This window comes from Papaver somniferum, chromosome 6, assembly GCF_003573695.1.
Source record: "Papaver somniferum cultivar HN1 chromosome 6, ASM357369v1, whole genome shotgun sequence".
NCBI lineage: Eukaryota > Viridiplantae > Streptophyta > Magnoliopsida > Ranunculales > Papaveraceae > Papaver > Papaver somniferum.
In genome coordinates, this window is record NC_039363.1 from 162,115,861 (window position 1) to 162,187,949 (window position 72,089).

The window sequence follows — 72,089 nt, forward strand, 5'->3', positions numbered from 1 at the left end:
TTTTTGGGTCGGGCGGCCCGGCCTGCCCGAATTTACACCCCTAGTAGAATCTAATACTTGTAAATTAAAGGTAGAAACTAAGTTTAAAAATTAATCGGTTTTCTAATGGTTTTTGGTTCGGTTTTAGAGGTCAAACCAAACCAAAACCAACACTATCGGTTTTCCACTTTCTACACCGTAACCAATCCATTAATAAATGGTTCGGTTTGGTTTCTTCCTAATTGGTCTGGTTTGGTCCGGTTCCAGCGAAAAACCGAAACCATGTTCAGCCCTAGTTCTGGGCCTAAAAATATTAAAAAGTGAAAGTATGGAGTTGATAGGAGAGGCTCCATTTAATGGTATTAAACCCATATAGTAGGGGGTTCTGGTATTTTTCACAACCTAAATATTCTCGCATGAGGAGGTAGGAAATTCTTTTCCGACCATAATAGAGGGGCGGACCGTCAAAATCCGAGTTCGTATGAGAATTCTACAACGATTTTACTAAGGGGCGTTAATTAGGGTTTCTGTATGCCAAACCCTAATTTAGACAAAGTTGTCATCATTCCACGAAAATGAAGCCAGCACTCAAGCCAGCGCCCGCGCCAAGTTTATGATAGCGGCTCCTTTCCAAGCCGACTAATGCTGACGGCTCCCTTTCCAAGCAGACCAATGCTGAAGGCTCCCTTCCAAGCCGACCAATGCCGACGGCTCCATTCTTAGCCAGTACAACGTCTGCGGCTCCGTTCCAAGCCAATCCAACGCCTGCGGCTCCATTCTTAGCCAGTACAACGTCTGCGGCTCCGTTCCAAGCCAATCCAACTCCTGCGGCTCCATTCCTAGCTAGTACAACGTCTGCGGCTCCATTCCAAGCCAGTACAACGTCTGCGGCTCCATTCCTAGCCAGTACAATGTCTGCGGCTCCATTCCAAGCCAGTACAACGCCTGCGGCTCCATTACTAGCCAGTACGACGTCTGCGGCTCCATTCCAAGCCAATCCAACACTGACGGCTCCATTCCAGGCCAGGCCAATACCAACGGCTTGCCAAGACAAGCCAGCAATGCCAACGGCTCGCTAAACCAACAACTCTGCGTTTCCTAGCCTAGCCAAGATGGCGCACGGCCAAGCCAAGTCAACGCCAACTGTTTGCATCACCGCCAACAAACACCTCTACCACTCTGCAGCTTAGCTAGCAGCACCACAAGAAGAATCTACGCAAGGCCGCCAACACGAGAATCACGAACTCTCCTTACCTCTCGAAAAAGGTTAGCCGGGTCTTCTTGACCATCTTTTCACGACTTGTCATTTCTATTTTGCCCTCTCCTGTCACCATCTTATGCTTACCTCGCAACAATGCTCATGTTCCGAGCTAAACATGGGACTTAATGTTGATGGTGGTTTTTAGCTTAGGTTTAAAATCGTAAAACCTTACATCTGGCATGACGTCACTATGACCACTAGTGCATTTATTGAATCATTCAACATGCCTACGTAAGAATTATCAGGGTACTTTTTTTTATATACATGTGTCATGTTCCATGGCAGAACCCTTAGTATTGACCGACATCATATTGTACATACCAAACCTTAATTCTCACGCCATCGTGCCAATGGTAAACCATGCCAGCCACGTCTCCGCGCCAAGGCATGCCAACCATGCCAGCCGCACCATCGTGCCAATGGCAAACCATGCCAGCCACGTCTCCGCGCCAAGGCATGCCAACCATGCCAGCCGCATCACCGTGCCAATGGCAAACCATGCCAGCCACATCTCCGCGCCAAGGCATGCCAGCATGCCACCCGCGCCATCGTGCCAATGGAAAACCATGCCAGCCAAGTCTCCGCACCAAGGCATGCCAACCATGCCAGCCGCACCATCGTGCCAATGGCAAACCATGCCAGCCACATCTCCGCGTCAAGGCATGCCAGCCATGCCAGCCGCATCACCTCTCCAGTGGCAAACCATGCCAGCCACGTCTCCGCGCCAAGGCATGCCAACCATGCCAGCTGCACCGCCGTGCCAATGAAAAACCATGCCAACCACGCCTCCATGCCAAAGACATGCACAATGCTGGCTGCCAAAACGAAGGGTTGCAATAATCAATGGCTACCCTTCCATCTGAGATGTGTATCTCATCCGTCCAAGTTCGCCACCCAATGCATGGAAACTTCCAGCCCAAGGACAAACGTCACGGTTTATGCAAACCCTAACTTGGTTGCGTCTAACACATGACAAAGCCATGCACGACGCTGGCTGCCAAAACGAAGGGTTGCAATAATCAACGGCTACCCTTCCATATAAGATGCATATCTCAGCCGTCCAAGTTAGCCACCCAACGCATGGCAACTTCCATCCCAAGGCCAAACGTCACGGTTTATGCAAACCCTAATTTGGCCGCGCCTAACACATGCCAAAGCCATGCACGACGATGGCTGCCAAAACGAAGGGTTGCAATAATCAACGGCTACCCTTCCATCTGAGATTCATATCTCAGTCGTCCAAGTTAGCCACCCAACGCATGGCAACTTCCGTCCCAAGGCCAAACATCACGGTTTGCACCAAACCCTAATTTTGGCCGCGCCTAAACTATGCCAAAGCCATGTCGGGTGGAAATAATCAACGACTGCCCTTCCTTCTGAGATACAAATCTCAACCGTCCAAGTTCGCCACCCAAGGAATTCCAATCATACCACATGTGTCAATGGCATGTCGTGCCAGCCACATCTCCGCGCCAAGGCATGCAAATCATGTCGCTCGTACCAATGGCATGCCACGCTGCATCTCCGCGCCAAGGCATGCCAACCATGCCACATGTGCCAATGGCATGCCGTGCCACCCACATCTCCGCACCAAAGCATGTTGGTGGCTCTCTAAAAGAGTCACAAACTAATACCGCAAGTGCACGGTGTCGAGGTGTGGAACAATGCAAATACGGGTCGAATCCACAGAGACTAGGGTGTGTAAGTTGAAGTTTTATAGGCTATTCTAGCTAAGCTAAGTGATGACAGTGAGTAAGAAGCAAAGAAACAAAGATAAACAAACCAAGGCTGTTAGCCAAGGGCAGTGACAGAACTGAAAAACAGTAGCATGTAAAGCAAATAAACAGGAACATGGTAGGGCTTTTGAATCCACATCTTGATCCTAAACTAAGGCAGGTCCAAATCAAATCATGTTCTTGTTTCATCTCAGGGAAGATTATGGATGATTTAACTAATCTTACTAACTTACCCCTAGCATCAACTGTCTTCTCACAGTACAGCTGATCACATGCTTGTTTGCTCAACCAGTTATCTAGCAATCCGCATTAGTGGAAGGTTAATCCCATAAGTTCTCTAGTTCACCCCTAGCATTGAGTGTCTTCTTACAGCACACTCAATCACAGGTGCATTTGATCACTAAGTTTACTAACTTCCCTACATCAATTAAGCACAGTCCTTCAAATGGACTGAATCCTTAGCTACTCTCACTCTTACACCCCTAGAATCAGCTGTCTTCTTACAGCACAGCTGATCACAGGTGCATTCACTCAACTAGCCAATTATCAATCCTACTTAGTTTCAGCACTACAAGAACAGTGACATGAACAAGGACTATCCTAGCTTACAATTCAAGAGTATCATCTAACCCCCAGCAAATGGAGTTAGAACATAATGAAATTAAATGACAATGGAATTGAAATTGTTTAAAACATTTAACTAAACTTGAACTGAAATTAAATTCTAAAATGAACTGAAATTTACAAAACAACTTAAACTAAGAACTAACCCTTGAGGCACTGGCTATTCCAGTCCTCTTGGGTGAAGCACTGGCTAGCCCAGGCATATCTCTACAACAACACCCAAAAGTCCTATTTATACCCAATTTACATAATTAGGGTTCATACACCCAATTCCCAAAAATCCCCAAATACAGTTGAAATTAGGGTTTGTAGAAACTTACCCATACTTCTCGAATTTCACTCTTACGCTTCTACCCACTCTGTATCTGCCTCTCCTGGTCCTTTTCCTGCTCTAGCTCGACCTAATTCACTATTTTCACGTGCTTAGGGTTTCAGAGAAACGTGTGAAATTAGTGAAGTAGATGGCTCAAGAGAAGGGGCGAGATAATTGGTGATGGGATTTGGAAGAGGGGTGTGGTGGTGGTTGGATTTCTCGTGGCTGTACGGCAGAGTTGGTGGTGGTGATGGAGAAGGTGGTGGTTGTTTCTCTGCAGAGGGATGGGGGAGGTGAAGTCGATGGAGAAGAAGGTTGGGGTGTGTTTGGTTGATGGGTATAGGTATTAGGTACTATGGTGTGAGGCGGAGATAGCAAAGTTTGATGATCTGCGACGCTGAGCCGTGGGATGTATAAATGATAGATCGATCTAACGGCTATACGTGAAGAGCTTGTAGCGACCGTTGGATTGTATAATACAACGAAATTAACGGCGCAAGATGGAGTTAGGTGCTGTAGTGTTAGACAGGAGCTTCAGACTTTGATGTACTGACGATGTTGCGACCATTGGATTCAGATGTGTCCAATCTGACGGCTAGAAAGGGAAACGGGTATGGATATAGGAAATGGATCTGGGTGAGGGTTTTGGGCCTTGGATATGCCAAGCCCATATCTTCTTTAAGAACAATTCTTCCTCTTCAAGCCCAGTTCTAACCTTTTGGTCTTGTGCACAACATTCTTCGCGGCTTCCTTGCGTAATTCCTCCCGGCTTTTCACTACTTTTCTGCTCTTTTCCGCTCCGCAATTCATCTAACTTTATTTATTACCTAAAAATGCAAAATTAATTAATAAAAATATTTATTCTTGAAAACAATGAAAATACAGAATATGGGATAAAATGTAGAATTAACGCACAAAAGATGAGTTAAATACCAAGAAAAATATATAAAAATATGCACTTTTTAGCACTCATCAAATACCCCCAAACCTGAATTTTACTTGTCCTCAAGTAAAACAAAACTAAGGAAATCCTACCTATACCACTGTCGCTGGTCTCTCGAATGCATTTAGCATATGCACTAAGCCTTTTAAACCACTAAGTGTCCCTAGTGGACGAGTGAAGTCTCGTGAAGGTTTGCTTAGAACGTACCTACAAAGTTCTAGGAAAAAATATAAGCTCATATTCCATGAAATGTGACATGTGCAAGACAGTAGAAGCTCACAACAAAATGGAGATGTCAATCTAGCTATCAAAGGCACAATCCTAGCACTGATAACAAATAAAGACATGTGATAAGAGTGTTAAGTGTATCTACACATGTTTCTAGAATGACCTGAAGTTATGACTACTAACCACCAAGAGATAGTTTTTAGGCTAAGAACCGAATTCTAAGCCAAGCTAGCTGTCCGGCTTTACGAGAATTGTGAATGTTCACCCAATGAGTTGGTGATATTTCAGTTTACCCGCGTTATACATCGATGGCTGCACCCTCCTTGCTTATTACAAGACTATTTACAACAAAAAGATGACTCTTTACATGACTCTTATTTACATTGATTACTCTCTTTTATTTTTGGAACAAGAGAGAACTATTGTCTTTAACATGACAAAATATGGAATAAATGCTTGATATATATATTATTATTTTTTTGATATTTTTTTGATTTTTATGAATTTTTTTTTTTTTTTTTTTTTGAAGAAATAACTTTGATCTTTACAACATAGTGACACTTTTGATACATGAACAAAAAGAAAAACATAATTACATGACTCTTAGCAAGAGGTGGCCCTTATCGAATGCATCCGGTCAAATTCTATGGTTGCTTTTCTTAACGTATCCTCCCACTTCTATCCCAGCCAACCAAAGAACAAGCTAGTCAAGTCTCATTCAGTATTCTAAAGTGATTGGCAATCTAACTTCCTATCAAACACCTTGAAGATCGAGGCTATACATGTATTGGTAGATTGTGCGTGTGCAAGTTTCTTATCACATGTGAATTGTGCTAGAATCAGGGTGCCTAAATATCTAGACTAAGAATCCTTATGTTCACATACATGCACAAGAGTCAACATTTCAAGGTAAATGAGCTCCATTTTTATGATTTTTCATTTTTTTTAATTTTTTTGGAATTTTTAAATTTTTTCAAAAAGAGGGAGTTCTGTTTTCAATTATAACATGTTATCGTGGTATCTACTCTATACCCCCAAACCTAAACTAAACATTATCCTCAATGTTTCAAAAAATGTAAAGAATTATAATACAACATATGAAGAGGATCATGTTGAGTAGAGAAAAAGGAAAGAGAATACCCGATTTCGGCGAAAGCAAGATTAGAACTCCGTTATTCAAGACAAGAATCCAACATATGTCGACTAAGAGTCACATTGGATTAGCACATATATACAAAAGAAACAAAAGATTTAACTAAGAAATTATCTCCTGGATTATGTACAAGAAAATTCTACCATACATTTGGTTTTGTGGGAAACATTTGGTTTTACGGGAAATATTTGGTTTGTAGGGGTTTGAAAAAATTTTGGTTTTAATTGGGAAAAAGAGAAAGAAAGGTTTGGTTTTTAAATGGGTTATGTGGTGAAGCCCACTTAATTTGGTTTTTAAACTTTGAAGACAAAGACCAGGATTTGGTTTAAACGGGTGAGGCAAATGGATGTTTTTGAATCAAAAAGAGCCCAAAGTACGAAGCCCACAATTCAGTGAACTAGGCCCAGTTGGGTTTTCAGTTTGTTGAGGCCCAGAGTTCAGTTAAATACTAGGCCCGGATTTTAGTTTTCAAAGTTACAATTACAAGCCCACAGACAGTTTGAACAAGCTCACAGAAAGTTCAAATAAGCCCACAAACAGGGTTCAGGAGCCCAGTTGGGTATTTAACTGTTGGACTCTCAGAAATTCAAAGTACGAGGCCCACTTGGGCTTGAAATTTATTTTCAAAATTTTGGGTTGGGTTCAAGCCCACAGTTCAGTAACAATCCCAGATTTAGTTTGAGTTGGGTTTAGGGCTAACAGAATAGCCAAAGGATTAGGCCCACTTGGGCTTTGAAACTGTTTTGAAAACTTTAGTTTGGGTACAGCTCATAATTCAGAAACAGAAAATAATTACAAGCCCACAAAATAAACACAATTACACTTTCAGAAATTTCTACTTTGAGTTTAGGCTTACACTCTGAAAAGGGGAGCCCAGTTGGGCTCTTAGTTGCACAGCCCAGTTGGGCTTGGTTCTCTCCAGCAGCAGCATAGAAGGAGAAAGTAGCAGCAGCATAAGAAAGTAGCAGCAGATGCTCAGCACCAGCAGCAAGAGCACCAGAGGCTCAGCTTAGCAGGCAGCAGCAGCAGCAAGTAGCCGAAGTTGTCAGCAGCAGTAGCAGAGAGCAACAGCAGCAAGTCAGGCAGCAACAGGCCAGCAGCAGCAGCACATCAACACCAATTCAAGCTTCACATCAGGTACCTGGTAGCTTAGAAGAGAAGATCAGTCTCTCTGAAGCAAATGGGTGAGGCAAAAAAGCACAACAACAACCCAAGATGAACAGGACAACGATGCAGTGATGGGAACTTAAAGCCACAGATGCTGGATGAAAAACTGTAAACCTAAGTGATACCCACCACCTTGCAAGTCAGTTAGCACACTAAGAAGAACATGAGGTTCAGTTATCGCATTACAGAACAGTTGTGGCAAGGCCTAGACTAGGAAGCAGGCAAGATGAAGCAAAAACTAAGATGCAGCTGTATTGCAGGCTTAAATGGTTTTGCCTTAGCCCACAGCTCCTCTTCCTTCCAGCCTTGGCAGCAGCAGTATTGCAGGCTTGTTTCTCAACTTCACAACTACCTGGTAATTTCAGATGAGAGAATTAGTTCTCACAACAACAAATTTCAGGCATTCAAGATGACACTGCTAACTTAGCACACAACTCAGGCATTCACAGCAGCAAATTTCAGAGTTCAGTTGGTACAAAACCAAGATGACAATGACCCAATGACTAATATGCAGTAGCAGTTAAGATGATGTAGTAGCAGATAAACAAAAGAAATATGCAGCTAACTACAGACAGACAACTGCAGCTAACACAGGGTGCTAAGTTGTAATTACAGAAGTGCATAAAATTGAAAATATGCAGTGAAGCTGACTTATGACTGAGGAAAAAGATGAAAATATGCAGTGATGCAGGACAAGATGCAGCTAAGATGCTAGAAAAGTAATGAGGCAGTGAAGGTATGAAAGATGCAAGCTAGAATGAAGCAAGCTAACAGCAGGCAAGTGCAAGAAGTTATGCTAGATGAAACACTAAACAGAATGCAGTGAAGGCAGTGCAAAGTATGCAGTGCAACAAGGTAGCAAGAGGGGTAGTTCAGAAGCAACAGGCTGCAACAACAACCACAGCAGCAGTCTTGTCCTGGCACAAGCAGGAGCACCACAGCAGCACAAGCACAGCATCTCAGCAGGAGAGCAGGAGTACAGCAAGCACAGGAGCACCAGCAGCAATAGCAGCAGCAGCTCCACAGCAACAGCAGCACCACAAGTTCAGCAGCACCACAAGTCACCTGCCGGCTCAAAGAAGAGATGATCAGTCTCTTTGAAGCAAATGGGTGGAGCAAAGAAACAATGAGGGATAACAGCAATGATATGCAAACCAAGATGCAGTATGCAAGATGCTGATGCAAGTTACACTAAGATGCAATATGCTGATGCAATACAAAACACTAAGTTACACTAAGATGCTGAAAAACTAAGTTACAGGGCAGTAACAACTTCAACCACACAGCAGCCAAGTCCCCGGAAAGTGCACAGGGTCTGTTGTAGTGAGTGTGCAAGGCAGGGTCGAACCACAGAGACTTGGGTGTGAATTGAGGTGATGAAGCAAGTGACAGTTAACAAGAAAAATCAGTGGTAGTGAATAAGAAACAGTGAAACAAAGACAAACAAACCAAGGCTGTTAGCCAAAGGCAGTGACAGAACTGAAAAACAGTAGCATGTAAAGCAAGTAAACAGGAACATGGTAGGGCTTTTGAATCCACATCTTGATCCTAAGCTAAGGCAGGTCCTAATCAAATCATGTTCTTGTTTCATCTCAGGGAAGATTATGGATGATTTAACTAATCTTACTAACTTACCCCTAGCATCAACTGTCTTCTCACAGTACAGCTGATCACATGCTTGTTTGCTCAACCAGTTATCTAGCAATCCGCATTAGTGGAAGGTTAATCCCCTAAGTTCTCTAGTTCACCCCTAGCATTGAGTGTCTTCTTACAGCACACTCAATCACAGGTGCATTTGATCACTAAGTTTACTAACTTCCCTACATCAATTAAGCACAGTCCTTCAAATGGACTGAATCCTTAGCTACTCTCACTCTTACACCCCTAGAATCAGCTGTCTTCTTACAGCACAGTTGATCACAGGTGCATTCACTCAACTAGCCAATTATCAATCCTACTTAGTTTCAGCACTACAAGAACAATGACATGAACAAGGACTATCCTAGCTTACAATTCAAGAGTATCATCTAACCCCCAGCAAATGGAGTTAGAAAATAATGAAATTAAATGAAAATGGAATTGAAATTGTTTAAAACATTTAACTAAACTTGAACTGAAATTAAATTCTAAAATGAACTGAAATTTACAAAACAATTTAAACTAAGAACTGACCCTTGAGGCACTGGCTATTCCAGTCCTCTTGGGTGAAGCACTGGCTAGCCCAGGCATATCTCTACAACAACACCCACAAGTCCTATTTATACCCAATTTACATAATTAGGGTTCATACACCCAATTCCCAAAAATCCCCAAATACAGTTGAAATTAGGGTTTGTAGAAACTTACCCATACTTCTCGAATTTCACTCCTACGCTTCTACCCACTCTGTGTCTGCCTCTCCTGGTCCTTTTCCTGCTCTAGCTCGACCTAATTCACTATTTTCACATGCTTAGGGTTTCAGAGAAACGTATGAAATTAGTGAAGTAGATGGCTCAAGAGAAGGGGCGAGATAGTTGGTGATGGGATTTGGAAGAGGGGTATGGTGGTGGTTGGATTTCTCGTGGCTGTACGGCAGAGTTGGTGGTGGTGATGGAGAAGGTGGTGGTTGTTTCTCTGCAGAGGGATGGGGGAGGTGAAGTCGATGGAGAAGAAGGTTGGGGTGTGTTTGGTTGATGGGTATAGGTATTAGGTACTATGGTGTGAGGCAGAGATAGCAAAGTTTGATGATCTGCGACGCTGAGCCGTGGGATGTATAAATGATAGATCGATCTAACGGCTATACGTGAAGAGCTTGTAGCGACCGTTGGATTGTATAATACAATGAAATTAACGGCGCAAGATGGAGTTAGGTGCTGTAGTGTTAGACAGGAGCTTCAGACTTTGATGTACTGGCGATGTTGCGACCATTGGATTCAGATGTGTCCAATCTGACGGCTAGAAAGGGAAACGGGTATGGATATAGGAAATGGATCTGGGTGAGGGTTTTGGGCCTTGGATATGCCAAGCCCATATCTTATTTAAGAACAATTCTTCCTCTTCAAGCCCAGTTCTAACCTTTTGGTCTTGTGCACAACATTCTTCGCGGCTTCCTTGCGTAATTCCCCCGGTTTTTCACTACTTTTCTGCTCTTTTCCGCTCCGCAATTCATCTAACTTTATTTATTACCTAAAAATGCAAAATTAATTAATAAAAATATTTATTCTTGAAAAAAATGAAAATACAAAATATGGGATAAAATGTAGAATTAACGCACAAAAGATGAGTTAAATACCAAGAAAAATATATAAAAATATGCACTTTTTAGCACTCATCACATGTCAACCACGCCAGCCTTTCCTTCACGTCGTTGGCTGCCAAAACGAGAGGTTGCAACAATCAACGGCCGCCCTTCCATCTAAGATGTAGATCTTAGCCGTCCAAGGTCACCAGCTAACACGTGGCAACCTTTGTCCCAATGCCAAGCCCTAATTTTGGCCGCGCCCAAACTATGCCAAACCCCTAGTTCTTGCCCGCGCCTAAACTATGCAAAAATCCTAGCTTGGCCACGCCTAACCATGTCAAATCCATGCCGGCCATGCTTTCATGCCGCTGGATACCAAACAAAGGGTTGCAGTAATCAACGACTACCCTTCCTCTCAAATTACAAAATCTCGACCGTCGAGGGTCACCACCGAGCTGGCAAGTCTCCCAAGGTCAACTTTCCAAACAGCAGCAACATGCTACATGTTTTCCACGAAAACACTCGAGACATCAACACATGTCACAAACTGGGGGATGCTCATTAGGGTATTGGTTTGGCGGTTTACAGCGTGTAGCGTACACTGCGCCCGTTACAAGACAGTGTCATAAGAATGAGGCGGTTAGTAAATACAGAGAGTAATGGTGAAACGCTTTCCTTCATTATGGAATATCAATTCCAGGCGTTACAGGTTACCACCTCCTCCCATTTACTTATCCGTTTCTATTTCTTACGAGACCAGGGTACGTTTCACTTCGACTTGTATAAATAGTTCTTACCTGTTTCAACCGAACAACAAGTTTTGGTCAGGAGCATACAACACTAATAAATCACTTGTTAGCTTTCCTATATGTTAGCTTTCACTTTCTGATACAAGTCAAACAACTACTCTTCCACAATCAACTATTCTGGTCTCAACACTCTCTTCGCTTCCCTCCCCAAAACCAACCCTTCTCCTTCACTTTGTGACCAAAGAAAGTCTGGAACGACCATTTCTTGATTTAAGCCGGATTTGTACAGATTGATCTCTCGAATCTAAAGTACTCCCTTGCAGTACATTTTTTAGGGTTTAAGCTCGTTTCTCACCCACAACACACGAAATTACCGAAACCAGCAGAAACTGTTTTCACCCTCAAACACCTAGGTTTTCCAATACCATTATTAGGTTAACGACTTGAAGACTTCATTTGGGATTCGTGAAGACAGATCCTACTATTTTCTCTGTAGTTGCGTATTCTGATCTTACTTGTTCTGTCGTATTGAGTTTTATCTTCTCTAAGATATACTCGAGATTTATCTCCGATAGGTAAGATATAAAAAGTAATCACAACTTTTCTTCGTCTCAGACTCTTGTGATTCCGCAATAACTTCTTCTGTTAATTAGTTAGGTTATTATGAGGTGACTAATATTTCTACGATGCTCTTCGGGAGTATAAGACCGGATTATTAGTTGGTTCCTGTTCACCTTGATCGTTGTATCAAAAGACGGAACAAACAGAATAAAGGATAAACATATCTGTCGGAGACAGATTTGTTTATAAGTCTTCGACTTTGTGTCGTAGCAACTCTTAGTTGTGGGTGAGATCAGCTATGGGAATCAAGTGCGCGGAATCCGTCGTTTTCTAGAGGCGTAAGGAACGCGAATGTACCTTAATCGGTGTGAGACTTGGTTAGGTCTCAACTACATTCCAGTCTGAAGTTAACTTGTAGTAGGCTAGAGTCTGTAGCGTCTTAATACAGTGTGGTCTTCAAATCTAGACTAGGTCCCACGGCTTTCTGCATTTGCGATTTTCTCGTTAACAAAATTTCTGGTGTCTGTGTTAGTTCTTTTTCGTATTATATTTGTTTATATAATTGAAATATCACAGGTTGTGCGTAGTTCAATCAGTTGATAAATACGACCTTGTTTGTTTGATAGAACTTGATTGACACTTGGGCATTGTCCTTTGGTACCGTCCAAGTTATTTCTCATATCAATCAGGCTCGCAGATTTCTATCTGTTTGATTTTCTGATTGTATTTTGAAAGAGATAAAAACTCTTTGATATAATTCTTGATTGAGTATCACTTTTAAGTTGGTATCTCGGAATTAAATTGGATTTTAGTATATACAAATTGCCGAACGAATTATTGGGTGTGGTTGTTGTACTCCCGCTTTTTCATGGCCAATGTTCATTTTAACATGCAACGTAAACCTTTAACAGAGCTTCATCTCAGGGCATGTCGCATCCTTGAGCATGCGGCATGCTAAAGACACGGGGTGTTACATCATTCACCCCTTTAAAGAATTTCGTACCTGAAATTCAAAACAAAAACTATTGTGAACAAACTCTTCGGTATGGATTCCTGAGCATAATGTCCCGTACCACGATGCTCATTAGTCACAAAAGGTTTCTTCAGTTTGTCATGGAACATCAATTAGGACCTTCTGAGCAACTTCCCATACCACATGATTATAAGCTTACTTTGGTAGCTCACGAAAAGAATGGAAGTCATGTTGTAGTTATCGAACTTATGAGTTTATATGGTTATGTTTAGGTTTGATATGGGACAAAAACAGCATTTAGAACTCAGATCCTTCAAACAAGTTTAACTTATTGTCTTCCCTTTCTACTTACTTTTGTATCACAATTTGTTTAGTTTTGTTTGGTATTAGTATTCAGAAGTGAGCTATTGTTATGTGTTAATTCCTTTTTAGTTGTTTCATTCTAAGTTTATGGTATGTTACCAGTTTTAAAATTACAATGCCAAAAATAAATAAATTATTTTTGAGGTTGTTCTCATTTGTGTGCTTGCGTTTCATATATTTCATTATGTCAAATACCTGTAACACGAATGCGTTGTTTGATATGATCACATAACTTGTTATGAAATTGAATCTAATTCAACTTTCAGAAAGTTAAATTGTGTCTTATGCTCTTTTTGTACTATGTTAACATCATTCCGTTGTCTCTAGAATGCACTTATACAACTTTAAAAAAAAAACAAAGTAAAGAAGCAACCGACTGAGAAGAGAATTATGTCCCCCTTTTGCATACGAATAACTGAAAGAAACACTAAAGATAACCTATAAAAACAGTAACCCATTTCTTTCTTTCAAAAGTTCTTCTGTATCAACTCCCAAATTCTCTGTTCCATGTATATCAAACCCTTCAATTAATAAACATATACAAAGAATCATAGTTACATAACGAGTTTTACATGTTTTCTCCTCGACCACGTACACCACAAATCTGATATATGAAATCACTAAATCGCCCTTTCCAAATAATAGTAGACATGAGACAGAAAATCAAAGAATCGATTTAAAATTCGTTCAGTTGTTCTGCATCACCTGAGAATTTGAAGGGTTTCACTAACTTATCTGAAGTGAAAACCAAAGACGTGGCGGAGATCGATGAATATTTGAGGGAAGTTATTAGTTTTGAGAAAGTCTGTATTTTTAGGAGAAAAAAAATATATACTCGCATATATTTTGGGTTGAAATATCGTATTTATTTTAATACCTTTTGTGCAAACCTTTTTTTTGAACCCACAATTGGGGGATACCACCAGAAATTGGGGGATACTCACAGTTATATAGGACTAGATTTTGGTTAGGGGGTACTTTTTCTAGTGATGAAAAGTCAACAATGTCCTTCACTTTAATATAAACTAAAAAAAAATTATTAAAAGTATCCCCTTGTTTTCACGATTTCATCATTGGGAGATGACTTAAGCTGAACTGCAATCTATTTCTGCTTCCTTTTCTTGGCATTTTGGTGACAAAATGAGTCCTTTTTACAAACAGTAGAACAAAAGATCAGTAGAGAGCAAAATGGTAAAAATCAAGGTAACAACTTTTCGTGATTTGTTTCAGGAAAATTCCTAAATTTGTGATCCGACTAGAACACGAGTTAGGTAGTTAGTGACCCTGGTAAAAATTAAAGCCAAAATAAGAATAATCTGCTTCGAGCACCAACTGCCTGCGACGCTTGAGTACGAATAGATAAATGATCATCAAAAATTAAGTTAACATTTTAGCTGTCGGTATTGCTTAGAGTATGAATGCAATACCGACTTGAACTATCGGTATTGATTTTAGTTTGAACTCAATACCGAGTGCAACAGTCGGTATTGGTAGGTATTTGAAGCCAACACCGAAAGTTCTGTTTGACAATACTGAAAAAGAGTTTGAAATGAAGGTAATTGAATGAATACTGTTAAACTCACGCATTAGTTTGGAGAAGCTAGTGGAGATGAAGACCCCATTCCTAGTATTGGATTTTTTGAAGGACTTGATGATTTTAGTTTGTATGTATTGCTCTGTCCAATGCTATCTAGTATCTACAGGTCCTCACCACACAATTCAGCGAATTAGTGATACTCACGCATCAGTTTGATGCTTGGTGAATGTACATGCATAGTTTTGCAATATAGGCAATGTACATGAGTTGGCTACAGCTAGACTTACAGGGTTAAACTCGATCTTCAGTTTTTTTTCATTTTCTTCTCTCTCTATTTTATTATTAACTAAAAAGATAAAATCAATATCTAAAGTTTAATCTTAATGGGGATATTCAAGGGTGGTTTAGTCATTACCTATCTTTTGGATAAAGGTTTTTTTTCAATTACTTCATAATGTTTTATTTTTGTTTTTTTTTGAGTATCCCCCAATTTCTGGTGGTATTCCCCAATTGTGGGTTCTTTTTTTTTTCCCTAATATTTCACATTTTTATTTTGAATGATAGGGAAGCGGAAGGATAGGTAATTGTATATACATGTACAAACCATCCTAATTAATCCTAAAAAAAATATCATAAAATAATACGAAATGTGTGAGATTCAGTCAAACCAGATTTTGAGGATATATTACAGGCCAACTATATTTTCACTAGAAGCAATAATTAAATTAGATAAACCCTTTTTTGAACCTTTTTAACGAACATTAACGCCATATTATAGGTAATTTAGTTAGGTTCAGGGTTCATCATGATAGAAGATAAATATTACAACGTGTGCCGTTACGACATGATTATTTCTAGTTATGATACAAATTTGAAAAACCAAAATCAGATAGATTTTATATCCGATCTAGCTGATTTTGTTACTTCAAAATCGAAGTATATTGTAGTGAGCTAGGTTTTCACTTTAAACTCATTCAACTTTTAAAAAGTCGATTAGTTTCCTTTTCAAGTAATTGGATAGTTTAGACCCCTATCAACCTAGCCGTTAAGGGACATCTGGATCAATAATAAAAACAATATGGTAGATCCGGATTTACTCCATCATGATTCATGACTTTATTATCATGAAACTTGTTTTGAGGCATACTGAAATTTTTTGAGGCATACTAAATAATGCCAAAATAGGGTCACCAAATAAAAAACAACATCGCCCCTTATCCACCCTTTTTGATAATGGCATAACTACCCTTACATAATTGGAGTTAATGATTATGATTAGATTTGATTAGCTAGGAATTTTAAGGATTGATTAAAAATTATATTATTAGTGGTGAATTAGTAAATAGATCAAATTTATGTGAGAGAGTTGGGATTCTTGAGAGGAAGAAGAAGAAGAAGTGAAAAAAAACTTGGGTTTTGAATTTTGAGATTTTAGTGATTAGAAGTGACCAAAATGTGTGATTCAAATCATAGGTAGACTTCTATACGAAGTTTAATTTCTTTTTATAAGTTGAATCTGTCAAAAAATTAAAATTTTGAAACCCAGATCTACTGACCAGATGAACAGTTCGGCTGATAACTTTTCAGCCGAACCTAGGTATATTTTCAAAAAACTGAGGTTCGGCTGAAAAGTTATCAGCCGAACTTCACTCTGTAACTGACGAATTTTGGTTTGGCTGATTCGAACAAAATCTAACAAAGTCGCATTAGCCGAACATAGTGTTTCTCTAAATCATACACTAGGTTCGGCTCAAAATTGATACTCCAAGATCAGCCGAATTGATCTTCTGAAAACCCTAATTTCATCTCTGAAATCATATTCTATTGATCAAACAAAATAAAATCAATCAAAAACAAGATGGGTTTGTTGCACATACATTCTAAAATGCATCTAAGAGCAATTGAGATTTGGATTTCGCACTCCAACATCGCTCACTTCGATTCGTGTTTGCTTTGCTTGATCAATTTCTTGATTGAATTTGAGTCCAAGATGTTTGAGTTTAAAGTTTTTTTTGATTTTTGATTTTAGGTTTTTGATGATAAGGGGACTCTAATAATTTAAATTGTTTAAGGATATACAGATAATTGCACTACCTTTAGACACCTTTTATAAACCCACCCTAAATAGTATAATGAATGAGTATGCCTAAAAAAAAAATGAATATGCCTCAAAACAAGTTTCCTTATCATGGAGTCCCACAAATGTGTTTCTAGTTTTTGACCCAACACATCTTGGTGGACTGAGGCCTGGACCAGATGTTTTTTCTTAATCAATACAGTGGGATTGTTTTAAGAAAACTGTCATCCCATCTATAAGAAAACTGTCATCCCATCTATAGTTACGATTTGGATATAAATGGAGTTAGTGCGAGTTGATGCTAGACCGGTCACACGTCATGTCAGTGTTTCCTTTACATATTGCATAGTCCCACGTTAAAGAAACTAACATTTCTAACACCTTATTGTGGTCATCTAGACCTAGCTTTCTTACCAGGCTCCACTTACTTTCGGTTTGTATAACCTTGTTTTAGTTGCTGGTTTTTCATGCTTTATGCCTTCGGTGGAGAATTTCAGTTCCTCGTAACCTTCTTCTTCTTCTTTTTTTTTTGTTTGAGCGTGCTCTTGCTTTTATGTTGCGAAGCCCCATGGACGTGTTTAGTTGTTTTTTTGAAGCATTGTACGTCTTCTTCTGTAGTCGATGGTGATTAATAAAATCTCTATTATTGAGTGCGGGATATGACTCTTGGATCAACACAGATTTGTGAGGAAGTGAGGACTTTAAAAGTATTATTGTATACTAGACATCAGTTTATCAAAAGAGAGATGAAAAAAACTTAAAAAAGTATTGAAGGCAAGGCACCTATATAAATCTCAACATTTCTGCAAACAGCTTATTCTGGAGTTTTTATTTTTATTTTCTATTTCTTATTTCAAAGATTGAACAAAACCAAGGAGTGCAAAATGACGACGAATTACATAACTTATTTATCCATCTACTCACAGGACATCTATTTATAGTTTTACTCAGATGAGAATTCAAACAGCATAGTGTGTTCATACTTCTCGCCTGGTTGAACAACAACAGATGGAAAGTTTGGTTGGTTAATGGCATTTGGGAAACCTTGGGTCTCCAAACAGAGTCCTGCATGTTTCCCGTAGACTGCACCGCTTTTTCCTTCAACCCCGTTCACATATTTCCCTGTGTAAAACTGCATACCAGGGGCATTGGTCCAAAGCTTTAAAACCCTGGAGCCTGATGGATCCTTGACCTTAGCAGCACATTTTAAACCTGATTTCTCCTCTCCGCAGTCGAGCACGTAATTGTGGTCATAGCCCAGGCCTGGAACCTCATGGATTGAGGTACAAATCTTTTTCTCTGTTAAGAAATCAAAAGGGGTACCTTTAACTGGCATGATTTCACCAGTTGGGACTGTGTTCTGATCTACTGGGGTAACATGATTTGCACATATCTGAATAGAATGCTCGAGTACGTTGCCAGAGTTGTAGCCTGCTAAATTCCAGTAAGTATGTTGCGCCAAATTGATTGGAGTAGGTTTGTTTTCAGGTGTGGCTTTCATGTCAAGTCTCATGGTTGTGCTCGATGTGAGTGTATACTTGGCAGTTATATTAACATCTCCAGGGTATCCTGATTGTAACAAAAATTTAAGAATTCTTACATCTATTAAGATTAAGATACATGATAACTTGAGAGCAGCAGAAAGAGAATACCTTCTTCCCCGTCATGGCTATGATATTTGAAGGTAATTGATGGGTTTTCACCATCGTTATGTTCAACGACATCCCAAACCACCTTGTCATATCCCTTGCGTCCACCTAAAGAATAATAAAGATGAAGATCAACAAAGACATATCAACTTTCACATGTCTTAGCCTATGTTCATAAGAAGATCCCGTACGAGGATGGTCTTTAAAATACAGATCACCTTCATAGTAATAAGTTTGTTTTGAAACCTCCAATCCTAATGACAGTGAGGTGTTATAAGCATTTTGCTGGGTTTCTATGAGAACAACTTCATAGATGAAGAGATAATAATCACCAAATTATTTGTCCAATCTCGATTTATCAATGTGAACTGTGGACCAACTAACTTGTCACTGAATGATGGTTAATCAACAATCAATGGTTACTAAACAAATTTGGGTTCATTCAGTAATTTATCGAAACAAAGAATTAAAAAAGAGAAGTATACTTTTGCACATATGTGATGAGAACAGTAGATGCAGTCACATAATAAAAAAAATAAAAAAAAGGAAAATCGCCCCTGAGACATTGACGACATTGAAGACCCATGTAACCAGAGAACTCATTGTTGCCTGAAAAACTAAGTAATGCAAAGCATAACATTGATCAGCAAAGACTCTTTCGTGGAAACTTTCTTTCTGTTACAAAATGTTTATCTGAGTTGTTCTATGAGTAAGTGACAGAAAGAATTAATAAGTGACAGAAAGAATTAATAAGTGACAGAAAGAATTAATAAGTAAACTTTCCATCTTTAATTCTGTTGGCAACCCGACCCACAATGCAACCGAAGTAAGGTGCAGCACCTTTCTGATGAACAAATTTAGAGATTAAAAAATAAATTAAAATTATATATAAAGAGATCCAAAAACTATGTGATATAAATTGAATCCGATCCATAACTCACCAAATATGGTTCAAGGGAATCGAATCCGAGTACGACATCAGCGAAGTTACCTAAGAAGAAATTAAAGAGAGAAATTGAATTAGATCAATTTGATAATTTTTGAACACAATAAGAAAAAGAAGACGAAGAAAAGGAAAGGAAAATTCAGAAACCGTTTTTATCTGGAACAAACAGAGAAGTGATAGTGCATCCATAGTTTGAGATCTTGACTCGCATGGTTCCATTGTTGAGTTCAAAGAGTTCCGGTACATTCTGATCATCAGCCATTGCTTCTGTTTGTTTGTTTCTCTATTGGTTGTTGCAGATAGAGATGGATTTCCCAAATATATAAATAATAAAATATATTGGATAACCTTCGGGGTATTTATAATATATTTAATAATCTTCCGTTACGATATCCATCTCGGCAAGAATTGACCGACATTCGAGCATCCGGAAAACTAAGCTCACCTGATTAGGATCAGCATGAACCTAGTCACCAAGTAAACTGGTATCCGACTTCTAATATATTTATCTATCGAAAAGTATAGATTGACCAAAATCTTTTCACCGCAACACACCGTGTGAGACAGAGCAAGGGGTCCATTTCTACCCATTTATGATCAAAATGTTGAGAGTGTTGCCCTAATCCATTGATTCCCCTCTTGGTGGATTTCTCGGAGGCTAACCATGGTGAGTGTAGAATCTCTTTTTAGTAGAAATTGACGTTTAGTCCCAAAGTAGTTGGGCTTTAGACAGTCTAGTCTTACCCTTCGAGGCCTAGTACTGTTTAGTCCTTATTTACCAAATGATGAACGGGTTAGTCCAAATCTTGACGATTCACTCCAAACTGAATTCTATTGATGACTAAATTGACCCTTCTATGTAATCTACTTTGCCTGTATTGATGCCTCGTCTCTCCTTCTTCCAGTCAATTTTCTCTTCCCACGATCTACTTTCTTATCCACCAAAAATATTATTCCAGTCGTTTTGATCATCAAAATATGATTTTCTAATTGATTCAGTCTTTTCAAAGGCGATGAAGAGCAAATCATCATCATCATGTGAGGAAAAAAGAGTTGATGCGTTTAACGAAGATGATGAACAAATTGGATTCTTTCTGAATCAAATATGAAGGAATTCGAAAATTCTTTTAAGAATTCCATGCAAAAGTAATCCAAGGAAGCTACTAATAAAGCTACCTTCCCGGTATATAAGCATACAGTTCTCAATTGTTGTAAGTATTTGTGTTTTACCGATTAGTTGAATCACTAAATTTAGTTGTAGGATTTCTATTAGTTTCTTTAAATTATGGTTAGTTATTATCATATAAACTAATTCAATTTTGTGTGAGAAAGTTCTAAGTATATCTTTAGATGATTTTTTCTTTGGTTCTGTAGATTTTTAAAAGGCATGTGCAATATTAAATTATAATCTTTTATAGTTTTTTTTTGCATTCATTAGAATGGAGAAGAAGAAAGTTGTGGTACCAGCGGAAAATGTGACTCAAAAACAATTAAGTGTATGCCGGAACCGATTCAAGGTCAGTTCTAGATAATTTAAGTGTGTTTCAAATTAATTAAATTATTATGGTATCTAGGTCACATGAATGATTTAATCACATAAGGGAGTACGTGATTTTTTGTTGCGGCTCCACATTTAACTAGTTTTGGTTTAAAGTTTTTGTTTGGGAAACTGAACCGTTCATAGGGTCATTATTATTCTCAATCTTGAAGAAATGGAGTAAAAATGAATGAGGTTGGTTTATGCAACACTGGTTTCTTCTAATGGGATTTCCTATGTATAATGCGTTTATACCATATGAGTGTCAATTGAAACTATTTATTGATCCCTTCTAATTCGCTGGTGCTAGAAATGTATTTAACCAGGCCAACTTGATGATTGGATCACTAAAAAAGATAGTAATAATGGTAGGATCGATCTTTTAGACTCTCATTAGTTAGCTTAGACTCACATTATGAGAAAGATTCCATTAGACTCCCATTAGTTAGTTTAGATTATCTTGATTCCAAATCATAGAGCACTTGCAAAGAAAAATACTTGTAAAATACAATTTTGAAACTATCTGAGCAGTTGTATTGCAAAGTTCAAATAGTACAGCAAGCGGAACAAAAGTAATTTAGATGTGTGTATAATTGTACATATGTTGATTTAAATGTGTACATAATTGTACACATGTGGATTTTTAGTGTGTACATAGTCGTACACCTGTTTATTGGTAATGTTTACGTGGCGGTACACACTAATAACTTTTGATTTTTCTTGTTTTGTTTTTTTAGCTCTTTTAGAGATATTTTTCTATATCATTATATTTTGATTATACATGTAGCAATTGTGGTAACAGTAGTGATGGAATTATTAATGTGTGCATATTAAAACACACGTTGTTAATATGGTGTACATAGTTGTACACATGTTATTGTTTTTGAAGTTGAGCATATCTTTGCAATTTAGTGTTTTTTGTTTATATGTTTTTCTTCAAAGAAACTAATTGGCTAATATTTTATTTTTCAGGTTGAAGATCATGAGGATCATATCTAAGAGACTCATAGAAAATGAAGAAAATTTCAACAATGGACTCACTTCCACTTTTAACTTTTGTTTCATATCTAGGTCTTTTGTTCCATGTCTATAATAATTTTTTTTTATGGATATCTTTTCCGGAGATTTTTCGGCATCATTAGCATAGGTTTTTTGGCATCATTAACAAAAAAAATTAAGGATATCTTTTCAGTAGGTGAAGCTACGTAGAGAGTCACCGGTAGTATAAAAGCTATTTTGAACAGTCGGTGTGCAAAATCTATTTATGCTCACGGCTATTTTCCCGTTACCCTTGTTTATCTATTTTATTTGTCTTTTGTTTTCTTTCATCCCATGTTGGCTTGATTTCTTAAATTTTTCTCAATAGGTAACAACATCGGTAGTAGAAAAACGAGTTGCATCTCACAATAGTAAAGTTGGCAAGGTAAATTCTTCACATGTAGCCTCTCTAACCATTTACTCATTTCCTTGTAAAATCGGTGAAGATTGATAGGCACATTTTTGTGTCTTATATAATCTCAATTGTATATATTATTAGTGCTCGATTTTATATTTATTATGGCTTTTTATGTCCCTGTAGCTATTTTTGGAGAAATAAGCTTTTGCGGAGAAATTGGCTAAAAAAGTGGTTTTTGCGCTCGTGGGAGAAAATTACTATACGAACTCTCACTTTGGATAAGGGGTAACCTAATTACTAAGAGGTGACCCATTTCCAGGCATCTGCTAAAGGGAGACCGGGACTGGATAGGGGAAGGTCACATTTCTTCACGTTTTCAAACATTCGTTTTGGCGGGAAACTATGGGCAGCGAAGAACAATTTTTAGGGTTCGAATTTTGGAGCAGATTTTAAGAGATTCAATCGCTGGAAATAGTTGGGATGAACGTGATTAAGCTAAACATGGATAGTGTAAGTGATTTCACGAAGCAAATTGGGCTGGATAAGTTGTGAAAAGAGAACAAAGTTCAACAGGGAATGCTGTTTTCACGGGATTCTGTTGGGTCCAGTTTTGGCAATTGCGTGGAGGATTAGGGAGGATATCTTCTCTTATTCGATTCCCTTATAACTTGGGAAAGTTTGGTAACAACATAAGACGCGTACGAAGAGTTTGAACAAGGATCAGCAGCCGTGTAGAAAAGAAAAGCCGTGACTTGGAAGAAAGGAAGAAGAGGAGATTTTCTCGGGATTTTTGGAGCTGATTGGGTATATAAAGGCTGGTGCGAAGTGAGAGAAGATTATCAAGTGTTTGGGGTCGAGCAGGGACCAAAGAGAGAACGGAGGAGCGAAGAACAGGAGTTGTAGTAAAAGTTTCCTGCTGTTGCTGCTGCTGCTCGAGGAGGAAGAAGAAGACGAAGAACGGACCCTCCAGGGCCGTCGTTCTTCAAACAGTGCTAGCAGCAGCAGACTTGCGTCGTTATTCAACAATAGCGTTGAAGTATTTTTCTTCAGCAGCAGTACGTATCGTTCTTCTCTGCACGCTTATAGAGGGTCGTAGTTTCATTGTTTTATATTTTTCACTCTTTTAATCATATTTTGAGCATCAAGTATGTATTTTGAGAAAATGATTATTATAAGTAGCTAAACCCCAATACTGGGATGATGGAGGAAACCATTCTTTATGCATGAGTAATTCTATTTAATTCTTTTATGACTCTTTGCACTATTATGAGTTGATTTATGATTTTCTTGATTATTTGTGATTTTATCTGATGATGTATGCTTACTCTAGGAACTCTTGATGCATCATGCTTATGATTTACATCTAATACTTTATAAAATCTATTTTCGCAAAGAAAAGAGTCGATATTTGTTATCAATATAAGCTATAATTGTCTAGAATTAATAGTTGTTTCGCATGAGTATAAGAATTGATGGAATCCTGAGTCCTAGTATCTCTTGATCCTGTGACAAATTTTGTATATATTTTTGTTTTAAAAATCTTTTCAAGTCCGAGCAACGAACACTTTACTTACCACTACAAAACTACATCAATTTTTGGCGCCGCCGACGCGGACTTGTTTATAGATTTGTTTTTAGGTTTATTTATTTATTTATATTATTTTTGTTCTTTTTTACCCGTTTTGGTATTTTTGTTTGCTTTCAGACTTGGAGCTGCGCTAAAAGGAAAAGACAAAGTGCTGAAAAGAAAAGTGAAGCCAAAGAACGAAAGAATAGAGGAATCCAAAAGGATTGATGAAGAAGTTTTGTATATAGCTTTTTATTTATTTATTTATTTTTAGAAATTGTACATAGGGTTTTATTTTTCGTAATTTTTTGTAATTTTTAGACTTTCATTTGGACTTTATTCTTTATTTTTGGACATTGGACATTTTTTTATATCCTACGGAAGGGTACTCTTAAATACAAACTGTGTGCAGGGAAGGACGGGGATTACTATATCGTCTCGGCCCCTCGGGTTCGTACACTGACACCGGAGTCAGTGGCCCGAGTCGACTACAACGGTTCATCGCCCGTCTGGTACGGGAGGTAAGTCCAATCGAAACACTTGCGAATCTCCTGCAAGCGGGTTACTGTATTCCTTAAGGTGATAATTTTTTGAGGACGAACCAGACTGTTTTTATCTTCCTAGTAAAGGGAAAGGCCTGGCCTAAACAAGATAAGGGTTCGGATTTCATCACCGCTCCCTTCTTGCCCGTTTTAGGAAAACAAAACCTAACGCGAACCCAAGCTTTAAAATCTGATTAGAAAGAGACCTATAGGGTATCGAGCTTGTTAGGAAAAATTTTCGAAGGATGTTGGTTACCTTTTAAGCAATTTCAAAGTTCATGATGACTTATGGGAGTTGAAACAAGCCGCCTTGTAACGCCGGTGAGGCCTTGGGTATCAAAGCTCCATTGAGCTTCCCTCGCCTCAGTTTCATCTCACATTAGCTCGGATTGATCCAGAGGGGTTTTCTCAAACTGTAACGAATTCCCCTTCGAGAGATAGAAGCTAGTCTAGAAACAATCTAAGTGGAGCCATCATGCTTTTTGTTTGCTAGAAATCTTTAGGCTTGCTTTGGTGAAGTCGAGTCGGCCTTGTTTGTGGTTGCGTAGAATTCCCTTGCAATTAAGAATGTCGAACTGGTATGATAGAAGCCAATACAATGAGTATCGACCTGAATTTGAATATGGACATCATCAGTTTTATGACCATGGTGAGCCCAATTACTATCCACACGCGAATTGGTCTTACGAGAAAGAAAATCAGGAACACTGTAGTACTGGTTACTCGTTTTTGGAAACTAGTCCTGATTATGATATTTCTGAACCTGTTCCATCTCTAGAAGAGACCCAACAACGGATTGAAAGGACGTATAAACGTTTAGTTGCAATGAATAGTTCAAAAGAAGAGTGTACACGATATTCTGAGATGATAAACGAGAGTGGTGAACGTATAAGTGTTATGCTCAGTGAAATTCAGGCACGTCTAGAGGCAGAAAATAAACAGTTGGCTAATGCTGCTCGAAATAATCTAAATTTCCAAAATAGGGTTTCTAATTATACCCTTGATATCAATAGTGAATATTTGCCTAATTTAGAGGACGAGGCTAGAATAAAAGACACTACTTATTTAGATAAGGTTCAGTCATCTTTGTACTATTATGATGATGAGGATAGTAGTAATGAAGAATCTGAAATATGTAGGAATAGTGATCAGGAATCTATTAATCCAATTGAGATTTATAATGATTATATTATTTCTAGTTCAAATCCAAATAATTTTTATGATTATTCACCTATTCAAAAGGACGAGGATTTGATTAGGGATACCATCGTTTAGACGACGTAGTTTTTCCTTTTGATTACGAAGTCGATAGTGGTTTAGAGGAACGGGTTTATTCCGAAAATGTTGTTTTAGAGTCTAGCGACTTAGAAACAATAATCTTAGATGAAGAAGATATACCCGTAGATATGAGTAAAGATGCACTACCTGATAATAAATTAGAAGAATCAATTGACCATGAATCTAATGATCCGGAAATTAGGGAGATTGTAACTAGTCTATCTAAAGACACTGAAAACTCTAAGTTTGGGGGTGATTATCACCTTCCTAGTTCCTTACCTTTAACTCTCAGAAAGTCCCTTCACTTAGGACTTGATATCTCTGCCTCGACAATTTTACAACATTACCTTCATACTCGTTTTCTCGAACCTAATGATGTCCAGGAAGAAGTTCAGTCGTTAGAAACCCATCCTCTGGTTGATGTGGTTTTCCCAGGCTATGATACCCAGATTGACTTTGTTTTTCCACCAAATAGTTTTCTTCCAAATGTGGGAACGTTTATATTCCAAATGTGTTGAATATTAAGTTGTGAGACTAAACATAAATGCTTTAGGAAATTAGAATCGACACATTTGCTTAAGAGTGACCACTACTCTCATTGTGGTCAATTTTGTAAGTCAAATCTTATTGACTTAGAGGATCCTCAGTTATTTAGGTTATTATTGTGCGCTTCTAAGATCATATTTGAGTTTCTACAGACTCTAAGACCTAGTGATTCGGATCCCATCTATGAAGAAACACATCCAATGAAAATATTCTATTTAGACCCTTTCATAGAACCTGAACCTGGACCGCAATTAGCGATAGTTATCAGGAAACTAGGTAAGGGCATGCTATTCTTGTCCATTTTCTTGGTTCACTGCAGTTTCCTTTTGTCAGCTCTTTTTGGTTTTAAATACCCGCAGTTATTTCGTCTGTTACTTTATGGTTCGAGTTGACTAATCTTTTCCTAAGTCTGGCTGAAGACTTTAAACTTAGAACTTCTTGGGAGGTAACCCAACATTCATGCGACACGGTAATATCTTTCCTTATCTCTTTTGCTTCAAATGGTAACAGTTTCTCCTTGTTCATGCTTTTAATTTCATCTTTAAAACATTGAGGACAATGTTAGATTTAAGTTTGGGGGTATGGGAGAAACTTTTTAGTTGCAGTATGAATAAATAAACTCCAGAGCCTAGAAATTTATGCCTATTAAGGATGGCACTAACCAATCTAAGTGGATGGAAGCATTTTGATTGTAGGAGTTGAGGAACCAATCTGATTAGATGGCAACATCTAGAAGAGTCTATTCATAAAAGCACAGAGCTCAGGTGTTAGAAATAACATGATAGTTTCACCATATCTCGTTGAGTCCTTTTCACTTCTATTTTTATTTTATTTTGTTTTTAAATTATGTTTCTCTAAGTGATTAGGTGGGGCTCACGATTCAAGTTGTTACCAATACTAGGGTGAATTAGAGTGATTGAGATACAAAAAAAAATGGTAGTTACCAAAAAGTTGCAAAAAATAAAATTATTATGAAAAAAAAAATTGAGACCAGACCATTTGACCAAAAGGAATAAATTCAATAAAGTCGACCACTGGTACCCTTGTATATGCCAGTTGTGTTGACCTAGAGTTAGGTTATCGACCACTGGTTCCCTTGTATATGCCAGTGTGTTGATATTAGTCAGACTAATATCTCAATCCATTAGGATAGGTTCATTTTGGCGGAGGCCTTCAGACAGATATGGGAAAAGCCGTTCACTTAGTAAACATCAAAACCATCTACGTTTTTCTATATCCATCTCTTAATCTATCCATGTGATTAGTTTTGACTCCGGATATTGATGTCCATAGTGCGACTATCTGAGTAGAGCTCTGTCACTTTATATGAATTTTAGTATGCTTGAGTGCAAACTCGTGTACATCAATTGGAATTTCGCATCAGGGTACTTCCTCATGTAGTCAATAAGTATGCCAACCAAGGAGATTCTTTAGCGCTTTCTAAGGTTCTGCGTAGATAGATAGGGTTTGGAGTATAAAGATTTTGTGGGTATATCTCTAGTAAGCCCTCCCGAGACTATAACTCGGCCACTAGGGACACCTAGGGGTTTAAAGGCTTATTGCATACGCTAAATGCAACCGACGATGCCTACGACAGTGAGTTAGGATTTTATTTTCTATTTGATTTGCTCGAGGACTGGCAAATAATAAGTTTGGGGGTATTTGATAGGCACATTTATGTGTCTTATATAATCTCAATTGTATATATTATTAGTGCTCGATTTTATATTTATTATGGCTTTTTATGTCCATGTAGGTATTTTTGGAGAAATAAGCTTTTGCGGCGAAATTGGATAAAAAAGTGGTTTTTGCGCTCGTGGGAGAAAATTATTGTACGGATTCTCACTTTGGATAAGGGATAACCTAATTACTAAGGGGTGACCCATTTCCAGGCATCTGCTAAAGGGAGACCGGGACTGGATAGGGGAAAGTCACATTTCTTCACGTTTTCAAACATTCGTTTTGGCGGGAAACTATGGGCAGCGAAGAACAATTTTTAGGGTTCGAATTTTGGAGCAGATTTTAAGAGATTCAATCGCTGGAAACAGTTGGGATGAACGTGATTAAGCTAAACATGGATAATGTAAGTGATTTCACGAAGCAAATTGGGCTGGATAAGTTGTGAAAAGAGAACAAAGTTCAACAGGGAATGTTGTTTTCACGGGATTCTGTTGGGTCCAGTTTTGGCAATTGCGTGGAGGATTAGGGAGGATATCTTCTCTTATTCGATTCCCTTATATCTTGGGAAAGTTTGGTAACAACAGAAGACGCGTACGAAGAGTTTGAACAAGGATCAGCAGCCGTGTAGAAAAGAAAAGCCGTGACTTGGAAGAAAGGAAGAAGAGGAGATTTTCTCGGTATTTTTGGAGGTGATTGGGTATATAAAGGCTGGTGCGAAGTGAGAGAAGATTATCAAGTGTTTGGGGTCGAGCAGGGACCAGAGAGAGACCGGAGGAGCGAAGAACAGGAGTTGCAGGAAAAGTTTCCTGCTGTTGCTGCTGCTGCTCGAGGAGGAAGAAGAAGACGAAGAACGGACCCTCCAGGGCCGCCGTTCTTCAAACAGTGCTAGCAGCAGCATACTTGCGTCGTTATTCAACAGCAGCGCTAAGGTATTGTTTTTCAGCAGCAGTACGTATCGTTCTTCTCTGGACGCTTATAGAGGGTCGTAGTTTCATTGTTTTATATTTTTCACTCTTTTAATCATATTTTGAGCATTAAGTATGTATTTTGAGAACATGATTATTATGAGTAGCTAAACCCCAATACTGGGATGATGGAGGAAACCATTCTTTATGCATGAGTAATTCTATTTAATTCTTTTATGACTATTTGCACTATTATGACACTACACCATTTTTGCTGAATAGTAACTAAAATTCGTAACCGCCCAGCAACCGTTACAAAATTGACAGTTACAAAAAGCCGTTACAACCTAATTGTAACAGGTTGAAGCCGTTACGAATTTTTTTTGTGATTCGTAACAAGTGTCAGCTGTTACGAATCGTAACAGGCTAATTATTTACGCGTGTTGCTCACACGCTTGGTCACATTAGAGTCGGGTAACAGGTGTATTTGCGCGTGTGCCATTCAATCGTGTGCCATTTTTTTCCACCCAACATGGATTACGCTAGAGGATAATTTCACCCTTGAAGAAATGATTTTCCCCCATTCCCATCTAGTAAACCCCATTTCTCTTTTCCCATTCTCTCTTTTTTTTTCTCCCCCTTCTCATCGAGTAAACCCATCTCTTATCTTTCCCCTGGATATTCAGATGTGCACCACATCTGATTTTAAGTCTTCTCAACTGAAGATTTCAGTTCTTCAATCATCTGTTAATCATCATCATCATCGTCATCATCATCAGTTTAGGGTTTCGATTTCAGTTTCTCATCATCAGTTTTAGGGTTTTATCTATTCTGTTATCAAATCATCTGATCTTTGAAGAATTGATCTTCAATCATCTGTTACACGAGTTTAGGTTTTTGATTTCACAGATCTCTGTAAATATTTATCATCTGTAGGATTTCAGTTTGTTAATTAGATTTTAAGGTTTTATTATTTCAATCGATTTTAGGGTTTCTTATTACTCGTTTGATTTGGTATTGCAATTCTTAGGGTTGGGTTTGATTCTCTGCAGACGAAGCCATATTTAATTAGGGTTTGATTTGAATCGTTGTAAACAGATTATAAACCTTCTCATTATGATGTACATAGTTATTATTTATGATTATTCAATATGAACTGAGAGCATATTAGATTTCTGATTCTGATTTACGATTTTAGTTGTGGTATGTAATGTTCATTGCATAAATAAGGTTTAGTATTAAGTTTATGTCTCTTTAATAATTATACATTATAGGTAGGGTTCATTGCTTAAATAAGTTTCAAATTTTTTCATGTAACTCATCTTTAAGTGTATGAATCAAGTATCAATCTTTTTTGCACATATATTCATAAATCCAGTCAGTTGCACCGATATGATAGTATAGGAATTTAGTTATATTTGTTTTGATGGTAGTTTGCAAATATGCGTGCTGTCAAAGAGTTGTTGCTAATGTCATTGTTTGTCTTTACAGATGCCAAGCTTTTGATTGGTAGGAGATTCAGTAACACCACTGTCTAGGGTGATATGAAGCACTGGCCATTCAAGGTTCTATGCGGTCCAGCTGACAAGCCCATGATTGAGGTCTCATACAAGGATGAGGAGAAGCAGTTTGCTGCTGAGGAGATCTCTTAAATTGAAGGTCATACCTGAAAAAGTATGGGGTTGTGGGTCTTCCTTAAGAGTATTGGTTTTATTTGATTTGAAGGGGATTGTAATTTTATTATGTTTGTAATTTGTCGTGCTATACGTATCTTGTGCAGTTTAACTTCATTACTGTCTTGATTGGGTGGTTTGATCTCTCTAACACAACTTCATGTTGCAAACAACAAGCTGACTAATTTTCCACGTCTGGAAATCTTGAAAGTAAATAACAACAGGTAATACTCACGTTTATAACCATTTTCACTTTGTGAATTTTACCGTAGTTAAAGTAATTGCTCTCTCTAAATTATTCATGTTATTGCCTTTGTGGCAGGATAAGCTCAGTTCTTGGTGCAGGTTGATCTCAAATCTCTTGGTAGACTTGCCTGACACAGTTGGGAGTTTACGGAATCTTGAGGTACTCCAATCTTCTTTTTTCCTACCATTGTCAATTATCTGAATCATATCATCATTTACTTATTCCCATGTTTGTGTAGGCTCTGCATCTGAGTAATAATGGCCTCAAATCCCTTCTTTCGATGCTATTCGAACTGTGCACCCAGCTCTCGACTCTTGATCTTCATAATACAGAAATCACAATTGATATTCTCAATCAGGTATTGACTTTTGATTCTATTTTTTTCTTATCTAAAACTTGTGCAAGAGGTGATAGTCTTATGTATCCAAGTATTATGTCACACAAGCAGTTTGAAGGGTGGGAAAGTTTTGATGAACGTCATAGATTAAAGCATCAGAAGAAACTGGATTTTAGAGTTGGAAGTTCTGGTGTGTTTGATGAATGTGATGATAAAGATTAATAAGGTACTCGATCTCTCAAGTCGCATATTGCCGCTGTTAAACCGTTGTTAACAGTGTTTTGTGTCTGCAGGTGAAGTACTGCGTAGCTGCTTCTTTCTTGGTAGAGAAATCCTGTAAGAGAAATGGCCATTGGATTGAAGATACATAGCTGTTGTCGCGTTGGATTCCATCAGCTTTGTCTATCCTGCTTCAGATGCAGCAGTCTGCGGCATGAGAAGGCTTTTATGTGAGTCGTGTTTGTGTTTCTGTTAGCCTGTGACATGGGAAAACTTAGATATAAGTTAGGAACTTAGAAAGTTTTTTAAGTTTCTGTGAACTAAACTTTGAAACTTAGTAAATTTCTGTCTATGTATTCCCTCAGAATTTGATACTTAACAAAAAAAAATTGATACTTAGAAAAATTTGTGTTTTTTTTATATGAATGTGTAGATATGAATTGATTAGGTATAGTATGAATTGATTGAAAAATTATGCCACATAGTTCAAGATATCCAATCTGCAATGCCAGCATCAGTTGGCTCAAACTTGGCCAGCACCTCAAAATCTCCATCTTCACAGGGTGTTTCTGCTTCACCTCTATCATCTCCACAGGGTGTTTCTGCTTCACCTCTATCATCTCCACAAGCTGCGACGAGTTCACCAGCTGCATCAGGAGTACATGGCATGCCGCGTTGTTCATTACTGAACTTCGAGGGTCAAGTGGTTGCAACTGGTAACATCTGTACTGGTGGTTTAGGAGAAATAATTCACGGAGATCATGTACCCTTACATCATTCCAAGGTGTGTATCGATACTATTTCCAAGCCAGATGCAATAACTGTGAGTGCCAACAAGTTTTTAGGCTTATTTTCCCCTTTTTTTTTCCAGTTCACACTTTTGTATGTATGCTGACTGATACGCATACTCTTATGCAGTTGTGCATAAGAATAGATTTACTTGAAGCAACTTCTGCAGTGCTGCATAACAAGTATTTAGGCTTATTTTCCCTTTTTTTTTGCAGTTCACACTTTTGTATGTATGCTGACTCATACGCATACTCTTATGCAGTTGTGCATAAGAATAGCTTTACTTGAGGCAACTTTTTTTGTCCGATGTAACTTTTTCCTGAATTATGTGAACACAAACCAGCTTATGAATGGATATGCACTTTCAGTTCATCATTTATTTGTATATGTGTGGGTGGCTTTTGTTCTGTTATATGTGAATGCACAGGGGACTTCTCGCAAGGTCAGCTGAAGCAGTAGTAGCCATCCGGGGAAATATCAATCCCTGGTAAGTACTTCACTTGGTTATATTTGTACTATAAAGTTTAAGAGGTGTGGTTTCTGACCTTCAATTTATACTTGCGAGGTATTATGCTGTTGGGAAGTGAACTACAGCTGGATTGGCATCAACTTGTGTACCTGCTAGAATACCGGGTAAGTACTTAACTTGTATATTTCTAGATTCCATGTTTCTTACGGGACTTTTGTTTGTTGCGCGTGCAAGAGAGCTTATGGACTTTGGTTTGTTTCAGGACCAATTGCAATGATGGCCTGGATCAGTGGTTGCAGTTTCAGTTGAAGCTCTTGATGACTAAATCATGGGCTTGTTCTTATTACAAAACCACAGTAAGTATTTCTCATTGTTCTTCTCCCCAATTTATATTTTTTTGAAGTTTTGTCTGCTTTTAACATAGGTTGGTATATATGCTTAGGAAGTTTAAACTTAGCAGATACTTTTCATCTATATCTTTATGCATGGATTTCGAACTTGAAGTCTTAAAATTTGCAGCTTCAAGTTGGTTTATCAGCTCTAGCTGCGAACATAGAAAATTTGCAGTAAGTTTCTATGTACAGTCTAAGTTATATAAATTTGTGAACATAGGAATTTCTATGAACTGATACTTATGGGAATTTGTATACATTCCCCTACTATTTGATACTTAGAATAATTTAAGTTCTATTTTGTATGAATCCTTTGTATGAATCCATTTGAATGTGATAAGAATTGATTGAATGGACATGAATTTGATTGAAAAAAAATATTGTTGATTGTGAAGGAGAAATGAAAGGTGTATGCAGGTGGTTATTTTGAATTCCGACGTATTCCGGCCGAGAATGAGCTGCCGGTCAACCTTAACCTGGTCAAAATTGGTCATTGCTGACTGATTTTGACCAGGTCAAGGTTGACCGGCAGTAATTCTTTTACTGTTGCAAAAATATTCGTAGCGGCTTCAGCTTGTTACAACGTTCTGTTACTAAATAAATTCGTAACGGCTCTAGCATGTTACGACAGTGCCACGTAGTAACGGCTCTTCGCTGTTACAAGAGCCGTTACAAAAAAAAATCGTAACGGCTAGTGGGCCGTTACAAAAAATTTGTAGCACCCCTTTTCTTAACGGTCCTGAACAGTTACAACCCCGATTCGTAACGTTCAATAACCGTTTAGAATCGGAAAAAATGGTGTAGTGTGAGTTGATTTATGATTTTTCTTGATTATTTGTGATTTTATCTGATGATGTATGCTTAGTCTAGGAACTCTTTATGCATAATGCTTATGATTTACATCTAATACTTTATAAAATCTATTTTCGCAAAGAAAAGAGTCGATATTTGTTATCAATATAAGCTATAATTGTCTAGAATTAATTGTTGTTTCGCATGAGTATAAGAATTGGTGGAATCCTGAGTCCTAGTATCTCTTGATCCTGTGACAAATTTTGTATATATTTTTGTTTTAAAAATCTTTTCAAGTCCGAGCAACGAACACTTTACTTACCACTACAAAACTACATCAAAGATAATCTGGTAGAATTCTTATGTGCGTTGCTTTTATTCTCCCGATTGTAGGAGGTGTACTTATTTGTGCACCAGCTGTACACAGTGTAATTTTTACTACACCAGTTCTAAGCAGTGTACTTTTTCCCAGTTTTCGAAACAGTTAAACTTTTTGTAACAGTCTTAGTAGCATTTTCGCTTCAGGTTTTTATTGAAACCGTAATGGGTTAATTAAGTTTTTTCCAGAGAGGCCTTTAATATTGAATACTTAATGTTCACAATTGTACACATGTTGATTCCTAATGTTTACATAGTTTGTACACCTTGTTGGTCGTTAACGTGCACATTGACGTACACCTGTTGATTATTTAATGAGTGGTTTTTAACAAACATGACTAAACGAATTGAAGAGGCCCATTCCGGAACATGAAAATGACATTGTAATTTAAATTGGATTTTTGGGTCAGTATGCATACATTCATAGTTAGATGCAAGCCATGTTTGGGACACTTTTACTTTACTATGTGTTATGCTTTTGATGCTTAACTTTATGAAGGTCTTTTTTATAAACAAAATGATTGATGTTAGACAACCGTTAATTCATCAGCTCTAGTGTTCTTATTTTAGTTTCCATCCTAGCTGTCTAGCATTATGGAGAAGTTTGATGAATTTAACAGAGTGAAAATTTCTGCTGAAATTTGCCTTGATAGATCTTTAGAGATGATGTGATCCTGATATATTCATTTCTGGGTTTTAATTTAGGGAATATGAAGAATGACACAGTAACAAAAATATTGTCAATCCAGTCATTCAGAGATTGCAGAGATACAAAATCAGTTTAGCATCCTCATATTATAGAGCCACGTGATTATCATCTTGAGATTGCAATGCTACATGACCAGTTTGACCGTTATCGATCATCAAACCATTCTATCGAGTTACTGAGGTTTGATTCTACATTATTCTATTTACCTTACATTATCAATTGGTTCAATTATATTAGAAGAGATTGTGTCCGTATTGATAATATTTTTGGAGTTATGGGTCAAAGGACTAGTTAGTAATCATTTTGAAATACATTAAATTGCATTCCAATGAATTGGTTGGATAATGCATTCGTCGTGTTTGGAACTGCAGGTCACTTTTATTGAAATACAATTAGTCTGTAATTGTAATGAAACTAGTTCAACACGAGGGGGCGCCCAACAAGTTGTATGTAGTGTACAAACTGGTGCACCTTGTCTTGTCATAAGATTTTCTGGATTTTGAACATGCACATGTTTGTATACAAGTGGAAATTAAGATTTTTAAAAAACGAGAATTACATAGTCATATGAGTACTCTTTTTGTAGCTCTCGGAAAGAGCTTTCTGAATATATAAAGTTTGCGAAATTTGGGCAAACGGTTCGAAAGATAAATTATTTTTAATATTTTTTATGTTATTTAAAATTGCTGACATCGTCATGAGTCATTTTGGATTAAACCGTAAATATTTGGACTAAATTGTAAATCAGGAAAATTATATATGTATTTTCATATTTTAAATAACTTTTGGACTAAATTGTACCTAGTTAACTCGGGATGGACTAATCCATACATTTTCATGCGTTTTTGGACTAAACTGTTTTTTTCCCCTCTCTTTATCTAATCGTCTATGCTGATCCATCCACGTGACCCACCATATGGAAATTGTGAAAATCAAACAATAGAGTTATGCTTAAAAAAAAGAAAAAAAAGTCGACTCCTATGTTAAAATAGCGAAGGTCTAAGTTTCATGTATCAATTTTCAAAGAGCGTTCTACTGAATGGTTTTGGGTTTGTAATTCGACTATTTTAAACGAGCATTCTGCTGAAGTGGTTCCGGGTTTATAATTCAACTATTTTGATAGAGTTTTTTATTTTTGATCGAGAGGAAAGAGGGTTTTAAGAAGAGCTAGACTAGAGAGGAAAGAGGATGCTCAAATTTCTACGTAATTATGTATCGGATTTTAAAATCAGTACTATCAAGTCAGGATTAAGGGATCAAGAATCCATGGAAAACATTCAAACCTATCTTGGCCGACAAATTTTTTTTGAAAGAATGCCAAAGATATTCTTTTGTCCAGGAAAATTTTCTACTTTAATTATATAACTTAACAAGCAAACCAGGCAACAATCGCGCCTCTGAAACCAATGCAAATGCTACATGTGTTCTCATGTTAGAACCACCAAGCTTTATATTAGAAATCCCAAATAGGGGTAGGTTTTGCGTACCACTTCTCCCAGGCAAACAAACAAGACAATGTAGAGCTTCTAATAATCTACTAAGGTTTTCTTATCAATTTTTTTGGGTCAGATATCACAATTGTCAAATGGGGTATTTGCTTGGGAGCAAATACAGGGCACTTCGAAAGTACTAGATTTGATAGAATCAAATACGGATGTATACCTAGCTTCAACCAACAAGCCATCAAATACAAAGACATCTTAGCAGGAATCAGGCCATCAATTCGGAGTTGGCTCGTCACTAATGCTAACTCATGCGAGATTCCTTGTTGCATGTCTGAATCAGGCATTGTTTGGTCTAATACCATCAGCATACCCGTTCAGGTTAGGTGGAAATCCCTGAAACGTAATTAAAATCAAACAAGAAATGTAGACAAATACCACCAACCTAGTACTTCAATTTTCTTCTGTGTTCTCGTTAAAAAGAACGAAAGCAAGCACTTGCCTTGTCAAATATAAGTATACAAGGTAAGGCTCCATTTGCAGAATGAAATATAGTGCTTTATCAGCTGAATTGAACTTCTGAAACCAAGTCCATCCAGATCAAGTCATCAAATTTGCTCAGATTGTTTAAGAGGTCATTATAAGAGAGAGCCTAATAAAAGGACCAGGAAAAAAATCTGTTCTTTAAAGAGGAAATTGACAACTTAACGTGACAATACTGCACAAAAGTCAACATATAATTTAAGCAAGCATACCTAAATGGTTCCAGATACACCGTAACCAATTTCTTCAGACCTCATTTCTCCAATAACAAATTTAAGTTTTGCAGTGTCTATCAACAAAAAACCAGAGAGACTATATTCCTTAGCAATAGAATGTTTGGCCTCAAAGTAATGTAAGTGTAAAGTGTGAACCATCTACTTTTTTCTGAGTTGTCAGTAAATGTTTCAGTGCAGGAGCAGAGATACTTAAAACCTTCTCTTTGTTTCCACCTACACCATTGAAGTTCTTACTCTTCAAAGACATGGCAATTAGAAATGAGTCGCTCAGTTAAGTACTCATCAACAAAATGATGCAATAGAGTCGAAGGACCTCGAGTCTTGAAGAAGAGACTGATCTGGGAAGATAAAGAACAAAGTACTGTTGCGGTGATGATTTTTAGAGATTCACAAGAAAAAGAGATAGTAAATAAAAAAGGTTGTCTCATTTCTACACATAGATAAAGGTCCTCAATTTAGATGTTACAGCGGAGATCCAAGCATTAACCCAAAACCCATCAAAGAGTTCATCGACAGTAAGGTGCAAATTTTGTATTACTGCATTATGTGACACTTCCACCAAGGAGAAACATACTATCCAGATATATCATGAATATCTTGGATTCAAGATGCTTGTTTTGGCAGTACAAAATGGTCAATTATGAAAACCAAGATTCTGAATCGAAGTCCAGGTGTACTACCATCTTGTAGAATGTTTGAAGGATGAGTGAATCGAAGTACATGTATACTACTATGACATGGATGCAAGTGACACATAATGATTGCGCGTTACAGAGTTGCAGGCCAAGTCAGTGTGCAGCCAGAATGACGTAACACTGCGTAGACTATCAAGTGCTAAGAATGGCATAACCCAGCAGGGCCAGTGAAGCGCAAAGGTGGTGCTACACTGTAAAGACATTTGGCTAAGTAATGAAGCTTATTGGCCGACATAATGAAGCTTCATTGAGGAAAGGAAAGACAAAGCCAAGGTGGCAAGATGCAACATGCAACATGCGATGTTGGCATTAATACGTATCCGTGGAATTGAGTTTGCCTAAACTCAAGGATGATGCAAAAGTGAAGAATAGGCCAGGAGTTGGTCTAGGGCATAGTTCTAAGCTTTGGTCAAGGCTTGGACAATGCATATGCAACAATGGCGGGGCCAAATGCGCCATTGGTATCAATTTCTCAGGCAATAGGAATACAAGTGATGCATATGGGAAATAAAGTATGAAGTTGAACTAAGCGAGTCAAGACTCAATTGGCAGGGTATTTGGATGTTGGCATCCAAATAAGCTAAGTGCAATTGAGTAAAGCGCAACCATTGCCGAACGTTGGCAGGACCAAGTTGCGAAGTGCAATGATTGTCGGATTTGAGTTCAAGCTGTCAGTTTCGAGTGTGTGTGCATCACATGCATGCCAAAGTGAAAGCGCAAGTTGGAGACGACTATAAAGGAGCTTTGTAACCGAGTTTGGCATGTCCTAACCGTTCAAGACAAGTGTGGCGCAATTTCTGCAAGCCATCACTAAAGTTGGAAGTTAAAAAGTAAGACTAGCGGTTAGGGAACTGCCTATGATCAGATGGTTGTTCATAGGCGTGCAACTGTGTTGCATATGGATTGGCCCTGGTTCTTGGCATTATAAATAGCCAGAGAACCCTTGTGAATGAGTGTTGTTCGTTTGATAGAAGAACCACTAATATAGATAGTGTTTTAGGCATTCACCAAGAGGGTGAATGGCTTGTTTTGGTCCATGAGTTGGACTGTTGTTTGTAATCTTCCTTAATGCAATAAAATGGGTTTATTGTGTTATATCTTTGTGTTCCTCGTGTTGCTGATCTTGTGAAGTTGTTTGAGTACATTTATGCATGGCAAACTCTTATGTTTATGGGGGCATGAAGAGTTAGAGACAAAGAAGAAAAGACTTTCGTTGTGTATTGCCTTAAGAGTGAAGGCAGATGCATACTTTGATGCAAGTGTGCAAGGCTGAGTACTTGTGGGTGAAGTTGATTAGTAATGGTGTTGCTTGAGCTGATGACAGGCAAACGTAACTGAGACGAGATGGATGGATTCTCTGTTGAACTCGAGAGGAAGATCATGGTAATGCAGTTGAGCTGCTGGTTGGATGCTGCAACAGTGGGATATTGGAGGTGTTATAAACAGTGGGTTGTGATTGGTTTAGCTTCAAACCGATAATATGGAGGAGTTGATTCACTGAACCACATAGTATTGCCGGTCATGTCCCATGAAAATTTTAGGCGATTAAATGGGCATGTGACAGCTGGTATCAGAGATGTTTTAGGGGACACAATTGCTGATTTTTCTCTCTTTTACTCAAGTTGGTGTCATTTGTTTGTCAAATTCAATGAAGAATTGTTTGGGTATTACTAGTATGGAGGCTAGAAGAAGTTGGTCTTGTGTGGAAAGATCAATTGGAATGAACGTTGAAGCTTGAAGTAGCAACAGGCCAAGAAAGTTCATGGTGAAGGTGCCTGAATTCCATCCCAAAGTGTTAGACGAACATGCGAGAATCATTGAAAACCGGGTTTTCAAGTGATGACATGACATAACTAAGGAGTATGCTGACTTATATGGTGTAAGTCAGGTGTTAAAGTCCATGTTTCTCACAAGTGTGCAAAGGTTACGGATTTGGAAAGCATATCTTTGTGGTGTTATCAATAGCGAGTACATTACGTGTTGTAATGGGAATTTTGCGAAAATTCCTGAATACAAAGAAGTTGATGGCATTTTCAGTGGCAAAGTAGATGAAGAACATATCTATGTGATAGATTAAAGGTGTTTTCATCGTAGCCAGTTGATGGAAGATTATAGTTATCTCTCTCGAATGCATGTACCTTGGTGGTAATGCAAAGTCTGGTTGCGAACCAGCATGTTTGTGGAAATATGATGCCATGAAGAAAGAATTGTATGGCCAATTCTTATCTAGCATAAAGCTTATGGAAAGGCCAAAGAAATAAGCGTAAGTTAGGGAAAAACCGATACACCACGGTCTTGCGTTTGCAAAGAGTTCTTCGTTGATGTTAGATGCACACAAGGAGTGTGCTTGCACCTGGTTTATGAGTGGGATCAATATGCTTGGAAAAGGGTGTCCAAAGACCTGCATTTGATCATAACCACAAACGGATGTTCTTGTCGACTGCAAATCAACAATTATTGCTACTAAAGTTGATTTTGGAGAAGGGGAAAGACAAGAGTTGCCAGTTGTGCATGGACAGTAAAAATGAGTTCCAAGTGTGAAGAAGAATGCGGCATTCTTGATTCATGGAACGTAAGTAGTGGTGCCTCATTTGCAAGGATTATGTTCTTGTTTGCAACTGTTCAAAGTGTTTATCCGCGGAAGTCATTGAGTGATATGACTTTGCTGAGCTCTATGGTGATGCTCAGAATCACCAAGTTAAGTCCGTTCCAGTTGTGCTAAGGTGCACAAGTTTGTGTCAAGAATTTGGGCGTTAATTAGCATGGAAGATGTGCGACATTAGCATGCGCCAAATGAGATTTGGGCATGGCCAGGATGCATGAGGTGGCCTCGAAATGCAATTTAAGCCGAATTGAAGATGCATGGAGAAAGAAAGACAAAGTAGTGGTGATGCATAAAGATGGCATGTGTCCATTATTGAAGAAATCTTCATGACAACTAAATAAAAATGATAGCATCAGTCTGAAGGAGTATTCAACTAATTGTCAATTATATTGTGCTTCGTTATGGGAGTGGCATAAGAACGTTGATAGTTGGAAGAGTGCATGTGGCAAAGTGAATTGCTACATTGGGGACAGTAGGTGATGTCTCACTTCCTTTGTTGCTTAGAAGCGAAGTTTAAGTCAGTATTGCAAGGCTTGTTAGGTCTTACAAGTTGTAATCAGTTGGCGCGACTATTTGCTCAAGTTTGAGTATACTTTCAGTTTGGGTCGAGTGGACCTTGGTGTTGGAATGAAGTCTATCTATGTAAGGTAGTAGTGAATAAGGGTATTTGAAGTGAAAGATCTTTCCTCTTTCGTTCAAAGTAAAAGCTAGTTCGCGTGGAAGATGCTACATAGCATATTAAGCCAAAATATGAAATAGAAGACGCTGAAAGTGAAAAGAAGCAAATAGAGGAGTTGGTGGCATAGTCGAGTTTGCTGCTGAGAGTTATGTGGAAGTGTGAAGGCATTTGGCAGCGAATGCATGGAGTAACGCAACAAGAATGAAGATGTAAGTCCATCAAGTATATGAGTAAAGAGTAACTCATTGATAGGAAGAACATGATGTTGTTTTTACGCCACGTTAAAGCGTAGCAGTTTGAAAGAGCAAGTGATGCTTAAAGTATTGGTTTCAAAGGCGCGTGAAGAAGAACCCTGTCCAGTGAGGCAATGGTAAACCCCGGGTATCCTAAGTCATGGCTAATGTCATGCATTTCAGTCGAGTTTGCACAAGAGTGGTGCAAAATGATTGAAGAACACTTAGTCTACAGTAAGGCCTGTTGAATTGCAAGAGTGCAATGTCAGTTGGAGTTGAAGGCAGTAAGCTAAGTTATGCATATCAGTGTGATATGTTGGTTGTTTGAAGTGTACACTTAGGCACGGAATGGATTGGAGAAAATATTTGTGATGCGGATGCAATCGGATGAGTACCATTGGTTTAGGGTTAGCCAAAAGAGTACTGCCGAATTTCAGAGGAGTTCTGAAAATGCATGCAATAGATCACAAAATCATTTGGGTGTTGAGATATGAATGAAGTAGAGATTGAAGCATAGTTGACGATGCGACAATGAAGCTGGAATTCATAGGATTAATGGCAAGGCAAACAAACTAAGTGGCGGCATAAAGTACTAGGCAGAAAAGTTTTGGCAAGGTTAAAGGCCAAACAAAGTTGCTGATTTCTGAAAGTGGCTCAGATGTGTACAAGGCCAAGGAAAGTTCAGTAGAGACTGAACTGATGTTGCATTCAACGAGGACGTTGAACGGATTAGGTGGGGGAGGTCTATGACATGGCTGCAAATGACGCATAATGATTGCGCGTTACAGAGTTGCAGGCCACGTCAGTGTGCAGCTAGAATGGCGCAACACTGCGTAGACTATCAAGTGCTAAGAATGGCATAACCCTGTAGGTGCTACACTGTAAAGACATTTGGCTAAGTAATGAAGCTTATTGGCCGACACAATGAAGCTTCATTGAGGAAAGGCAAGACAAAGCCAAGGTGGAAAGATGCAATATGCAACATGCGATGTTGGCATTTATGCATATCCGTGGAATTGAGTTGGCCCAAACTCAAGGTTGATGTAAAAGTGAAGAATAGGCCAAGAGTTAGTCTATGGCATAGTTCTAAGCTTTGGCCAAGGATTGGACAATGCATATGCAACAATGGCGGGGCCAAACGCGCCATTGGTATCAATTGCTCAGGCAAGAGGAATGCAAGTGATGCATATGAAGTATGAAGTTGAACTAAGCAAGTCAAGACTCAATTGGCAGGGTATTTGGATGTTGGCATCCAAATAAGCTAAGTGCAAGTTGAGTAAAGCGCAACCATTGATGAATGTTGGCAGGCAGGACCAAGTTGTGAAGTACAATGATTGTCGGATTTGAGTTCAAGCTATCAGTTTCGAGTGTGTGTGCATCACACGCATGCCAAAGTGAAAGAGCAAGTTGGAGACGGTTATAAAGGAGCTTTGTAACCGAGTTTGGCATGTCCTAACCGTTCAAGACAAGTGTGGCGCAATTTCTGCAAGCCATCACTAAAGTTAGCAGTTAAAAAGTAAGACTGGCGGTTAGGGGAACTGCCTATGGACAGATAGTTGTTCATAGGCGTGCAACTGTGTTGCATACGGATTGTCCCTGGTTCTTGGCATTATAAATATCCAGAGAACCCTTGTATATGAGTGTCGTTCGTTTGATAGAAGAACCACTAATGTAGAGAGTGTTTTAGGCATTCACCAAGAGGGTGAATGACCTGTTTTGGTCCATGAGTTGGACTGTTGTTTGTAATCTTCCTTAATGCAATAAAATGGGTTTATTATGTTATATATTTGTGTTCCTAATGTTGTTGATATTGTGAAGTTGTTTGAGTACATTTATGCATGGCAAACCTCTTATGCTTATGGGGGCATGAAGGGTTAGAGAGAAACAAGAAAAGACTTCCGTTGCGTATTGCCTTAAGAGTGAAGGCAGATCCATACTTTGATGCAAGTGTGCAAGGATGAGTACTTGTATGTGAAGTTGATTCACTGAACCACATAGTATTTTCGGTCATGTCCCATGAAAATTTTAGGCGATTAAATGGGCATGTGAAAACTACCATCTTGTAGAATGTTTGTAGGAAACAGAGGATCCAGTAACAAGAGATTCGGGTAATTTGCTGATCTTATCTTCCTCACACATTGCACTTTGTCACTTGTCTAGCTTCTAAATTCAATAATTTTAAAGCTCCTCAATCAAGACGCAATTTTTTTTAACAATGGGCTAAAACCTCAATGCTACCTGACCTTGGCCTAAATGTAAAATCCCAACTTTTCTACTTTTATCTCAAATGCTGGGAAATGCTTATCGATAGAAGTCCTAATTTTTTATCTTTGGTTAGCCTACTGGATTAATACCCAATTTTAAGTATCCAAATAGGAAAACTGAAATACGAATTATAATAGATTTCTGTAACCTTTTTGCTCCCGCACATTTGAGGTATACACTAGGACATGAGTTGTTAAAAATTAATTAAAAGTACTGAATCTTTCAAGACTAACTAGACCCTTTCAGTTCAAGTTCAGACAATTGTACAATATATCCCTCTCTCTGTAAGACGCTTATAATAATAATAATAATAATAAATAGACGCAAACAGTAACAACTAACAAGCGGATCGTCTTTCCTCTCTCTTTCCTCTCCTCTTTTTTTTCTGAACTTTTCCTAACCCTAACATCCAAAGCCTTCTCCTGCTCAGATCGGCTCCCCCGGAGCAGATTTGAGCAGGAGAAGCTCAACCATCTTCAATCTTAGGTTAATCTCTGTTACTTGCTCTTTTACAGCTTTTTAGTTCAGTTCTTAGGATTGAACCTGTTTATTTTCAAACAACTGATTCTAGGTTTAGATCTTTTAGTTAGTTTTTGGGTTTCCATATATTTGGGTTTGTGGCTGTTCTTTTATTCTTCTAATTGAAGATATGCTCAAGTGGAAGATAATGGTTATTTACGGAAAAAAAAATCAGATCCAGTAGCAACAAGAATATCATCAACTATATCTAAGGGAACAAAGACAACAACAGAAACAAGATCAAGATCATCTGTATGTTCATCAGATACAACAACTGCTACAAAGACTCCTACGCCGATTCATGCCGACTCGTCACGATTCAGACAACTAAAGACCGATTTAGAAGACCTTGGTTACTTGGATTCATGTTACTTGAAACTCTGTAGATACTGGTATTTCAAAAACTTAAAATCATGTTACTTAAATGTACATGTTTGTGATATCACGGGGCTGGATCTGATCCAACCACTGCTTTGTGCAGTCAAACAAATTAGTTTTGTTTCAAAATTAATTTTTCCCTGTGATCCTATTTGGTTCTTTGGGAATTCTAAAATGGTGTTTAAATCTGTAAATCTTGAATGGTTAGTCAAGAACTGGAGGAGTCACTGTGAATCAGATGATTGTGTAATGAAATTGAAAAAATCTTGTAATTATTTCTGATACCCAAAATCGGTTATGTTAATGTAATATTCTGAGGATTGATCCTCTTTTATGCAAAAAAAAATTGAAGGGTAACCTAGTAATTTCATCACGGCTAGGACACCCACTATAAGCATACTTTAGATGGTATCATCATTTAGTATGCCTCAAAAAATATCAGTATGCCTCAAAACAAGTTTCTTTACAGTAGTTTGTATTGGAGTAAAGTTAATTTGTGAACTAGTGAAGTCATTCAAAACCTGATGAGCACGTGTTCCTTACACTTGATCCTACCTATTAGGGTTTTTTGCTCATTGGACATGATTTAAAGGCTCATTTGATTCAACACGACCACAAATCCATTGTTCGATTATATCGGCCTTTAGATCTTCTCCATGGTGTCCCATATACAAGTATAACAAGGCTGGTGTAGACTGGGTTGCATTGTTAAGTAGGCCTGCTACTTGTTTACAAGTAAGTGGTCTCGTAACAGTTGATGAGAGAAATTTCATCCTATACATCTAGTCTTTTGAACACCCTAATTTATGTTGCTCCGTTAATTCACACCGTAATCAAAATCTTGTTATTTATCCATCTATTGAATTTCTACAAAATCCTGGAGAACCATCAGATGATACTAATAGCTTATGGACTACAAAATGTCAGTTATTGTGATTTGACGGGCTCCCGCAGCCGAACTATTCCCCTGCATAAACATTGAAATTTCTTTTCGTTGCCGATTAACCATACAAATCAAGCAAGTTCTCAACAAAAGTAAAGAGTTAATCCAATTGAGCGACGTTGGAAGGCAAAATCCAAATCTCGATTACTCTCCAATTGATTTTTATTTAGATGAAATAAATGTTTTCAAAAGGGGGTTCGGCTGAGAAATTAGAGCCGAACCTAGCTTTGTTCTTCTTTTTTGTTTTTCAGAAGATCAGTTCTGTTGATCTGGGAATATCAATTTTAAGCCGAACATAATCTATAGTTTAAGGAAACATTATGTTCGGCTAATTCGACTTTGCTAGGTTTTCAGTCGACCCTTTGACTTGGCTAAGTTATTGAATTCATTGAAGCTCGGTTGATTCGACTTCGCTATGTGTTCAGCCGAACCTTCTGATAACTTAAGTTTTTTTGGAAGTTGCACTACAAGGTTCGGTTGAACATAAGTTAGCCGAACATTTCCCTGAAACTCGCCATTTTCATTAAACCAGGAGGTTCGTCTGAAATCTATAGTAGTACGAATCAGCCGAACCACACATATATTTACAAAACCCTAAGGTTCGGCTGTAGACTAGGAGCCGAACTGTTCATCGCGCCAAGTTCTGCTTCCAAAATAGCAGTCGAACCTAATGTTGAATTCTGAAAATTTTTGTAAACATTCAATTTTTTTTTGAAGAATAGAAGCAAAATAAAATAAAATACTCCTTCGTCATTTGGAATCACCCATTTTGAATCACAGTAATCTCAAAAACCTAGTTTTCCTTTTTTTCTTCTTCCTCCTCTCAAAAAATTTGATTTCTCTACTAATATAACATTAGCAACTTAACTTAATCAATGAATTAACATTACTAATTAATCATAATCATTAAAATTTAGTTATTATTATTAGAACCAATTAAATAAGGGTATACTTGCCATTATTAAAAAAATGGGCGGATAAGGGGTGATGGTCTTTTTTATCTAGTGACCCTATTGTGTCACCATTTGGTATGCCTCGATAAAAATCAGTATGCCTCGAAACAGGTTTCACTATAAATGATGTTGCCGATTTTGTAAACCAACTGGTAAGAAAATGTTTTAAGAGTAAATCAAACAATTCTAGAAACTCATATAAATTCTTCTACCACATACTGTCTCAATCGTATCAGTCACCTAACCGGACAATACAAATTTCATAAAATGTATGCTGGTATCTTTAATTGGCAAACCCTTGTAGTTATGTTTTAGTCAAATTCAACAAGCACCTATACTATGTGCAACAAGGTGGGTATGTTATTGGTCAAAACACCTAACCGTGTTGTCCTGTATTTTTAAGACAGCAGCTGAGCTAGTTCCATAAAATCCAAGGCTGCAGTTGGGTACAAATGTGCAAGTGGGGTGTTTCATAATGAAATTACCTGGGGGATGGTGCAGACTTCAATTACCAGAACTTCTCTGAACTCTGAAGTGGTGAAGCTTCTGGGAAAAAACCTTGTACCAAATACTATAATGATTGACCTCTTTTTTAATTGGAGCTCGTGCTTCCCTTTGATAGCTTTGCGAGCTGCTGCATCTTACAAGAAAGAAATATCGCAGAACATATCCATCAGAAGGTTTCAAACTCTATAATGATTGACCTCTTTTTTAATTGGAGGTCGTGCTTCCCTTTGATAGCTTTGCGAGCTGCTGCATCTTACAAGAAAGAAAAAAAGAAATATCGCAGAACATATCCATCAGAAGGTTTCAAACTCTACTCTAGAGGCAGGAGCATTAATATGGAAGACATTATAGAGCAACATTGAGCTTATTTCATTTATCTTTATATCAAATTACTTTCAACAGGAGGCTCAAACTTGCTGTACATGTTTTTTCTTCAACACATTATATTTTGTGCTATTTACACAGTAATATTGAATCGCACATACTCAAAATCTATTCAATGACTGTCATTTGCAGAATTTTCAAATTTATCAAAATTGTCTCTGAACTAATTCATCCCTCAGGTTCCAATCATACTCCCTAAAACAAACAGACTTTTTAAGCGTAGAAATCAACAGCCAGTACTAGTGATGCCCACTTTAGCGTCCAACCTTCATCTTCATTGCTCGGTCCATTGGTAAACCCTGAATAAGATTTGTAACAGTAATTGTCTCTCAGAACAGAAGAAGAATATCAACAACTACAGGGCATCATTCATTAGCAAATGTAAGGCCTATGGTTTGCTATTTGTCCATTGCATGGAAAGAGAACATAAATCTGTGTAACACTATTTAGTACTTGCCTCGCGAAATATGAGTGACTCAAGTCTTGGTGCCAATTGTAGCAACGCACAAATCCCTGTATCGGCTGAAGTTTCAAGAACCCCAGTCACATCCAACTGGATCAAATTACAAAATGGTGCCAGATCTTTTAAGAGATCATCCGCAAAGGAGAGACCCTATTGGATGGCCAAAATAAGTAAAATAAATTAGCTTTTTAATTATCACATAGACCATCAACCAGCAAAACAGATTAAAATCACCAATAATATATCCACTTTTCATACGATTGAAAATATAGAAGAAAGCAAGCATACCTTTATGGCTTGACCAGAAATTTTTAGACAATTTACATTGGTGAGGCCCCTAAGAAACTCATTTACCCTTACACCTGCACTGTAACTTATCTTTGCATCCCACGTTTCAGTCAAAGTTTCGGATACGAAGTCGATATCTGCATCAACTAGTAATGGAAAGCTAGATAAATCGTATTCCCTTGCAACACTACCCTTGTACACGAGAGACACTAGACTTGGTGCATGAATTTTGACCATGCAGTCCTCTAAGCCATCCTCATAATCAACATCTTTCAAAAAGGAATTATCAATCTCCAAGTTTCAATGCAGGAGCAGAAATACACAAATTCTCCATATACAGCCAAGTGCAATCCCTCATAATCAAATCTTCGAGGATGGGGCAACTAGAAAAAAGTTGCTCAGTCAATAAGTCATCTCTAAAGTTGATGCCAAACAGTCGAAGAACCTTGAGTCTAGGAAAAGAGATACAATTAGGAAGACGGAGATAAAGGTTGGGTAATTGTAGCTCCAAGGAAACCAGCGGTCCACAGGTAAAAAGGGAAGGAGGAATCTCATCTGGTTCGTCTGCCTCTAAGATGAGAATAAGCTCTTCAACTTTCCGGCTTATTACAGCAGAGATCCACGAATTAATCCGAAACCCATTAGAGCTTTCATCACACTTTAGATAAAACTTTCGCATATGTGACATATCACGGAGACGAATCATTCCATCCATAAAATTTACGAATTTCTTGTTATCCGATTCAACATCAAGGTGATAATCAGCACCACGCCAATTAAGAAAATCAAAATTGGGGATAGATGTCCATATGTACTTCCATCTTTTGGATAAAATGCTTGTACGAATAGCACACTTGGTATCAAGAAAAGATAGAATGTGATGAAGAAGTGGATCAGGTAATATGCTGATCCAATCGACTCTTCGATCCATATATTTTTCTGTTTAAATTACATAGTAACATCATAAGAAACTTGCTTCAAAAAAATAAATAAAAAATCATACGAAACTGCAGTTCAATTTAACGAAAAGATAACCAAGTAGCCAACCTAACAGTTAAACTTAAACCTGAATATAAGGTGACCTTAGACTTGAGAGTAAACTGTTTGCTTTCAGTGATCTTCTCCTCTCCTCTTACGTTTCGAGTGCTGCAAATTATATGCATCCACAAGCAGAAATAAGTCCTTAATATCTATAAACTAGGGATTTACAAATTAATTTTACTCTTTTTCCTCTTTAAAATCAAAGTCTTGTCAATTAGCCTTTTTACAAATATACAAATCTTTAGGATATTAGGGGAAAATCATACCTCTTAATTAGATTGTCCACGAATGCCGAATGATGCTCGAGAAGAGTCCCGGAAGGGTTTCTTGAAGCGAAGGGCTTACGCGCTTACGGAATTGCGGTTAGGGCTGTTCATGGTCGGTTTTGGTTCGGTTTCTAGCCAAACCGAAACCGAAACCAATACTATTGGTTTCTAAAAATCTAAACCAAACCAATTCGTTAACCATTGGTTCGGTTTCTAAATGGTTTCAATCGGGTTCGGTTCGTCCCAGTGGTTTTTGGTTAACCAATAGTTATGTCAAACGATTCAAACAAAAAAAAAGATACACAAATTTACAGATAAAAAAATCGTAGCTTCCGATAGTATTGGTTTACACAAATTTACAGACAAAAAAAATAAATAAATAAAATATCAAGAATAGCTAAAGTTTACTCTAAATCTAGAGATCAAAAGAAGATATGTAATATATCTTAATTTAGTTACTGATAAACAAAAAAGAATGAAGAAAGGAAGAAGAAAGTCGAGTAGCAGCAGTGACTGCTGTAGTTAGGGGTGGAGAAGGGAGGCGACTGAGAGAAGGAGAAAGAGAAAGAGGGAGAATATCATACTAAAATATTAGATTTAGGATTTCTATATATCCTCTAAATCAATGGGTAAAATCTAATACTTGTTAATCAAGGTAGAAACTAAGTTTAAAAATTAATCGGTTTTCCAATGGTTTTTGGTTCGGTTTTAGAGGTCAAACTAAACCAAAACCAACACTATCGGTTTTCCACTTTCTACACCATAACCAATCCATTAGTAAATGGTTCGGTTTGGTTTCTTCCTAATTGGTCTGGTTCGGTCCGGTTCCAGCGGAAAACCGAAACCATGTTCAGCCCTAATTGCGGTAGAGTTTTTCTTTTTCTTGAAAGGATTTGCGGTAGACTTGTTTGGTTTTATGAGCTTTTTTTTCTTCTAAATAGTTGTTTTGTTGTACTTGGTTTTATTTTATTTGGACTCGCACAAAATAAATGTTTTTTTTATTTGGACTCGCACCGCTGTACTCACAGCTCAACAACATCTAAGCCCTACATATTTCAAATGGTGAACCATTTTACTTAATGGTGGGTCCTGGTTGAATATCCCTGAACCACTACTTTTGTGACACCTAACATTGAGTGGTGAATAGAGCTCTAAGTGGAGAGCTGAATATCATTTCCGTTTTTTTTTATAAGCAAGGGAGGAGGATCTTGTACTTTTATTACCCTATCTCGAGCGTAATTTTTGTGAATAAAATCTAAACCATTACGAATTTGAAGCTAATATTTTAGGGATATGTTTCTCTTACAAAGCTGTGTGATTTTACCAAAAATGAGGGTATTTCGAAACATATAACATCACCATCTACTATTTTGAAAATGAGTTGTCAAAAATCAAAGAATTTTTAACCATTGAAATTAGGATCGGTAAATGATTTTGCTACACGTTTCGAAATGCGCTCATTTTCGGTAGGTATGTAGAGCTTTGCAAGAGGAACATACACCAAAAAATTTAGCTTTAAATTTGTTACCATTTGATTTTTATTCACCAAAACAACGTTTAATGTGTGAGATAGTGTGTGAATAAAAGTGTGGAGAAATCTTTATAAGCAACACACAAACACAAAACTAACTAATTAGCCTAACATTTCTCACATCAGCTCTTCCTCTATAATCATCACCAAGATGACGAGTAATCACATCGGGAGGATGAGAAAACCACACCCCCTGAATTTTATTAGCTGCACTAGCTTTAGCAAGGTAGTTTGCAACTGAATCAGCCTTTCTGTAGCTCAGTGCTATGACAATATCGTCGAAACTCCGCATTAGAACTCCAATATCCTTGATCAGTCCTCTCATGACCAATGGTGTAGTCGTTCTTTTTTTTGCATAAATGAACAACATAAGTAGAATCAGTTTTTACTTCAATTCTCTTTATGCCAATCTCTTTCACCATCATTAATCCATCTCTTATAACCCACATCTCAGCTACATCATTATCATTCTTGTAGATATGTCTACCAAAACACGCTTGGAAGACACCATTTTCTCCTCTTATAACTCCACCAACACCTGGATCCTTTATAATATTTGAGGCTCCATCACAATTTAGTTTGTTAAACCCTTGCTTAGGAAAGATCCATGGAACAATAATCTCCACAGTCCTAGCTTCTCGTTTCTCAAATCTGTTGCAAGCACTGAGATACTCCTTTGAGATTTTCACGGCTCTAGCAGAGATCTTAGATGGAACGAACGCCTTCTTGTTAAAATCTCAATCATTCCTACCAATCCAAATGTGCCACAAAATGAAAGGAAATATATCCTTCTAATCCACTCCAGCAATCTTCCCTGCAAACCTGCAATAATTTTTCAAAATTGTGGGATTCATGTAATCCGTATTAGGTTGGAAACCAATCCAGTCTATAATCTTCTTCCATAGAGGTCCTACATTACTGCAACCAAAAAAAAAATATGGTAAGTAGTTTCGTAATCCTTGTTACAAAGACTACAACTAGGTGAAGAATAATATGTTTGCGATAGGATACTCATTAAGATTGAGTTTGTTATGGCACAAAATCCGTAAGAAAATATCTAACTTTTTGTGGGAAACTTCGCCCATCTTATTAGAGATAAGAAATTGATAGGCCTCTCTAATAGTTACCTCACCAGTTTTACCATATGACCAGACGAGCCAATCATCACAATCCATACTACCAATGGATATGGCCTTAATTGTCTCAGTCACCTGGTCAGAAATAAACCTATCAATGGCAGTCAAATCCCATGTCCTCTCATCAGAATTTATGAAATTTCTAACCATTAAATCAGGTATATTACGGTTGGAAATATCAGCAATTACAGAAATAGGAAGTTTCGTTACCCACGAGTCATTCCACACACTCACATTCTCTCCATTCCCAATACTCCACCTAAGGAAAAGACTTCACAAAATGTCTTCCTTTAAGAATACTCCTCTAACTCACCGTACACTTTTTCTTTAGAGCACAAGTCCAAAAAACGGTATCATGGTAATACTTTGCTTTAAGTAACTTAGTGACCTTAGAATTAGTGTTGGAAAAGACCCTTCAAGCCATTTTGGCAAATAAAGCTAAATTGTTAAGCTCTAAGTCCCTCATGCCCAAACCTCCAAAATCCAGGGTCTACAAACCTTTCCCAACTAACCTTGTTCAAACTACTTTATCCTTATCACCTCCCCACAAAAAAATTCTTTTGTACCTTTTTAACTTAGAAATCAATCTTTAGGGAGTTTAAGCATGTCCATAATATGATTAGAGATGAGATCTAAAACAAATTTGATCAAAGTTGTTCTACCTACCGGAATCAAAGTTTTTTACTTCCAACCATGTAATCTATTAGTCATATTTTCAGCAATATGCAGATAAGTATTTGATCTAATCCTACCCCACTGCAAGGGTATTCCAAGATACTTAACTAGGTCCTTTGTGATTTGGACATTAAGAGCATTCGCCATTCCCTTAGAGAAGCCTTTTCTCATATTTGTTGATGTGCGAAAAGTTGATTTAGCTTCACTAATCAACTGTCCTGACCACCTGCAAAAATTATCAAGAATTCTTCTTAGATTATAATATGTATTCCTATATGTAGCTTTAAGAAAACAATGCAGACATAGGTATAAAGTGAATGCGTAATCACAAGGCCACCCCCAGATACTGAAAATCCAGAAATGTCTTTCTCCTTCACCCCCTTATTGATGAGTCTTGACAGGGTGATAGACGCATTTATGTGTCTATTTTGTTCTCAATTTTCTGTATTGTTAGACTCGATTAAGTACTTATTGTGTTATTTTGTGTTCTTGTAGGAAATTTTAGAGAAATAAGCCCTTGCGGTGAAATGGGCTCAAAAAGCAGTGTTTTACACCCCGGAGAAATGTACCGTAGGCACCCCAAAAATGCACCGGAAGCGTCCCAGAAATGTCCCGGAGGAACCCAGAAAAATTACTATTTCCACCCCAATTGATATTCGCACCCCAGCACTCTGGATAAGGGGCACCTTCTTCAACAATTTGAATTTGTGTTTTTGGCGGGAAATGAAGTTTTCAACTGGAAGAATTTTGATTGTCAAAATGAATGGGTTAGAGTGCGATTCAATCGCTGAAAATTGGCAGAAAGATGTGATTTGGCATAAGGAACAAAGTTTGGGTGGTGGTTTCGATCAAATTTGGCTGGAATACGTGTTTTGATTCTCGATTTCAAAACAGGGCAAGCATGCACTGGAGGATGATAATCACGCGTCATGGAGAGTTATCGTGTTCTGATGATGTGGAATGGCTCGAGCATCACTTTGGGTCGTGAAGAATCGATTTGGAGCGTGGAGGGAGGAAGTTTACGCAAGAAATTCCAAGTTTGGTAAGAAAATATTCGGAAAATATTGTTATCCACTGCCCGCATAATGAAGAATTATATTGGAGTTATTGGCGAGATTTGGAGCTGTTGTTGGGTATAAATAGGCTCTCTGGGTCTACTATAGAGGGTGTCGAGAGTCTGGGGGGCTGAGGAGAGACAGAGAAGAAGGAATTCAAGTTTTCCCAAACTCGGTTTCTGCTGCTGCTGCTGCTGATGAACATGAAGAACACGAAGAACGGACCTGCAATAGCAGTCGTTTTTCTACAGTGATAACGACTCACACATGTGGGTCGTACATCAGGCAGTCTTATTTTCCACAGCGTTTGCGACACAGCCGCAGCAGTCTTATTTTGTCACTGGGGGTCGTAGGTCTCTGGTTTTATTGCATTTCTCATATTCTCATCATTTGTAAACCATTTTTGAGCCATAATAAATTATTTTGAGAGCATTTTTACTATGATGAGCTAAATCCCTCGTAACCAAGGCAATGGAGGAAGCTATTCACGCAACATAAATGGGTAACTATTTCATTTAATTATATAATTCACCTAATCGCTGCTTTTGCAGAGTTTTAAATTATTTGAATGATTGTCTTAATTATTTGTTATTCAGTTTGATAGGTTATGCTTGGTTTAATCTCTTGATAATCTATGCTTAAGGTTTACAAATAATGTTTGAGAATCTGTATGATTGATAGTGAATTAAAGATAAAAGAGGACTTAAGAATTGAATAGAGTTTTGAAATATTTATCATTCAATTTTGCATAATAGTGGAATCTAGTGTCTTGGTTACCTCTCGCCCAATTTGTTAATATTTTTGTATATAATTTTATCAAATCTTTAAATTTAATCTTCACAAGTCCGAGAGTTTGAACCTCATTACTACAACAACCCACAAAAAAAACATTAATCATTTTGGCGCCGCCGACGCGGATTTGTGCTTAGGTAGAATTTTTAGGTTTTTATTATTTCTTTTTACTATTATTTGTTCCTTTTTACGTTTCTTTTTGTGTCTTTGATTTACAGGTTCGAAGTGGAATACTAAGGACTTGGGAACAAAAAGCTTAAAGCTAAAAGCTAAAAGAGAAGAAAAAAAAGACATAATTTTTTTTGTTTAGGATTTGTAAATAGGCTTTACTTTTCATAATTTTTGTAATTTTTGGACTTTTTATTTGGACTTTATTCTGGACAATTGGACTTTATTCTTTTTTTTTAACCCTACGGAAGGGTATTAATAATAAAAAATTTTTTATATAAACTGTGTGCAGGGAAGGACGACGATTACTATATCGTCTCGGCCCCTCGGGTTCGTACATGACATAGGAGTCGTGGCCCGAGTCGACTTCAACGGTTCATCCCCCGTCTGGTACGGGAGGTAAGTCCATCGAAACACTCGCGAATCTCCTGTCAGCGGCTTTATTGTATTCCTTAAGGTGATTCATTGATTGAGGACGAATTTGTACTGTTTTTAAATTCCTAGTAAAGGGCAAGCCCTGGCCAATACAAGATAAGGGTTCGGATTTCATCACCGCTCCCTTCTTGCCTCCTTAGGAAAACGAAACCTAACGCGAACCCAAGCTTTAAAATTTGGAATAGAACGAGACCGATAGGGTAATGAGCTTAATAGGAAACTCGTTCGAAAAATATTGGTTGCTCTTTAAGCACACTTCAAAGTTCATGATGGTTTCTGTGAGTTGAATGCGTGACTGCGCCGCCTTCTAATGCGGTGAGGCCTTGGGTATCAAAGCTCTACTAAGCTTCCCTCGCCTCAATCCAACTTACATTAGCTCGGATTGATTCCAGAGGGGTTTGCTCAAATTGCAACGAATTCCCTTTCGAAAGATAGAAGCTGGTCTAGAAACAATCTAAGTGGAGCCATCATGCTTTTTGTTTGCTAGATTTTATAGGTTTGATTTGGTCGAGTCAGCCTTGTTTGTGATTGTGTAGAATTCCCTTGCAATTAAGAATGTCGAACTGGTATGATAGAAGCCAATACAATGAGTATCGACCTGAATTTGAATATGGACATCATCCTTTTTATGACCATGTTGGGAATAGTGGTTGGGAACGCCATCCTTTGGAAGGATATGGGTCATACCCTGGTGAGCCCAATTATTATCCGCACATGCATCAGTCTTACGAGCAAGAAGATTATAGTACGAGTTCTTCGTCTCTAGAGGATACAATCAAATTATTGAAAAGTAGTCTTTTTTATGATCCATCTGTTCCTATTCCTCCTTTAGAAGAGTCCCTCAGGAAGTTAGCTGAGTCGACGCGTAAGTTAGCTGAGATGAATAGTATAATTATAGACGAAAGAACTACAGTAATGAGTGAACCTTCTTTAGAAGACCACCTCAAGAGGATAGCTGAGACGAAAGAAAGAATTGCTCGAAATTACTTGAATTTCCAATATAGTGTATCCAATAATACCCTTGAGAATGAAGATAGTTATTCAAATAATCAAGATGACGAGGTTAGAATTGGTACCACTACTTGTTTTGATGAGGTTCGACCTTTTTCATGTTATTATAATGAGGACTGTGATGAGGATAGTATTGATGAAGAATATGAAATATGTAGGCATAGTGATCAGGAGTCTAGTAATCCAATTGAGATGTATAGTGATTATATTATTTCTAATTCAAATCCAAATAATTTTTATGATTATTCACCTATTCAAAAGGACAATGATTTGATTAGGGATACCACCGTTTTAGACGATGTAGATTTTCCTTTTGATTACGAAGCCGATAGTGGTTTAGAGGAACGGGTTCATTTCGAAAATACTGTTTTAGAGTCTAGCGACTTAGAAACAATAGTCTTGGAAGAAGAAGATAGACCCGTAGAGATGAGTAAAGATGCACTACCTGATAATAACTTAGAAGAATCTCTTGAATATTTTAAGGACTCTGAAGATACGGAAATTCAAGAAATAATTAGAGGTCTATCTAGAGACACTGAAAACTCTAAGTTTGGGGGTGATTATCACATCCCTAGTGCCTTACCTTTAACTCTCATAAAGTCCCCACACTTAGGACTTGATATTTGTGCCTCGACCTACAAGATTACCTTCATACTCGTTTTCCCGAGCCTAATGATGTCCATGAAGGAGTTCAGTTATTAGAAACCCATCCTCTGGTTGATGTGGTTTGCCCAGGCTATGATACCCAGATTGAATTTGTTTTTCCACCAAATAGTTTTCTTCCAACTGTGGGAACGTTTCAAATGAGTCGAATATTAAGTTCTGAGACTAAGCCTAAGTACTTTAGGTTAATAGAATCGACACATTTTCCTAAGAATGACCACTACTCTCACTGTGGTCAACTATGTAAGTCATATATGATTGACTTAGAGGATCCGCAATTATTTAGGTTATTACTTCGTGATTCTAAGTTCGTATTTGAGTTTTTACAGACTCTAAGACCTAGTGATTCGGATCCCATCTACGAAGAAACGCAGCCAATGAAAATATTCTATTTAGACCCTTTCATAGAACCTGAACCGTAATCAGCGATATTTTTCAGGAAACTAGGTAAGGGCATGCTTTTCTTGTCCACTTTCTTGGTTCATTGCAGTTTCCTTTGGTCAGCTCTATTTAGTTTTGAAGACCCACAGTTATTTCGACTGTTACTTTATGGTTCGAGTTGACTAATCCTTTCCTAAGTCTGGATGAAGACTTTAAACTTAGCATTTCTTGGGAGGTATCCCATACTCATGCAACACGGTAATATCTTTCCTTAACTCTTTTGCTTCAAATGTAACAGTTTCTCCTTGTTCATGCTTTTAGTTTCATCTTTAGAACATTGAGGACAATGTTAGATTTAAGTTTGGGGGTATGGGAGAAACTTTTTAGTTGCAATTATTAAACTCCAGAGCCTAGAAATTTATGCCTATTAAGGTTTTCACTAACCAATCTAAGTGGATAGGAACATCTTGGTTATAGGAGTTGAGGAACCAATCTGATTAGATGGAAACATCGAAAGAGTCTATTCATAAAAGCACAGAGCTCAGGTGTTATAAATAACATGATAGTTGCACCTTATCTCGTTGAGTCCTTTTCATTTATGTTTTATTTTTTCATTTTAAACTATGTTTCTCTAAGTGATTAGGTGGGGCACACGATTCAAGTTGTTACCACTGCTAGGGTGAATTAGAGTGACTGAGTTACTAAAAAAAAAGACCGGACCAGTTAGACCAATCGGAATAAGTATTAACACTTGGATAGCAATATGCGTGTGTTCTCCCTGTTTCCGTCGCCTAAGCAAGCGTGGAATGCAGGACCCGTGGGAACTATCGTGTAATCTGCTGACAAGAAGCATGCGCTTGGATCAAAAAAATATATTCATGCCGTTAAGTTAAAAAAAAATGGTTATTGTTCTGTGTAGTCAACTGCTGGTTCCCTTGTATTTGCCAGTTTGTTGATCTATGTTTAAGCTATTGACCATTGGTTCCCTTGTATATGCCAGTTGTGTTGATATTAGTCAGACCGGTATCTCAGTCCATTAGGATAGGTTCATTTTGGCAGTGGCCTTCAGACAGATATGTGAAATATCGATCATTTGGTTAACATCAAAACCATCTACATTTTTCTATTTCCATCTCCTATTTCTATCCATATGATTAGTTTGACTCCGAATATGATGTCCATAGTGCAACTATCTGAGTAGAGCTCTGTCACTTTATATGAATTTTAGTATGCTTGAGTGTAAACTCGTGTACAACAATTGGAATTTCGCATCAGGGTACTTCCTCCTGTAGTCAGTGATTGTAAGCCAACCAAGGAGATTCTTTAGTGCCTTCCAAGGTTCTGCGTAGATAGCTGGAGTAAAGGTTTTGTGGGTACACCTCTGGTAAACCCTCCGGAGACAACACTCCGCCACTAGGGCCACCTAGGGGTTCAAATGATTTTCCTTTCTAGAATAAATTTGCTCGAGGACTAGCAAATAATAAGTTTGGGGGTATTTGATAGACACATTTATGTGTCTATTTTGTTCTCAATTTTCTGTATTGTTAGACTCGATTAAGTACTTATTGTGTTATTTTGTGTTCTTGTAGGAAATTTTAGAGAAATAAGCCCTTGCGGCGAAATGGGCTCAAAAAGCAATGTTTTACACCCTGGAGAAATGTACCGTAGGCACCTCAAAAATGCACCGGAAGCGTCCCAGAAATGTCCCGGAGGAACCCAGAAAAATTACTATTTCCACCCCAATTGATATTCGCACCCCAGCACTCTGGATAAGGGGCACCTTCTTCAACAATTTGAATTTGTGTTTTTGGCGGGAAATGAAGTTTTCAACTGGCAGAATTTTGATTGTCAAAATGAATGGGTTAGAATGCGATTCAATCGCTGAAAATTGGCAGAAACATGTTATTTGGCATAAGGAACAAAGTTTGAGTGGTGGTTTCGATCAAATTTGGCTGGAATACGTGTTTTGATTCTCGAGTTCAAAACAGGGCAAGCATGCACTGGAGGATGATAATCACGCGTCATGGAGAGTTATGGACGTGTTCTGATGATGTGGAATGGCTCGAGCATCACTTTGGGTCGTGAAGAATCGATTTGGAGCGTGGAGGGAGGAAGTTTATGCAAGAAATTCCAAGTTTGGTAAGAAAATATTCGGAAAATATTGTTATTCACTGCCCGCATAATGAAGAATTATATTGGAGTTATTGGCGAGATTTGGAGCTGTTGTTGGGTATAAATAGTCTCTTTGGGTCTACTAGAGAGGGTGTCGAGAGTCTGGGGGGCTGAGGAGAGCCAGAGAAGAAGAAATTCGAGTTTTCCCAAACTCGGTTTCTGCTGCTGCTGATGAACATGAAGAACACGAAGAACGGACCTGCAACAACAGTCGTTTTTCTACAGTGATAACGACTCACACATGTGGGTCGTACATCAGGCAGTCTTATTTTCCACAGCGTTTGCGACACAGCCGCAGTAGTCTTATTTTGTCACTGAGGGTCGTAGGTCTCTGGTTTTATTGTATTTCTCATATTCTCATCATTTGTAAACCATTTTTGAGCCATAATAAATTATTTTGAGAGCATTTTTACTATGATGAGCTAAATCCCTCGTAACCAAGGCAATGGAGGAAGCTATTCACGCAACATAAATGGGTAACTATTTCATTTAATTATATAATTCACCTAATCGCTGCTTTTGCAGAGTTTTAAATTATTTGAATGATTGTCTTAATTATTTGTTATTCAGTTTGATAGGTTATGCTTGGTTTAATCTCTTGATAATCTATGCTTAAGGTTTACAAATAATGTTTGAGAATCTGTATGATTGATAGTGAATTAAAGATAAAAGAGGACTTAAGAATTGAATAGAGTTTTGAAATATTTATCATTCAATTTTGCATAATAGTGGAATCTAGTGTCTTGGTTACCTCTCGCCCACTTTGTTAATATTTTTGTATATAATTTTATCAAATCATTAAATTTAATCTTCACAAGTCCGAGAGTTTGAACCTCATTACTACAACAACCCACAAAAAAAACATTAATCACAGGGCTTCAAGACAAATTATAAAAAAATATGGGGATAGTGGATCTCCCTGTCTGAGCCCATTCGCAGGTATAAATGGCTCACTTGGAGATCCATTAACAAGCACCTGAAACGAGACTGTATTGACAGAAAGCTTAATCCAATGAACAAAAATGTTATCAAAACCCAAACAATTCAAAATTTTAAAGATAAACGACCAGTTGATTATATCATAAGCTTTATCGAAATCAAGCTTTAAAGCCATCCCCTTTTCTCCTTTCTTATGCTTGAACGAGTATATAATCTCATTGAGCTTTCATAGTCTCAGAAGGACAATTTCCAAACTCACATGGAGCCTTGCTGATCTCTTAAAAAGTATTTTCAATGTTCCTAGATAGGTTACCGAATACTTATTTATTTCACTTTATAGAGTTAATTTGGAATCTATTTATACTGTTGAAATAACTTTCATGTCTACTAGCCTCATTAAGGGACCAAGCCTTTTTTATCACATTAAGAAACCTGTCATCCTCGGTCCACATAGTGATAAGTGTAGAATACACCTTATTTATTAATCTATTATTTATGATTTTTTTGCTATTTTTCTTGTATATTATGTATTTTACGCGTGTTTTGAGTTTTATAGCTGCCTTAGAGTCATGCGGAAGAAAAGAAAAAGAAATCATTCAATTAAAGATGAAAGGGCAAAAATGTCATTTTACAAGCCAATAATATTGGGAGCTGAGCCGAGGTTAAGTGGCAACTCTCATTTGGAAGAATAATCAAAGACAGCCAGTTGTGGTTAAGGGGATGCCAGAAGTATTGGGTGCCTAGCCCTAACCTCAGACACCCTAACCCTAAAATCGAGAGATGCCTTTCTTTTTCTCATTTATTTCTGAACTTTCCCCTGAAATTAAGACAAAACAAACAACCGCTGTTGTTGGGTCCGAGAAATCGAGATGATGAAATGGTGGATGTGCAGTCTGCTGATAAGGAAGATCAGATCGAATTGGATTTGAATCTGTTTGAAAGGGAAATTAACCAAGAAATCAAAGAAGAAAATGGTTGTTGTCGTTAATCGAAAGATGGAAGAATGTGTTGTGAAGATCTCATACAAGATGATGGTGATTTTGTATGTCAGAATTAAGGGTTCGATTGAAGGTTAAATCAAGGATTGGAGATGGATTTGCTGCAATGAAGATAGTCGATTGAATTGAAACAGGAAGAAGGTGGTGAAGAGGAAACTGGGTGTTGCTGCTGTGGCTAAATGGGACAAGAAATCAAATGGGTTATGTCCTGAATGGTGAATTTAAGTTGTTGAATGATGGAAAGTTTGCTTGTATTAACTAGACAAGCAGTGAGCACGTGCGTTGCACGTCGACGATGCTATTTTTCTACTTTAAATAATTTGGTGGTAATTCGACACCATATTTTTATTTGAAAATTAGTCGTTGTTTGTACTTAAGAATCAATCATTTGATTTGTTTTTTCATGTAGATTTTTTCAATTTTTTTTTAAGTTATGTCTAATTTTAAGCGATGTCTAACTTTTAAGGAGAAAACATATAAGATTTGGACACATATAAAAAAAATGAAAAACAAAAATTTGATATCATTATTTGTGCTCATTGCGTAGCTAATTTAAAGGGCTTTCCAAGTATATAAAATTTACAAAAATCCGACATGTAGTTTAAAAGATATGAGATTTTTAAATATATAAAAAGTTCATTTACTTTTATGTCCCTGTAAACATTCTTTATACCACTTATTTAAAATCTAACAGCTGATAAGAAAGAGGAAGTCTAATGATCTAATGGACAATAGCAATAGTTCGGACGGAATTCTATTTGTGAAATCTAAAGGTGGAATTTTAAAGTTTGGAGATCCAACGGTTATATTTATTTAAGTTTTGCAATCCTTGTTGCTACTAAAAGGGGGGAGATGTATGTTAGGAATTGTCACAGGGAAACACTGAATAAAAATGGCTTGAAACAATGGCCGGAATTCCCTGTAAACAGCCGAAACTCGCCCAAATTTGCATTCCAGCGAGTCAACTCACTGACTAAGACCGGTTAGCTGAGTAAGACCTGATGATTCGGTGCCTGACTCCCTTCTCTCTTGACTCCATTAACCAACGAAAGACCGTCATCTTGAAAGTTAAATGTAACGGATCTGAGACGGAATATTCTGTTGCCTGAGAGAAGATTCAAATAACCAGCGGTGATTTTCTGTCCGGATTCCGGTGGCACCAGTGATATTTCAGCGACCCAATTTATGCAAAATTTTTTGATGAGTATCCTAGACTCACAGGCTTGGTGAATTTGAATTGGATGTGGAATGTGCTTTGAACTTGGAAAGAGAAGAGGAGGAATTTCACAAAGGCAAGGACTTGGAAATTGAATTGTTATGTGAAAGGGATCTTATTCCTAAGAAGATTTCAAGCAAATTGTAGCCTTTAAATAGAGAAGTTCTCTGCAACTTTTCTCTACACCTCTATACACAACACTTTGGTTTTTACTCTATTTTTTTTCTTTATTCTTTGTGAACTCGAAGTTATATATGTGTGGTTAATTTTCTTATTGATTGAGGATGAATTCCTAGTTCTTAACATGATTTGAGTTTTTGTTTTAATTCTACTTTGAAGTTTTTCACACGATTATCGATTGTTTTCATTAATATGAATATTTATGATTGTTTGATAGGTAGTTTAGAGTGCACACTAAATCGATTTGTTAACTCAATTTAAAGCTAGTAAAAGTTAGGGGATAAGTAATCGTTTCTTGACTCTTTACACAAGTAGAAAATACGAGACCTTGCATAGGGATTATGTGGAGCATGTGTGTGAAAACAACGTTAAAAAGTGGACCGAGCGAACTGAGGATAACTATTAATATCAAACCTAAATTCATAAATCTTAATGCATTAAATTGAATTACATCATGTAAGCAAATTTCAAGGTGGTTCTTTAGGATAAAATCTGATAACTAAGCGAACTTGTTATTCAGTGAAAAATGAATTTTGGGGTTAGCTAAGTGAACCCGTTAACCTACGATTGGTAATAATTTGTGACTAATAACAAGTAGATGAAACATAACTTGAATCATTCTTTTGTACGAAGAACGAATCCTTGATCTTATTTCTCTTATTAATTACAACTTTATCTTTTTATTTGCTTTGTTCATTTTCTTTTGCTTTATAAAATCTAACACCCCCCTCCCCCCCCCCCCCCCCCTTGTGAGATTATAAGACAACTAAAACCTCTTACTCCTCGTGGGAACGAACTTAACTGCCACCATATTACTTGTTAATTGAGTGAAAATGTTAAAGCATAGCTCGGTTGAACTCACCAAGCGTTGGTATGTCAAGTTTGGTTGTCATATTTTAATACCAAAACTCATCTAGAGTTGCTTGATTAAATGCTAGAGTCAACTTCGTTTAGATTAGACTAGAAATTCTAGTAATGCCGAGACATACAAGTATTACTCTGAAGACCTGAAGAATGAGAAGAAGTAACGACTACACCGACGACATCATCCTTCCACTTAAGGTTAGTAATATTGACTTGTTTCATTCTTAACGTATATTTCAAGTCGTGCTATATTGAAAACATAACATGCGAAGCTGTATATATTGTACATATTAGTCATAATATTAAGGAATTATATTATGAAGTATAACGCTTATATTTTGAAGTTCGTAGATATGACATCGACATAATCTGTGTATAGTTTCATGATTATGTGTATGGGTTAATGGAGAAGATTTTATCCTAGGAAACAATGTTTTACATTTGTTTAAAGGAACTACGTTCATGAAATTTTTTCATGAATCGAAAGCGAAATCAATAGGTTTATTGGTCCGGCTATTCATTGCATATTCTTCGGATGACCAATATGTGTGAGCTGGTAGAACCGATCTTAACTTAGGTTAAGTACCTTGGTATAACTGATCACAATACCTAGACTTATGATTTGGTATGACCAATCCTGGTAATTGGTGTAACCGATCCTAAGTAATCACCATTAGATGGTATGATCGATACTTGTAATTGGTATGACCGATTCTGGTAATTGGTGTGACCGATCATAAGTGGTTGTGTGACCGATCCTTGTAATTGGTATGATCAATCCTAGTGACTGGTGTGACCGATCACAAATAGGTACCATGTTTAGGAAGAACCGATCTTAATTAGTAATGGTATAACCGATGAACCCATGTATGGACCGATACCCATCAACTATGTGACTTGGTATGACTGATTCACATAGTAGTATTAGAAGTATGGTATAACCAATTCCAAACTTTTTGGAAGTGTGGTAGAATGTATTTTAAGATGCAAATCATGTAGATATGGAATAATGATTTACAGTATAAAGATGTTAACATACTTTGAATATGAGCAGTAACTCTTATCATTTATTGTTCAAAGATATTCCTTGGTACTCATGGTGATCATGTGCCGAAATAAATTAAGAATCTTTTAATTAATTTTTTTGTTTTATATGATTTAATTACCAGTAACTAATGCATAGCTCTAATGAATAAAAATTAGTAATGTGCATTTATTAATTAGAGATTTTCTATGAGAGATTTCGGAAATATTGGACCAACATTTACTGGAATTAGGAAAACTGAATTTAGGCATTCATTGCATATCTTAAGAATATTTTCGGTTTTGGAAATTTTGTGGTGTCCAAACATCCTTGGCCTATAAATACCTAAGTTTGCATTTCTAGCAAACTATCCTAAGAGCCAGGCAAACTTCATTAATTGTTGTTTCTGGTGGAGCCGTCTATCCAGAGAGGAAAGTTCCCTAATTAAGCGAAATCTCTTACGACCGCTCGTTTAAAGGCTTCTGTGGGATCAAGAAGCTCTACGAGTACCGTTGGTGGGAAACTAGATAATTGCAGGGTTATTAGTTTTCGATTATTGATTTAATTGATTAACGGTTGTTGAATCTTTGACCTAGTTTGTTATTCCATGTTCCTTCTTTTCTGATATAAGGACACTCAAACTAGATCAAATATTTAACGTTTATACATATCTAAGTTTTACTAGATCTGTAAGATAGATTCATTGATTTTCCATTGTTAACAGACTACGTTGTGTGCGACAAATCAATTAGGAATCAAGTTTATTTTTGCAGGTTGTTACTTTGAAGATTAAATCGAAGATTGAAGACTTTGAAGATTTGAAGACTTTATTCTTGTATTTTGATATTGGTGTGACTTTATGTGACTTGAATTTACGGGATTAAAAGGTTGTTTTTTTTGTAAGCATAAGCCTTTTGAGATCAACAAGTTGTCTGTGATTTTATCATAAACCTTGTAATCAATATTGATTATTTCGATAATCATTGTCTTGTTTGATCTCATAACCTAGGAGCTTCGGATCTGGTAACGGATCTTAAAAATAAAAGATTCGTAATTGTGTTTTTATCATATATTTCGGTATTGTGATGAGAAAGTGAGTTTGGTTACCAAACAGTTTAGATCCTTTACTATTGGGAATACGATCCAAAGGAATCTTGTCTTTCCAGTTGAAAGATTGGTAGAAGAAGTTATTGTGAACCATTTAGAAGATATACTAGATTTAGTCCTAAAGAGAACGCATGTTTTGCTAGGATATCTAATATAAACCGTCTATTGAGAACTTAAGTTTTGCTAGATGTTATCAAAAAAAGAATATTGTTGAAGCTGAGTAACTAGGATTTTAGATTACTTGGTATCGTCTACACGAAGTTGCAGGTTTACTTTTTGTAGCGTCTTAATTCATTGATTATTCAAAACAGGATTAGATCCCTGGTTTTTTCTACAAGATTGTAGTTTTCCTGGTTAACAAAATTCTAGTGTGTACTTTGCTTTATTTCCGTATTATAATTGTGTTTATATTATAATTAAAGTAAATACACTTGTACGTTAACTAGTAACTTGATATTGATCTTATAGTGTTTCGGTCTTATACCGTAATTATTATCAAGTAAACATTTTGTTGTTGTTTGCCGAGTCAGCTTCAATGTCTAATGGAATGGAAGCAGATATGCTCTCTTTGACGTTATATTGTCTCGATCTTGTATCCGTAGACGATCACACAAGGTGTATTGTGATTCGCCACTTGGATTTGATTTCTCACATTGTTAGGCCAGTCCGGACTAACCCTGTTCCAAGTGGACACCGTGTTGAAATATTCCTTTAGTGATTGTTGCTTAAAGAGGTTTATAGACGGTGGGTCTTGAATAGGTTGTGATCAAAATAAAAGATTGTGGTGTATTTGGGTACCCTCTTATTTTCAAGAAAAATATTTACTAATTTGTTGTGGTTACGACTCGCATCAAATTTTGGCGCCGCTACCGGGAACCAGCGGAGCAGCTTTAGTTGTTTTTTTCTTGTTTTTTTTCATTTTGTTTTTGTTTTTGTTTTTTGATTTTATTTTAGTTTGTAATTGTTTTCTAGAATTTTTATTTCAGGTACTTGTTTTCCATGTATGGTGCACAAAAGCAAGCCTATTGCAACAATCAATACGGTTTTCAACCTCAACATTATGACAACTTCCAACCATCCTTAGGATACAATCAAAACCAATATTCTGGCTATGATTAATTTCCTACAGAACCTTATGGGTATTCATATACATATCAACAACCTCTTGACGGGTATGTAAGTGCACAATCACAAGGATAAAAGGATGGTTTTGTAGATACCTTCTGTACTATGATAAAAGAGTATCAACATCAAATGATTCAATATTTCCAAGTTCAGAACGAATCACTCCAACAACTTCAATAGGACATAAACAAAATACAAAGAGACATGGATCAACACAAGGAAGAGATGGAAATAGAAGAATTTTGCTTTCGAATCAATAACTATTTTTGATGTGTCTGTGGTGTGAAGTGAATATTTCATCGATGATTATGTTGGAAAAGGTCAACCTTTGGAGACTTTTGATGACACTAGTGTAGCTTACTCGATCCTTGATCTTAATAATGATCAAGAACCTATTCAAAAGGTAGAGCTTGAGGATGATGCAATTAGTGCTTTTAAAAAATTCCTTAGGGAAAGATATGAGTCCGCAGTAGAGTATGAGCCTTACAACAATGAGGAAGTTGTTCAAACTCCGGGTCATTATAAAGATCCTTCACCTATTCAAAAGCAAGAGTTTGGGTATCACTTACATGTTGTTATAAACGTTGTAACGTACTCACAAGAAGATCTTAAAATTTATACCGAAGAGATTTTTCTTAGTGAATGGCACGATTTCAGATGATGAAATTGTTGAAGAGATGATGCTAAAGAATGAAACCAAATTGAATCAATTCGTGAAAGACCCAATTGAGCTTGCAAAAGATTTTAATGAAAATATTATTGTCGAGACTTTGGTTAAGGTAGAAAAATGATGAAGAATGGTTGCAAGGTTTGATAGAGGACCATGATATGTAAGAGGTAAGTAATTCACTTGAATTTTCTAAGGATAAAGAGGATTTTGTAATACAAGAGTTTTTGCAAGGTTTGTCTAACCCTTTGCATATCGATTCTTCTCCTTTACCTCTTATTGGTTTGAATGAATGTGCTTCGGAAGTATTTTTGAGACTTTGTTTCTCGATATCCGCCATTAAAAACACTTGATTCTAACACTATGCATGTTTGCCAAGAGGAATCCGTAGAAATTCCCAAATTCTACGTTCTCTATACACTTCCAAGTGTAAAAAAGACTAAGTGTGGGGGACATTTCTATTGAGAAATAACATCATTAAAAAAAATTATTTTCTTGTGCTAATATTTGTGTGAAGCTATTGTTTGCAAAACAGGTACTATGGGTGGATCCCCAAATTTTCAGATTGTTAGTATATGGGGAATGAATTTTGCGAGTGTCAAGTCGGGCTGAGGACTTTAAACCAAGCGCTTCATGGGAGGCAACCCATTGTTTAGTATATCTTGTCCTTGTCCTTTTTATTTTGTTATTTGTTTTTCTTGGTTCATATCATATTAAGATTTCCCACTTTGAATTTTCTTGGATGATTCAATTACATTGAGGGCAATGTAAGCTTTAAATGTGGGGGAGTGGTTATAATTTTTTATTTTTGCATAAAACTTCCAGCTTGTAGAGATTCAAAAGTCACTAGCTAGTATGCTTCTAGCTATGTTTACATAGGGAATTCTCATCAAAATAATGGAACATAGGATTGCTAGAGAATACCACAGATTAGGTGTTATTAATCTTTGGGAGAAGTCATTAATGTTTGTGGCTCAACTTAACCATGTCGGTGGCAAATTAGGTGTGGGAAGATATTTAGTAGTAGAGTTGTTGATCAGTCATTAGTGGAGACTACCTATTGTTACATCAAGAGAGGCACCGACCTTCAACTCTTTATAGCTGACTAGATTGTCCTTTTAGAGTGTGTGTTACCGTACGCTAATTCCGGGTAGAATGGTGGGTTACCACACTTTGCACCAATTTTAGCACTATTTTGATCTCTTGAGTGCTAATTCCGTCAATCATGAGGGTGACGTCTATAGATGAAAGCCTCCTTCTTGTAGTTTGATTGGCAGTTAACACAATTCTCTCGACAACAACAGGTCCATAGAAACACCATCATCATCAAGAAGTGGAGCATCACAAGTTCGAAGAAAAGTTGAAGACGTTCAAGGTTTACAAGCAACGGAACAAGAAAAGAGCAAATTTCATATTCAAGTAAAGCAACAAGATAATGAGCAGAATTATACATACAAGTTTAAGACTTATTTACCAAAGCAAATAAAATCAAAAGATGAGAATTATTGGAGTTTATGATATCGAAACAATACAAGTTTTGATGAATCAAGCGGTAAAGTACTTCACTAATGGCTATTTTCATTGTTATTTTTTTCTTATCTTGAAAAAAAATGAGACAAGAGATTTTTTTTTTATTATTTATTTAATAATCCGTGGGGAGGGAGAAATATATAAAGAAGTTTCAAGCGACAAGGATTTGAAGAAAAACGTTACGAATTGTTAAGGATCTAAGAAGTTCAAGATTATCATTAATAGTTGAATCCGAAGACGAAGGACGAGAAGATGACGACGAGTCGAAGACGTTTCTATTGGATGTTGTGAGAGTGGTGTTATCATCATTGCTAATCGTATGTGAAGGTAAGTGAGTAATTTCATCCTCGTAATAGTGGTTGATTTCTTTTCTTAGAGATCGTCAGAATTCATTTTTTTTATTTCCCACTATTTTGTGGGTTCTCCAGAAATTATTCGGAAGGTTTCCTTCCCATCATTCAACGTGTCGCAGGATTTCTCTCTTCATTCTTACCTGCATACATGTGAGAACCATAAAAGTGCGTATTTTGAGTGCAATTTCATAAAAACCTATTGTTGAGGCAGAAGTCAAGGCGAAATGCTTATTGGTCGCTCTCGAACCTGAATTCTTTCATTATGGCATAGGTTGACTGGTCACGCTTTCTTCGATTAATCGCACTTTATATTTGAATTTTCTCTTGTAATTCTGATTTCTTGATACTATATGGAGAATCTTTATGTCCTCCTAGCTCTTTGAATGCTTGGGACGCTGGAAAGCTTTAAAGTTGGAGTAGGTTTTGTAGATATATCTCTTGTAAACCCTCATGAGACTATAACTCGTCCACTAGGGAGGGACGCCTAGGGGTTTAAAAGCTTGTTATACATGTTAAGTGTAACCATATTCTCGACAAAAAGGGGTTGTATGTTTTAGTTTAGTAAGTGTGGGAAATTTGATAGGTGTAGAATACACCCTATTTATTAATATATTGTTTATGCTTTCTTTGCTAATTCTTGTAAATTATGTATTTTACGCGTTTTTTAAGTTTTATAGCTACCTTGGAGTCATGCGGAAGAAAAAAAGAAGAAATCATTCAATTCGAGACGAAAGGGCAACAATGTTATTTTATATCCCAATAATATTGGGAGATGAGCCTAGGTTAAGGGTCAACTCTCATTTGGAAGAATAATTAAAGACAGCCAGTTGTGGTTAAGGGGATCCCAGTTGGGTAGCTCTTATTAAAAGTACTGAGTGCCTAAAATCGAAAGATGTCTTTCTTTCTCTCATTTATTTCTGAACTTCCCCCCTGAAATTGAGAAAAAAAAAAGAAGCAACCACTGTTGTTGGGCCCGAGAAATCGAGATGATGAAATAGACATAGAAGATTGATGATGGTGGATATGCAGTCTGCTGATAAGGAAGATCAGATCGAATGGGATTTGAATCTGTTTGAAAGGGCAATTAACCAAGAAATCAAAAAAGAAAATGGTTGTTGATGTTAATCGAAAGATGGAAGAATGATGTTGTGAAGACCTCAGAGAAGATGACGGTGATGATGTATGTCAGAAGTAGGGGTTCGAATGAAGGTTTAATCGAGGATTGGAGATGGATTTGCTGCAGTGAAGATAATCGATTGAATTGAAACAAGGAAGAAGGTGGTGAAGAGGAAATTGGGTGTTGCTGCTGTGCTAAATGGGAGAAGAAATCAAATGGGTTATGGCATGAATAGTGAATTGAAGCTGTTGAATGATGGAATGTTTGCTTGTATTAACTAGATGTATGTTAGTAATTGTCGCATGGAAAGACTAAAGAAAAATGGCCTGAAACAATGGGCGTCGGAATGCCCTGTAAACAGCCGAAACTCGCCCAAAATTTCATTCCAGCGAGTCAACTGAGTGACTAAGACCAGTTAGCTGAGTAAGACCTGCTGATTCGGTGCCTGGCTCCCTTCTCTCCTGACACCATTGACAGTTAAATGTAACGGATCCGAGACAAAATTTTCCTGTTGCCTGAGAGAAGATTCCAGTAACCGACAGTGATTTTATGGCCGGATTTTTGTGGCACCAGTGATATTCTGGCGACCCAATTTATGGAGAATTTTGTGATGAGTATTCTAGACTCATGGGCTTGGTGAATTTGAATTGGATGTGGAATTTGATTTGAACTTGGAAAGAGAAGAGGAGGAATTTTACAAAGACAAGGACTTGGAAATTGAATTATTATGGGAAAGGGATCCTATTCCTAAGAAGATTGCAAGCAAATTGAATCCTTTAAATAGAGAAGTTATCTGCAACTTTTCTCTACACCTCTACAGACAACACTTTGGTTGTTGCTCTATTTATTTTCTTTATTCTTTGTGAACTCCAAATAATGTGTGGTTAATTTTCTTATTGATTGAGGATGAAATCCTAGTTCTTAACGTGATTTGAGTTTTTATTTTAATTCTAATTTGAAGTTTTTCACATGATTACCGATTGTTTTCACTAATATGAATGTTTATGATTGTTTGATAGGTTGTTTAGATTGCACGTTAAATCTATTTGTTAACTCAATCTAAAGCTAGTAAAAGTTAGGGGGATAAGTAATCGTTTCTTGACAAGTAGAAAACACGAGACCTTCCAGAGGGATTCTATGGAGCAATTTTTGTGTGAAAACAACGCTAGAAAGTGGATCGAGCAAACCGAGTCTAACTATCAGTATAAAACCAAAATGCATAAATCTTAATGCGTTCAATTGAATTACATCTTGTAAGCGAACTTCAAGGTAGTTCTTTAGAATAGAATCTGATAACTAATTAAGCGAACCTGTTATTCAGTAAAAATTGGAATTTCGCATCAGGGTACTTCCTCCTGTAGTCAGTGATTGTAAGCCAACCAAGGAGATTCTTTAGTGCCTTCCAAGGTTCTGCGTAGATAGCTGGAGTAAAGGTTTTGTGGGTACACCTCTGGTAAACCCTCCGGAGACAACACTCCGCCACTAGGGCCACCTAGGGGTTCAAATGATTTTCCTTTCTAGAATAAATTTGCTCGAGGACTAGCAAATAATAAGTTTGGGGGTATTTGATAGACA

General features: G+C 37.4%; 3 protein-coding genes across 7 annotated transcripts; all 3 read right to left on the reverse strand.

Annotated features, from left to right (window-relative positions):
• Positions 1-17,684: 17,684 nt before the first annotated feature.
• LOC113289950 (aldose 1-epimerase-like) lies at positions 17,685-19,832 on the reverse strand. Of its 2 annotated transcripts, none has more exons than XM_026539392.1 (5): positions 19,627-19,832; positions 19,475-19,524; positions 19,317-19,377; positions 18,537-18,641; positions 17,685-18,453 (listed from the first exon to the last, which is right to left on the reverse strand). In XM_026539392.1, exons 1-5 carry the CDS (start codon positions 19,739-19,741, stop codon positions 17,828-17,830), a joined length of 957 nt encoding a protein of 318 aa, XP_026395177.1. In that variant the 5' UTR covers positions 19,742-19,832; the 3' UTR covers positions 17,685-17,827. The 2 variants fall into 2 exon arrangements, with proteins under 2 accessions (XP_026395177.1, XP_026395178.1); XM_026539393.1 differs by having other exon boundaries at positions 19,374-19,377; positions 19,627-19,830.
• Positions 19,833-47,290: 27,458 nt separating this feature from the next.
• On the reverse strand, positions 47,291-48,342 carry LOC113289952. Its single transcript, XM_026539398.1, has 3 exons — positions 48,069-48,342; positions 47,775-47,930; positions 47,291-47,616 (listed from the first exon to the last, which is right to left on the reverse strand). Exons 1-3 carry the CDS (start codon positions 48,303-48,305, stop codon positions 47,572-47,574), a joined length of 438 nt encoding a protein of 145 aa, XP_026395183.1. The 5' UTR covers positions 48,306-48,342; the 3' UTR covers positions 47,291-47,571.
• On the reverse strand, positions 48,334-49,415 carry LOC113289951 (F-box/FBD/LRR-repeat protein At1g78750-like). 4 transcript variants are annotated; one of them, XM_026539395.1, is made up of 3 exons: positions 49,376-49,415; positions 49,135-49,214; positions 48,334-49,007 (listed from the first exon to the last, which is right to left on the reverse strand). In XM_026539395.1, the coding sequence occupies exon 3, from the start codon at positions 48,997-48,999 to the stop codon at positions 48,355-48,357; it is 645 nt and encodes a 214-aa protein (XP_026395180.1). In that variant the 5' UTR covers positions 49,000-49,007; positions 49,135-49,214; positions 49,376-49,415; the 3' UTR covers positions 48,334-48,354. The 4 variants fall into 4 exon arrangements, with proteins under 4 accessions (XP_026395180.1, XP_026395181.1, XP_026395179.1 ...); XM_026539396.1 differs by having other exon boundaries at positions 49,116-49,214; positions 49,376-49,407; XM_026539394.1 differs by lacking the exon at positions 49,376-49,415 and having other exon boundaries at positions 49,135-49,323.
• Positions 49,416-72,089: the final 22,674 nt, after the last annotated feature.

Coding starts and splice junctions, on each gene's coding strand:
- LOC113289952 (XM_026539398.1), bottom strand. CDS start 48,305: ATGGTCAAAATTCATGCACCAAGTCTAGTGTCTCTCGTGTACAAGGGT. Junction 47,931..48,068: donor TTTCTGGTCAAGCCATAAAG/GTATGCTTGCTT, acceptor GCCATCCAATAG/GGTCTCTCCTTTGCGGATGA. Junction 47,617..47,774: donor AGTCACTCATATTTCGCGAG/GCAAGTACTAAA, acceptor AATCTTATTCAG/GGTTTACCAATGGACCGAGC.
- LOC113289950 (XM_026539392.1), bottom strand. CDS start 19,741: ATGGCTGATGATCAGAATGTACCGGAACTCTTTGAACTCAACAATGGA. Junction 18,642..19,316: donor TGCCAACAGAATTAAAGATG/GAAAGTTTACTT, acceptor ATTATTCTTTAG/GTGGACGCAAGGGATATGAC. Junction 18,454..18,536: donor TAGCCATGACGGGGAAGAAG/GTATTCTCTTTC, acceptor TGTTACAATCAG/GATACCCTGGAGATGTTAAT.
- LOC113289951 (XM_026539394.1), bottom strand. CDS start 49,231: ATGCATATAATTTGCAGCACTCGAAACGTAAGAGGAGAGGAGAAGATC. Junction 49,008..49,134: donor TAAGGTCACCTTATATTCAG/GTTTAAGTTTAA, acceptor TAATTTAAACAG/AAAAATATATGGATCGAAGA.